The sequence below is a fragment of the Oncorhynchus mykiss genome, chromosome 30, assembly GCF_057628025.1.
Source record: "Oncorhynchus mykiss isolate SJ-2025 chromosome 30, ASM5762802v1, whole genome shotgun sequence".
Lineage (NCBI taxonomy): Eukaryota > Metazoa > Chordata > Actinopteri > Salmoniformes > Salmonidae > Oncorhynchus > Oncorhynchus mykiss.
In genome coordinates, this window is record NC_143051.1 from 39,751,933 (window position 1) to 39,811,239 (window position 59,307).

The 59,307-nt window shown below is 41.2% G+C and overlaps 1 protein-coding gene, 2 long non-coding RNA genes and 1 pseudogene across 4 annotated transcripts; 1 reads left to right on the forward strand and 3 right to left on the reverse strand.

The window, feature by feature from the left end:
- Positions 1-10,147: 10,147 nt before the first annotated feature.
- Positions 10,148-44,336, reverse strand: LOC110488505 (cyclin-dependent kinases regulatory subunit 1). Of its 2 annotated transcripts, none has more exons than XM_090228265.1 (4): positions 44,110-44,310; positions 41,671-41,738; positions 41,389-41,516; positions 10,148-11,046 (listed from the first exon to the last, which is right to left on the reverse strand). In XM_090228265.1, the coding sequence occupies exons 2-4, from the start codon at positions 41,727-41,729 to the stop codon at positions 10,952-10,954; spliced, it is 282 nt and encodes a 93-aa protein (XP_090084391.1). In that variant the 5' UTR covers positions 41,730-41,738; positions 44,110-44,310; the 3' UTR covers positions 10,148-10,951. The 2 variants fall into 2 exon arrangements, with proteins under 2 accessions (XP_090084391.1, XP_036827347.1); XM_036971452.2 differs by lacking the exon at positions 10,148-11,046 and adding an exon at positions 27,402-28,180 and having other exon boundaries at positions 44,110-44,336.
- Positions 11,765-13,125, reverse strand: LOC149970304 (acyl-coenzyme A thioesterase 2, mitochondrial-like; annotated as a pseudogene).
- LOC110488485 (uncharacterized) lies at positions 14,947-16,460 on the reverse strand. The gene is made up of 2 exons (XR_002468421.3): positions 16,291-16,460; positions 14,947-16,039 (listed from the first exon to the last, which is right to left on the reverse strand). It is a non-coding gene; the product is annotated as an uncharacterized LOC110488485 (long non-coding RNA).
- On the forward strand, positions 17,397-19,209 carry LOC118946505 (uncharacterized). The gene is made up of 4 exons (XR_005041369.2): positions 17,397-18,149; positions 18,252-18,342; positions 18,466-18,668; positions 18,842-19,209. It is a non-coding gene; the product is annotated as an uncharacterized LOC118946505 (long non-coding RNA).
- Positions 44,337-59,307: the final 14,971 nt, after the last annotated feature.

Here is a 59,307-nt window from a genome sequence, read left to right on the forward strand (position 1 = left end):
TTAGGAATGTTTTGATGACACTCCAATTCATAACAATAAAAAACTGGTAGTTAAATATAATAACAAGATGCAATCATTTGCATTAGTGAGAAGAGCAAAAATCTACGCCTATTTATTTTATCTTTGGATTCTAAAATAATTTGAAATGTTATATTATTTATTTAATTTCCATGATCATTGCAGAATACATTCCTAAACCTTTCTGACTGTGATGGTTTCATACTCGCGGGCCTATAAAACAAGTTAGAATAGGCTACCATTCGTCCTCTCTCTCATTTAATTGGACCCACTTCACAGTAGTAAATAGATAAGCTATTTCAAGTATTTTGCACAATGAGATTCGATCCGAAGCGCAGTTTAACGGTAGAACAGAAGGTTCACCTTTGACGTTTGTAGGCTGTCTGAATATTGTAATGTAAAATTTCTTGAGTAGACAATATTTAATTTCAAAACATAATTCAAAATAAATACAGTGCCTTGCGAAAGTATTCGGCCCCCTTGAACTTTGCGAACTTTTGCCACATTTCAGGCTTCAAACATAAAGATATAAAACTGTATTTTTTTGTGAAGAATCAACAACAAGTGGGACCCAATCATGAAGTGGAACGACATTTATTGGATATTTCAAACTTTTTTAACAAATCAAAAACTGAAAAATTGGCGTGCAAAATTATTCAGCCCCTTTACTTTCAGTGCAGCAAACTCTCTCCAGAAGTTCAGTGAGGATCTCTGAATTATCCAATGTTGACCTAAATGACTAATGATGATAAATACAATCCACCTGTGTGTAATCAAGTCTCCGTATAAATGCACCTGCACTGTGATAGTCTCAGAGGTCCGTTAAAAGCGCAGAGAGCATCATGAAGAACAAGGAACACACCAGGCAGGTCCGAGATACTGGTGTGAAGAAGTTTAAAGCCGGATTTGGATACAAAAAGATTTCCCAAGCTTTAAACATCCCTAGGAGCACTGTGCAAGCGATAATATTGAAATGGAAGGAGTATCAGACCACTGCAAATCTACCAAGACCTGGCCGTCCCTCTAAACTTTCAACTCATACAAGGAGAAGACTGATCAGAGATGCAGCCAAGAGGCCCATGATCACTCTGGATGAACTGCAGAGATCTACAGCTGAGGTGGGAGACTCTGTCCATAGGACAACAATCAGTCGTATATTGCACAAATCTGGCCTTTATGGAAGAGTGGCAAGAAGAAAGCCATTTCTTAAAGATATCCATAAAAAGTGTCGTTTAAAGTTTCCCACAAGCCACCTGGGAGACACACCAAACATGTGGAAGAAGGTGCTCTGGTCAGATGAAACCAAAATTGAACTTTTTGGCAACAATGCAAAACGTTATGTTTGGCGTAAAAGCAACACAGCTGAACACACCATCCCCACTGTCAAACATGGTGGTGGCAGCATCATGGTTTGGGCCTGCTTTTCTTCAACAGGGACAGGGAAGATGGTTAAAATTGATGGGAAGATGGATGGAGACAAATACAGGACCATTCTGGAAGAAAACCTGATGAAGTCTGCAAAAGACCTGAGACTTGGACGGAGATTTGTCTTCCAACAAGACAATGATCCAAAACATAAAGCAAAATCTACAATGGAATGGTTAAAAAATAAACATATCCAGGTGTTAGAATGGCCAAGTCAAAGTCCAGACCTGAATCCAATCGAGAATCTGTGGAAAGAACTGAAAACTGCTGTTCACAAATGCTCTCCATCCAACCTCACTGAGCTCGAGCTGTTTTTGCAAGGAGGAATGGGAAAAAATGTCAGTCTCTCGATGTGCAAAACTGATAGAGACATACCCCAAGCGACTTACAGCTGTAATCGCAGCAAAAGGTGGCGCTACAAAGTATTAACTTAAGGGGGCTGAATAATTTTGCACGCCCAATTTTTCAGTTTTTGATTTGTTAAAAAAGTTTGAAATATCCAATAAATGTCGTTCCACTTCATGATTGTGTCCCACTTGTTGTTGATTCTTCACAAAAAAATACAGTTTTATATCTTTATGTTTGAAGCCTGAAATGTGGCAAAAGGTCGCAAAGTTCAAGGGGGCCGAATACTTTCGCAAGGCACTGTATACCATAACCATCTAATAATAAATTCCTTACCTTTTCTGGCCATGAAGAGTTCATATTCAGGAAGTAGCCATACAACAAATTACCATGCGCATCTCTCATTTCATTGGGCTTATTAGATAGTCTATTATAATACATTTTTGCTCTATCAATCCCTAAGGGAGCGCGGTTTATAATACAGCCTACAGTAGAATTTAGCAGGTGAATAGACAGTTGATCTTAAAATCAATCACATTTGTACAAGGTGTAGACTTTACCATGAAATGTGTACTTACGAGTCCATTCCCAACAATGCAGAGTTAAAAAGTAATAAATATATTTGCTAAATTAAAAGGGAAATAGAACACAATAAAATAACAATAATGAGGCTATATAGAAGGAGTACCAGTCCCGAGTCAATGTGCAGGGAGGGGTATGAGGTAGTTGAGGTAATTGAGGTAATATGTACATGTAGGTATGGGTAAATGTGACTAGGCAAACAGGATATATAATAAACAGAGTAGCTGCAGAATCTGTGAACAGTGTGAAAGTTTGGCTGCATGTGTGTATGTGTTTTGTCAATATGCATGTGTGTGTATAACCATTCCTTGAGCCCCAGATTCAAAGTGTCTGATTATTTTTGTTTGCCTCATATAGTGGACACATTTAAAGATTGTCCCAGCTATTGGATATATCCCAGAATTCCACTGTTCTCAGCAGGACCGTGAGGTTCAACGTCCTCAAGGTCACATTGGCCCCTGGTGAAAGAGTCTGTGCAACAAAAAAAAACCACAATAAAAATATATAATAAAGGGGGTCAATTTAAACAGTCCGGGTAGCCATTTGATGAACTGTTCAGCAGTCTGGCTTAGGGGTAGAAGCTGTACAGGAGCCTTTTCGTCCCAGACTTAGCACTCCGGTACCGCTTGCCGTGCGATAGCAGAGAGAATAGTCTATAACTTGGGTGGCTGGGGTCTCCCAGCTAGCATTGAGGAATCGGCCCAGAAGCGGCCCTCTTCCGGGGGGCTGGAACTGATTGAATCAGCCCGGAATTTGGTGTTGGACTCGGCCTGGAATCAAAATGATTGACTGCCCAGAATCGGCCCAAGTACATCTGCACAATGAGATTCGATCCGAAGCGCAGTTTAACGGTAGAACAGAAGGTGACTTTGCCGGCATCTTACCAGAATCCCCCCAGAAGCGGCCCGATACAAATTTAAATAAATGTATACAAAATTACCCAATTTATACATACAAATTATACCCAACCACAAAAAAAAACATTTTGTATCTGAGGAAACACCATACACCTGGTGACCGTGTCAGCATGCATACGTCTGGCTCGCCACAGGAGTCGCTACAGTGCGATGGGACAAGGACATCCCGGCCAGCCAAACCCTCCCTCCCCTAACTCGGACGACGCTGGGCCAATTGGGCGTTGCCTCATGGGTCTCTCAAACCAGCATCTGTAGCAATGCAGTTTGCACTGCACTACGCCGCTCGGGAGGCTCCATCCACAAAGGTTTTAATGCTTATCAATTGCCTTGCACGAAGTATGAAAATACTAAAATACTATGCAGGACTCTTAAAGAATTTCATTTAAATGTTAATTGTATATTTTGATCACAGAAACAATGTGAAAATATGGAAAAATAGATAATGAAATGTTAATTATATAAAGCAGCTCATGTAATCATCTGCCAGAGAGTAGCCCCACTCAGCCCGAGCCCCAAATAATGGTCCAAAACCATTTGCAATTGTTTTTTGTGTTTCAGAAACGGTCAGATACAGCAATTGTCACAGAAAACATTCTGCCACCTCCAAAGACCTTTGATCAAGTTCATCATTTCTATTTCCTTTAAATACTGTCTTGGCCTAATTCCAATACTTTCAAAGAAAGCAAAGAAGGGCATTATTGTCCCCATAAAGGTGAATGTTGGGCGTTTTTCAGAGTTATAATGCTTTTCAGAGTTATAATGCTCGCTCACGTGCACACAGTTTTAGAACAGGTCTGATTTATAATAGGAAATGTATGTATGGCTTGCGCCAAGTTTAATTAATCTTTATATTTTTGTGCATACGCAGTCTTTTCAGAAATGGGGCAAACAGATATTTCGTGCAAAATGTACACAACAGTTATGAGGCCCCTGGTCTCATGAATAAATTACGAGTCCTCATTGTCCGAGACCGAGTCAAGACCGAGACCCTCACCCTGGTCTCGAGACCAGACTCGAAAGATACATCACTGCCTTGTGGTGGAGGTCTACAGAGCATGTTGACTGCATTGATACATGTTTTAGCTGTTAGCCTTGGTATAGAGAGCAATAGTAATGGCATCTTTTTATGGGCCCTAACTCCACCATGGTTGGTTGGGCAAAAACTATGGGGAAATTGAGTTTTTGTAGGGTTTTTCGATAATCGCAGAAAATAAAGTTTAGGACATCTTATACGTATTGTTCTATGACATGATCTTCATCAGCTAATATCACTTTTTGTGAATTTGTAAGCATTTATTTAATAATAAAAAACATAAAGGTCATGTTAACTGACTGATATTACCGTAATTTCTGGACTATTAAGCGCACCTGAATATAAACCGCACCCACTGAATTATTAAAAAATATGTATTTTGCACATAAATAAGCCGCACATGTCTATAAGCCACAGGTGCCTACCGGTACATTGAAACAAATTAACTTTACACAGCCTTTAAACGAAACACGGCTTGTAACAAAAATAAATAGGCTTTAACGAAAAATCCATAAATTAGCCTCGTCATTGTAAAAACCGGGAGGTTCAAAGCCTGGGAATAATGTAGCGGTTTATAGTCCGGAAATTACGGTATCTCATAGAACAAAATGTATAAGATCTTCCAAGCCTGTGTTAACCTCAGACCTTATTTTTGACGTTTATCCCAAAACCCTATTATTTCTCCATTTTTCCCATTCCCATAGGAATGAGGTAACTCATTTCCAGTTTTTAGGACTACAAGTTGGTGAGCTCTACTTACGCCGACGTCGGTCCCTCTCCTTGTTCAGGCGGCGTTCGGCGTCACCGGCCTTCTAGCCCTCGCCGATCCACTTTTAATTTTCCATTTGTTTTGTCTTTGTTTTACACACTTGGTTTCAATTCACCAATTACATGTTCATTATTTAACCCTCTGTTTTCCCCATGGTTTTTGTGCGTGATTTTTTTATGTATGTTCGGTCCGTTATTGTGGGCTCGGTATTACGACATGTTATTGGAATATTTGAGTAAAGTTACTTGTGTAATATGTCATTGTTCATTTGCTGTCACGTTCTGACCCTAGTTCTTCTGGTATTTATTTGTTTCAGTTGGTCAGGACGTGAGTTGGGTGGGTATTCTATGTTTTCTGTTTCTAGGTTGGGTTTCTTGTTTGGCCTGATATGGTTCTCAATCAGAGGCAGGTGTTAGTCATTGTCTCTGATTGGGAACCATATTTAGGTAGCCTGTTTTCTGTTGGGGCACCAGATGTGTCGGTTGTCACTTTTGTTGTTTTGTAATTTGAAGTGTTCAGTTTTTTGATGATTATTAATTTAAGATGAACACTAACCACGCTGCGCTTTGGTCCTCTATCTCCAGACGACAACCGTTACATTTGCCAAGGAGGAGGATGAAATCCGCAGGTTTTATTTCCGCTATATTCATTTATAATATAACAGACTTGTTTGCATAGTTATTTCTTAAAATTCTGATTCCATAATATATATAGGGTTCACCCAAGTAAATGCTGACAGGAATTAATAATTGATATTTATTCATTATCAATTTGATCATTTATCGAGGGGAGTTGGTTGTTCTTCTGAATATCGAGCCTTGCAATGAAATTTGTATTTACTCAAATAGATTATTCTCATTAATGATTTAGTCTTGTTGACTACATTTCTGGGAGAAAAATAAATAGAAATGAATGTCCCTCGACATTCAAATCGAGGCAACCCATTTGCTTGGTAATCTTCAGCCTCTTTGCAACAGCCTTTCTCTACAGTGTAACCTCTCCTGTTTCCCCCCTCTGCTTTCTCCATCTCCACAACTAGTCTTTTAGACAACACCCCATTTTAGACTACACCACGCTGTGTGAATGAAACCCAGACACAAATATCCACACCTCTACAGCACTCCCCATCTTTCTGTCTGACCTTCTTTCTCTCGCTCACACACACACACACACAAACACACTCTCTTACTCTGCCTTTTTGCATTTCCTCCACTTATACATACACCCCCCTCTCTTTGTGCCGCAACTCTTATTGCTTATGTAAATCTTTCCAATATTCCTCTTCTTAGATGGAACATACAGGATCTCTACAATTTATATTGGTGTACTCTTCCGTATACCTCCACATGTTATATTTATTTTTGCTCCATGTTATGTCATTTACATATACTCTGTGGAATCTGATAATACCTCTGATCATAAGCAGCTGTATGGCTCGATATATTGAAAGTCCCAAATAGTATCATGGAAAACAGACTGTTTCATGAATAATCTACATCTAACCCAACATATATACAAGTTACAATTAACTGCCAAATGAAAATTGTGATAATGTTATTTTACTGCACCTGTTGTCAGGAACGTCATCAAGGAAATGACCGGACCAAGGTGCAGCGTGGTAAGCGTACATTCTCTTTATTTTAAATGTCGCCAACAAAACGAACGTGAAGTTCTGTAAGGCTATACCTGCCACTAACAAAGACAACAACCCACAAATTAAAAAAGGCTGCCTAAGTATGATTCCCAATCCGAGACAACAGACAGCAGTCCCTGATTGAGAATCATACCCGGCCAAAAACAAAGAACCAGAAAGCATAGACTTTCCCACCCGAGTCACATCCTGACCAAACAAACATAAAGAATAAAAGTATCTCTACGGTCAGGGCGTGACACCTGTAGAGTTACCGATTTGGATTTTAGTGCTAATATTATTTTACTGTACCTGTTGGGCTGCATTTACACAGGCAGCCCAATTCTAATCTTTTGCCCAATTATTGGCAAAATATCTATTCTGATTGGTCAAAAGACCAATTAATGGCAAAAGATCAGAATCAGTCTGTCTGTGTACATGCAGCCTAGAGATACAGATCTGTAATTATAACACAGAGGCCTATACCAGTACCATTCACAGATACAGTATCCCTGTGTGGCTGCAGATGGTTTTTCTACAATGCAGCCTTCCAAAACTGTTGCCTCCATTTATAGAAATCTCCCTCAATGTGATATCTAAAATGTTTTATTTTTCCATGATTCATATTTTCCAAAAGTGGTGTATCTTAACCTATGGTGTAACTGCTGTCCTGTCCACAGTAAACTGTTAACTTTGTCAGTGCCGAAGAGCTCCAGATGTTGTGACTTAGGTATCTTAACAGATGCTATCCTTAATACTTAATTAAATGCACATTAAGCACAAACTATCTGTGCTATAGATAGCTTGGTTGTTTAGCAACAAAACAGACTGGGTTGGCTTAGACTCTTGACAACTATATTTAATCTCCAAATGTTTATTGAAAACATCAATATATTTGCACAATGAGCACTTGTCTCTCAAATACATCATTACAGTTGTTGGTTAGCTGGATAGTGGATTTTGTCCATATTAGTATATATATATATATATATATATATATATATATATATATATATATATATATATATATATATATATATATATATATATATATATATATATATATATATATATATACAGTGCCTTGTGAAAGTATTCGGCCCCCTTGAACTTTGCGACCTTTTGCCACATTTCAGGCTTCAAACATAAAGATATAAAACTGTATTTTTTTGTGAAGAATCAACAACAAGTGGGACACAATCATGAAGTGGAACGACATTTATTGGATATTTCAAACTTTTTTAACAAATCAAAAACTGAAAAATTGGGCGTGCAAAATTATTTAAAACTTTGTAGCGCCACCTTTTGCTGTGATTACAGCTGTAAGTCGCTTGGGTATGTCTCTATCAGTTTTGCACATCGAGAGACTAACATTTTTTCCCATTCCTCCTTGCAAAACAGCTCGAGCTCAGTGAGGTTGGATGGAGAGCATTTGTGAACAGCATTCAGTTCTTTCCACAGATTCTCGATTGGATTCAGGTCTGGACTTTGACTTGGCCATTCTAACACCTGGATATGTTTATTTTTGAACCATTCCATTGTAGATTTTGCTTTATGTTTTGGATCATTGTCTTGTTGGAAGACAAATCTCCGTCCCAGTCTCAGGTCTTTTGCAGACTCCATCAGGATTTCTTCCAGAATGGTCCTGTATTTGGCTCCATCCATCTTCCCATCAATTTTAACCATCTTCCCTGTCCCTGCTGAAGAAAAGCAGGCCCAAACCATGATGCTGCCACCACCATGTTTGACAGTGGGGATGGTGTGTTCAGGGTGATGAGCTGTGTTGCTTTTACGCCAAACATAACGTTTTGCATTGTTGCCAAAAAGTTCAATTTTGGTTTCATCTGACCAGAGCACCTTCTTCCACAAACTTTAAACTTTTGTGGCAAACTTTAAATGACACTTTTTATGGATATCTTTAAGAAATGGCTTTCTTCTTGCCACTCTTCCATAAAGGCCAGATTTGTGCAATATACGACTGATTGTTGTCCTATGGACAGCGTCTCCCACCTCAGCTGTAGATCTCTGCAGTTCATCCAGAGTGATCATGGGCCTCTTGGCTGCATCTCTGATCAGTCTTCTCCTTGTATGAGCTGAAAGTTTAGAGGGACGGCCAGGTCTTCCTTCCATTTCAATATTATGGCTTGCACAGTGCTCCTTGGGATGTTTAAAGCTTGGGAAATCTTTTTGTATCCAAATCCGGCTTTAAACTTCTTCACAACAGTATCTCGGACCTGCCTGGTGTGTTCCTTGTTCTTCATGATGCTCTCTGCGCTTTTAACGGACCTCTGAGACTATCACAGTGCAGGTGCATTTATACGGAGACTTGATTACACACAGGTGGATTGTATTTATCATCATTAGTCATTTAGGTCAACATTGGATCATTCAGAGATCCTCACTGAACTTCTGGAGAGAGTTTGCTGCACTGAAAGTAAAGGGGCTGAATAATTTTGCACGCCCAATTTTTCAGTTTTTGATTTGTTAAAAAAGTTTGAAATATCCAATAAATATCGTTCCACTTCATGATTGTGTCCCACTTGTTGTTGATTCTTCACAAAAAAATACAGTTTTATATCTTTATGTTTGAAGCCTGAAATGTGGCAAAAGGTCGCAAAGTTCAAGGGGGCCGAATACTTTCGCAAGGCACTGTGTGTATATATATGACATTAGTTAAAACACCTAAAAACAAGACATGGTTGTAATGTAGTCTGTGTAGCTGGTGTAGAGGAATCCGGCTCAGGACAGCAGATATGAGTAAATAAACATATTTTACTCAAAATAGACAAATGCAATACCAAATAAGCGAGCCCACATAAGCGGACCATATTACATAAAAACAATCACTCACAAACAAACATGGGGGAACAGAGGGTTAAATAATGAACAAGTAATTGGGGAATTGAAACCAGGTACGTAAGACAAAACAAATGGAAAATAAAAAGTGGATCGGCGATGGCTAGAAGGCCAGTGACGTCGACCGCCGCCCGAACAAGGAGAGGGACCGACTTCGGTGGAAGTCGTGACAATGGTATCAATAAGAAGACACAACGAGCCACCTACGATTCCTCACATGGCAGCTTCTTGTCTTGTTGCTAGCTATCTGACTGTTCAGAATCATACCATGCATGCCTTCCAGCCAGCATCATAATCGTGACATCAGCCAACCCGTCTATTGTGGCCGGTGTATTGAGAAATGGCCAGTGAGCTACAGTCCTCAATAAAACACTGTGCCCGGAATTAACCCCATCTTTGTTCTAGCTTGGGGATACCCTGCTTTTTCAATCATGAAGATCAAACAGTATCACTGTTACTATATGGAGCTCACTGTCAGTGCAGGTTGAACCCTATTGGTGCATATGGTTTCTTAGTATTCAGAGAATGGTACAGTTGAAGAAAGACAGAAACATGACAGAGAATCACAAATGTGCAGTGACTCATTTATTACTGTTGAATGTAGCATAACACATGACTTGCACATCTATAGGATGATATTTACCCATTGATACCACTTGCTATTTAAAAGATCAGAGGCATCAAACACAATATTTTCATCCTCTCATTTAAAGCCTGTTTACTGTACATTAAATTGTCCAATGCTCCCCTCTAGAGGCTAGTTGTGTAAGAACATGCATATGATCAAACTTACTAAAGAGGAGATATTGGATTTATGGATCAAGTAAGTTATTGTCTATATTATGGCACAAAGGATGTGGTGTACTGCCCTTCAACAATATAATTACAATGAAATGAAGGGGTATCCGAGCAAATAATGTTTGATAACTAGAACTTATTACCATTCTATTACCACTTCATTCTGTGTTATGTAAAGCGCTATGTTTTTTTAATACATCCACTTACTAAAGAGAATGGCATGGACCATTCACCACCCTGTCCATCAAACATTGGTCTTAGCAGCACTGTTAAATTCATTACAATCTTGCAGACTCTTGAAATGATCAGGAACTCAGTTCCATAGATGGACTCAACAGTTACCATTCGTGACCCCTCATGAACATATACCTTTACATTGCAAATATGTTACCAGGTCGCTGTGTATTCAGAGCCAGTCCATGCAGACATTTGTTTCACATTAAGAAAAAAAACCCACAAGTGCTCAAAACCAAACAGTGCAGTAAGCTTTGGAATATGGCAGAGGATGGATAAGGCCAATATGTAAAAAAAAAAAAATCCCAACTTTGAATAACTATTATTTTCAAATACAGTTCCGGTCAAATATATTGGCACCCACAGAGTTTTTTTCTTGAAACATTCCATGCTTCTTGATGTGTGTTTGGGGTCGTTGTCCTGCTGGAAGAACCACAACCTGCGAAGGAGACACAGTTTTGTACACTGGGCTTAACAGTACCAAAAGCAGCAAAGCAACCCTATTGAACTCTTCAATTGGTCATCGGTAAACATAGCACATGATTTGTGTTACCAAAGTGTCCTAATTTTGTTTCATCAGTCCAGCGGCTTGTTTGGGTGGGTTTTTGCGAAGTTCAATAGGGTTTCTTGTGTCTATTTCAGCGATGGGGTCTTGCTATGTTTACCGAAGACAACAAAAAGCATTCAAAGAAAAGAACACTCTACGTCCTTGTGCTTGTCTCCACCCCCCCTCCAGGTGTCACCCATCTTCCCCATTATCCCCTGTGTATTTATACCTTGTGTTTTCGGTCTGTCTGTGCCAGTTCGTCTTGTTTGCCAAGTCAACCAGCGTTTTTCGCCAAGCTCCTGTTTTTCCCGTCCTCCTGGTTCTGACCCTTGCCTGTCCTGACTCTGAGCCCGCCTGCCTGACCATTCTGCCTGCCCTCGACATCGAGCCTGCCTGCTGCCCTGTACCGTTTTGGACTCTGACCTGGTTATGAACTCTTGCCCGTCCCCGACCTGTCTTTTGCCTTCCCGTCAGACTATAATAAATATCAGAGCTCAAACCATCTGCCTCCCGTGTCTGCATCTGGGTCTCGCCTTGTGTCGTTCGATGGATTTCATTGTAGTAGGCTTTGTTTTTGTTTTTTACACGGCGTCAGGCATGGATCATCAAGGCATTTTGTAATGGAACTTATGAGTTAAGCTTGTGTAAAGTAAGCTCAAAATAGGTTAAGCTCTGCTACACAGCAAAACATTCATCACCACATATTTATCTAGTTTTCATTTCAACATTTTATAACTTGACTTTACTCAAGTTGGTATCGTTCGCCAGGTTTGTTCTATAGAAGTCCTGAATCCTCTTCCAAAGCTCGACCTCTGCTGCTGCGGGGGCCTTGGGCTTACATCCCCACACAACAGGCTTTCCGGTAACACAATGGATACTGGACAGGCAGAAGGGCATGTAGGGTGTCTCCAAGTAGTGTCTTGCCCCAGGGTAAAATACTGACTTGTTATCCTTCCCATGACGCTTGAGTTGTTTGTTCCATTGCCTGATCTGCAAAATAACAACTCTCCCAGTTTTGGTCATCCTCTGCAGCAACAAAGAGAAACCTTCCATTGGCTCTCTCAATTGGGATGAGTGTTGCGTGATTCTCCTCTGCCATGGGGTCATTCATACCATATTTCACATTTTAAGGCCCCGGACTTGGTAGCAAAGACTCTTTTGGTAACAAACATAAGGGGGAGTATGACTGTGCCTTTGTAGTGAAGAAGAATCACGGCATTGTCATTGCAACCATTGACAGACCCATACCAGCAGCATACCATAGCAGCATATGGAAAGTGCAAGTGCGCCACTTTTGGACAGTGATAGAATGATTTGAAGTAATTACATGACTGAGAAACTAAGCAATTACAAACTAGTTTCCACCTTATTACCATGTTGTTACCACTTTATTTTGTAACAAAGTAATACCAAAATGGTAATATGGAAATCAAATCAGAGGATTATTTACTGCTTACCTATGGCTGATTTTTCAAGAACTTGAATCGCCTCCTCCGAATACTCCAGATGGATCTCGGTCACGTTTTTAGGAAGATTATAGCCATATAATAAAGACCACAAACACTGTTGGCGAGAAGATAATCTTTAGTTTCAGACCACTTCCGTATGTGCTAAAGTCATCTTTGAACTGTGCTGGTCACTCAACTGTGCAATTGTCCACAACCGCAAGTCAGCAGGTGCATCTGAGAGATAAAGTAACAGATGACAAAGGCATTGTATTCAGGTCCCCAGCTACCTACGAGGCCGACTGCTGTGGAAAGATTTTTCTAGCAGAGCTTCATCTCTAGGTGGCAGCTACATTGGAGCAGAACCTATGGGGCTTTTGTGATCTCTGAAACCAAACACCTTGCACACTAAATGTTTGTTAAGATGGCTGTATGGCCTTGCCTTATCCACTTCAGTATACCTTCCAAGGATAGTCCAGGGATAGTGGCTGAAGTAATAAATGAAAGACTGGAGGGGGATATACATTCAAGGAGAGGAAGATCCTATACTGTCAAATAGAGGAGGATTTTTGGAGTTCTATTTGTACCGCCTGGTTGGAGTTACAAGTTGGACTTTACCATCAACATGTGATATGTGCTGATTGATTTTCAATGTTTTAGGAGAGTATATTTCCTTCTTCACAGGAATAGCTCCACACACAGCTGCTTTAGACTTACACATACGGAAGAGGTCTGAAACTAAAGCTTCTCTTCTTGCCAACATAGTGTTTTGTTTGTGGTCTTTACAGTGTCATTATATGGCTGTAATGATCTTCAAAAAAAGGGGAGGGGGTTCAACCACAAAGATGAGGGAGGTTTTTCAATGCCTCGCAAAGATGGGTGGAATGTTGAAGTTACTAATCACATTTTGGATGGTGTATAAATACACCCAGTCACTACAAAAAATACAGGAGTATAAATACACCCTAAGGCCAATGGTGACTTTAAAACAGTTACGGAGTTGAATGTCTGTGATATGAGAACTGAGGATGACCTGAAATATTCTGCTTTTACAAACTGTTATGCTGTTTTCAAATGAAACACAATACCTTGCTCTTGTTAAAGCTTTTAGAATGTATTTGTTTTTTTATAAAAATATGTTACACTAGTAACAGCATATCTAGCAGTAGTATGTCATACTCAAGTAATATAACAAAGTAGCTTTGTAATAGTAAAAACAATTATACAGACAAAATCAACAGATTCAGGTGTGGGGTTATCATAATGACTGCTGCAATCAATAACATTGTAGTTGCTCCACAATACTAACCTAATTGACAGAGTGAAAAGAAGGAAATCCAATATAACACATGAGTATTTACTCTCCATATTTTCAAACATAGTGGTGGCTGCATCATGTTATGGGTTTGCTTGTAATTGTTAATGACTAGGGAGTTGGCGCTAAGCACAGGACAAATCCAGACGAAAACCTTGTTCAGTCTGCTTTCCTAGCAGACACTGGGATATGAATTTCCCTTTCAGCAGGCCAATAACCTAAAACACAAGGCCAAATCTACACTAGAGTACTTACCAAGACAGTGAATGTTCCTGAGTCGCGGAGTTACAGGTGTCTTTATTCTACTTGAAAGATCTATGGCAAGACTTGAAAATGGCTGTGATCCAATGAAAAAACCAATGATCAACAACCAACAACCAACTTGACAGAGCTTGAAGAATTACAAAAATAATGTGCCAAAATTGTACAACCCAGGTATGCAAAACTCTTAAGAGAATTACCCAGAAAGACTCACAGATGTAATCACTGCCAAAATTGCATCTACAAAGTATTGACTCGGTGTGAATACGTATGTAAATGAGATATTTCTGTATTTAATTTTCAATACATTTGCAAAATGTTCTAAAAACGTGTTCGGGAAAACCAGAACTAATGCATAATCTTTTGCTCTTCAATCTGAGCCAGATTACTCGGACCCTATGAGAATGGAGGGGAACCAAGGATGTCCAATCATATTTCAGGTGCATCCGAACAGGGCCAGACTAATGCATTTGGGATACCGGGGAACCTATCTCCAGGGAAACCCAACCCCAAAAAATCATTTCGGCGGAAAAGTTCCTGCAGTTCAACACATTTTGCCTTGGGGTAGAGAGAAAAATGTTCTGTTTTATAGCGCATCTCAGTTTTAAAGCCAATTTCTGGAATTCTACAGATTGATATTAACCCTTTAGACCCCAATATAATTCTAGAATGCTGCTGTAGGTTACTGAGAATTTTCAAGACAAAGCCAATTCTCACATATCAAACAGACATTGCGCAAAAACAAAGAACAAATGACAATAACATGTTAGCTTAGTTTTAAAGACCACTACCTCTTCTTTAATATGACACCACATTCATGTCAATAGGAGAAACACTCATGTGTCTCCCAAAAAACATTTAACACTCAAACTAGAGAATTTAAATTGTATATTGAAACAGTTATCCAAAATGTGACCAGAGGACAATATTCAGAAAGTATTTCAAAACTCACACAAAGTAGGCTTTTTGATTGACAACAATTCTTACTTCTAACTATTCAGAGATATTCAAAATGTAAATAATCTCTCTCAATGAGATTTAGTACAAACCAGGCATGAAACAAAATGTAGAAATAGTAGCCTACTTTGACAACAATTCAGTGAATGCAGACAAATAGAGAGAAGATACAAAACACATTTTTAGTATCCCTATAAGATTTGTAGGACAAATTCATATTTCACACTGTCACTTTAGTGGTTGCATTTAGCCTACAACATGTTGTGGAACTTCTGGAAACACTGCCCCCTCCTGCAAAGTGTCACAGAACACGTAGAGCACCCAAAGGAGGTTTCTACACATCTCCCACTCATTGCCCTGTATCCACTCCAGATGCACACCATCTTGCGCCCTTCAAACTTCACCAGGGAGTGGACCTATGTTCAAATGATGGAGTAACGACACTGAAGCCAAGTGAATGTACAAGCTGCATTTTGAATGTCTTCAGGGACCAGCGCCTGCGATTTCTGGGAAAGGGCCTCGCACTGGTCTACTGACGCCGCCCTCAGAGTACCATAAATAGGTAGCAATATGCCATGCAACCGCTTTGAGCAGTTACTATGTAGGTACATGCACTTTTCGAAACCAAATGCAACAAGACAAATTGCACAAAGTAAGCCGTGTGGTACAATTGTGAATGGTGAGAATTGGAGAAGCACTCCATGAAAACATAGGCTCCCCTCTCTGGTGTGCTCTCCTTCTCTCCATGTTCCTCTTCCTCTCTATGTTCCTCTCACTCCACTCGCTTCTCCCTCCTCTTCCTCGCTCCCTCCACACCTCTATCCCTCCTATCATCTAAGTCCTTTTCCCCCCTTCTTTCTGCTTCGGAGCCATGACTCTCCACATCACTTCCCTCGCTTCCACTGACCTAGAGGAACATAAGGAGAGAGTGAGAGGACAAATTAGGATACAATTGTGGTCATAATCTCTCTCTCAACCCTTCCTCTCTTTATTTTTCTCAGCCATACACCCTAATAATCATCATCTCTTAGGTACTGGAGGAAGGGAAGGACCATTCTCCTCAAATGTAAATAGTGAAACATCAAAAAAAAGGTTATCCTCTATAGATAAAACTATACTAAATATATTCACGTCACCAAATAATAGATTAAAACACACCATTTTGCAATGAAGGTCTACAGTAGCCTCAGCAGCACTCTGTAGGGTAGCACCATGGTGTAGCTGGTTGACAGCTAGCTTCTGTCCTCCTCTGGGTACACAGACCTCAATACAAAACCTAGGAGGCTCATGGCACTCACCCCCTTACATAGACTTACAGTGGTTCCTCCTTTAAAAGTTGCATCATATTGCACCACACCCTGTGTGCCCCTGCAGCCTTCTGTGGCACGTCATTTAATTCTCAGCCACTTCTTCTGTTACTGCACGTTATTGCTAGTTTGACCACCAGAGGGCATCTTTGAGAAGCATTTGATAGTATTCCGTATTGGCATTACCAGAGAATTTAAAACCTGTTGTAATAATAGTATATTGGATTGATTTTATGACATTTAGCTGATTTAATATTTGATTAATATTATGGTGTTTCCATTCAGAGAACATTTGTCAGTTTGTAAATTCAGACAGTTTTGCTCCAGTTTCATAATATGACCATATTTCCCAGCTGCTTACCATCGTTTTGAAGTAATCGTGAAAAAACAGGCCTTATTTATTTTTCACCCTGCCAGCTCCTATTAGTTCTATTGAGCACCGTGGCACCAACTCGACTTCCGAACGTTCTATTCCCAGCTTATTGTTCAACGTTCTTCGCTATTGTTGGCAATGAGACCTGCTCACGTTGTTTTATAGTTAACATGTAAACATATAAACAAAATGTAAACAACAAAAATAATATTGTAACTGCGATCCTCCCATTGTTTCCTATGGGGGAAATATTGGCATGTCTGTTATTTCGCCAAATATCTCGCAATGTGTATATTTGGATTTTTTTCAAGTCGGGTGTAACCGGTGTAAAATGGCTAGCTAGTTAGCAGGGTGCGCACTAATAGCGTCTGAGACCTTGAAGTAGTTGTCCCCCTTGCACTGCAAAGGCTGCGGCTTTTGTGGAGCATTGGGTAACAATGCTTCGGGGGTGGCTGTTGTCTCCTCTTTGTAATTATGTAAGTCTGGGCAGTGAGCTCGTTTCTCATTGATTGCTAGACCAGAAGTAGTCAGAAGTTTTTATTTTTTCCCATAAATTTTCATTACGCAGACAGTTGACACCAGGTGCAGATGTTTACTTTCTACACAAGTAGTTTTTTTCCCAGTTTCGTCCGACGAACAGATTGTAGTGGTAAAATAAAAAGGAGTACGTTTTTTTAATGGTATTCTAAGCATCACTCCAGTCAAAACAGGCTCTGCAAGCATTCGATTTCATTAATTTGCTATGGGCTCGCGCCAGTGTTCCAGTTTAGCCAACATTCTTAAGCCGTTTTTCAGCCTTGGGTGAATTTTGACTCAAGCTATTGTCCAGCCTGTAGCTAGCCAGTGCGAATTTACGAAAGCACCCAAAAGTCCATTGAGAAAGCACAACAACTATACAATTTAGCTAAGCTAAGAAGGACGAGAATAATCAAGTCAATAAATGTTGGGTAGTTAGATACATCAAACTCGCCAGTATATAGAATGTTAGGTAGCTAGCATACTGCTGTAATGATATGCTGTGTGGTTCGTAAGGACAGTGTAGCTAACAAATTGTCAGCCAACATAATGTGTAAGGTAACTTATTTGAAAAGTCATTACTTTACTACATTGAGTAACTAACCCTTGGTCGTTTGGGCATATCTGGTCTGTGATAGGGATGGGATGGGTTCGGTCATATCTCAGTTATTGTTTTCATATCTATAAAAAATAAGCTGTTTTATTTACTTTCAGAGAGCAAGCTGACCAAGAGGTCGAAAATGTAGATATTGTCAGATGTTTACTGTCCGAGGAACAGGCCGTGAAAGCTTTATTTCTGGCAAAAGTGTCCATAACCAGAGGTAATTAAACTGTTCTGTGTTATTTTTCTCCATCTCTGCCTGTATTGTACATGGAGCCTGTCTTACATGCATTAATTAAAAAATCCTTAAGATAATTTTCAGATTTACATCACAAACACAGCCATTTTCACTGGACTATCTGTTGCTGCCAAGTCATGATTTCCCTGGGGGTTAACCTTGAAATAACTAAGTGGTGAGATACATTGCCCTCTATATTTAAATATTTCAGGTACACTCCGTTAGGTGCCTGCGTCAAATACAGTATCTTCTATTGACATTATCTTCTATTGTTTGTCCTCATGTGTCTGTTTTTCAGCTTAAAGTACTCTGTAGCCACTTAGTGTGGACACCAGGTGAGGCCACACACACACACACACACACACACACACACAAGAACAGTCTCTCTTCTTCACTTCATCCCTCTCCCCCTTCTCCCAAAATCCTCGAGGTTACATCAGCTCTTTCGGTGAACCCCTTGCGCACCTGAACTGGCTGACAGAGGGCACAGCATGATCATAGGTGAGATGTCACTTGGTCGGGTCAACAGGAGTATTATTAAAGAGATGCTTTACATTGAAATACAGACAGAGATCTAGTATTCCCGGAGTTAATGATCGAAGGTCAGTTTTGCATTTCACCTCCAGATTTAAGAATAAAAAAGCCCAGGCTTAATCATGCTCTCTCGTCTGCAGGTATGTTTTGATGTGAGAGAGGAAGCCAGTCCCGTCATCGCCACCTCTCCCGCTCTTAAGATAACCTTCGGCCAACTGGGGGCCCAAGGCTGGTTAGGAGACACAGCAATTGTGATGAACTGAGAGAATATTAGGGTAGCACTGTAATTCATGAATCATATGCTGTCTGCTCTGTTCTTGCCTCTTTCCCTTTGTCTTCTATACCTCTCTCCCCACCTCGTCTTTCTTCCTCGTTTTATAATGCACACCATATGTGCATTGAAGTACAGATTGAACTTGTATTTATAATATTACAATTATCATAATTATATTGCATTTATAACACCTGAATAATGAACTTTTTTCAATAAAGCATTTCACATTCTCCACTGGTTGAAATTAAGTATCTCATTGAAATACTATCCTGTGTCCTCAGATTAATGCAGATTAAGGGAGTTAGATATGCATAGTTTTTCTTTCTGTATATAGGAATTACAAATCAATCAAGTTTCTAGTCTATTGCATAGTTACAATGTGTAATCATTGAGGTCCCATGAGCAGAAAACACTGTTGAAGCGTATAATTGTAATACATACAGTTGGAAGTCGGAAGTTTACATACACCTTAGCCAAATACATTTAAACTCAGTTTTTCACAATTCCTGACATTCAATCCTAGTAACAATTCCCTGTCTAAGGTCAGTTAGGATCACCACTTTATTTTAAGGATGTGAAATGTCAGAATAATAGTAGAGAGGATGATTTATTTCAGCTTTTATTTCTTTCATCACCTCCCAGTGGGTCACAAGTTTACATACACAATTAGTATTTGGTAGCATTGCCTTTAAATTGTTTCACTTGGGTCAAATGTTTCGGGTAGCCTTCCATAAGCTTCCCACAATAAGTTGGGTACATTTTGGCCCATTCCTCCTGACAGAGCTGTTGTAACTGAGTCAGGTTTGTAGGCCTTCTTGCTCAAAAATGCTTTTTCAGTTCCGCCCACATATTTTCTATGGATTGAGGTCAGGGCTTTGTGATGGCCACTCCAATACCTTGACTATGTTGTCCTTAAGCCATTTTGCCACAACATTGGAAGTATGCTTGGGGTCATTGTCCATTTGGATGACCCATTTGCAACCAAGCTTTAACTTCCTGACTGATGTCTTGAGATGTTGCTTCAATATATCCACATAATTTTCCTACCTCATGATGCCATCTATTTTGTGAAGTGCACCAGTCTCTCCTGCAGCAAAGCACCCACACAACATGATGCTGCCACCCCCGTGCTTTACTGTTGGGATGGTGTTCTTCAGCTTGAAAGCCTCCATCTTTTTCCTCCAAACATAACAATGGTCATTATGGCCAAAGTTAAATTTTTGTTTAATCAGACCAGAGGACATTTCTCCAAAAAGTACGATCTTTTCCCCATGTGCAGTTGCAAACCGTAGTCGGGCTTTTTTATTGTGGTTTTGGAGCAGTGGCTTCATTCTTGCTGTCGATATAGGACTTGTTTTACTGTGGATATAGATACTTTTGTACCTGTTTCCTCCAGCATCTTCACAAGGTCCTTTGCTGTTGTTCTGGGATTTATTTGCACTTTTCGCACCACAGTACATTAATCTCTAGGAGACAGAACACGTCTCCTTCCTGAGCGATATGACGGCTGCGTAGTCCCATCGTGTTTATACTTGCGTACTATTGTTTGTACAGATGAACGTGGTACCTTCAGACGTTTAGAAATTGCTCCCAAGGATGAACCAGACTTGTGGAGAACTACAAAAACAATTCTGAGGTCTAGCTAGGTCCCATGATGTCAAGCAAAGAGGCACTGAGTTTAAAGGTAGGCCTTGAAATACATCCACAGGTACACCTCCAATTGACTCAAATGATGTCAATTAGCCTGTCAAACTTCTAAAGCAATGACATTTTCTGGAATTCTCCAAGCTATTTGAAGGCACAGTCAACTTAGTGTATGTAAACTTCTGACCCACTGGAACTGTGATATAGTGAATTATAAGTGAAACAATCTGTAAACAATTGTTGGAAAAATGACTTGTCTCATGGACAAAGAAGATGTCCTAACTGACTTGCCAAAACTATAGTTTGTTAACAAGAAATTTGTGGAGTGGTTGAAAAACTAGTTTTAATGACTCCAACCTAAGTGTATGTAAAATCTCTGAAGCTGGAGACTCATATCTCCCTCACTAGCTTTAAGCACCATCTGTCAGAGCAGCTCATAGATCACTGCACCTGTACATAGCCCACCTATAATTAGCCCATCCAACTACCTCATCCCCATACTGTTATCTATTTTATTTATTTTGCTCCTTTGCACCCCAGTATCTCTACTTGTACACTCATCTTCTGCACATATATCACTCCAGTGTTTAATTGCTATATTGTAATTATTTCGCCACTATGGCCTATTTATTGCCTTACCTCCGTTATCCTACTTCATTTGCACACACTGTATATACTTTTTCTATTGTATTATTGACTGTATGTTTGTTTATTCCATGTGTAACTCTGTGTTGTTTGTGTTGCACTGCTTTGTTTTATCTTGGCCAGGTCGCAGTTGTAAATGAGAACTTGTTCTCAACTAGCCTACCTGGTTAAATAAAGGTGAAATAAAAAAATATAAATAAAATCTAATTGGCATTCACATAACTCTTATAGATTTTCCACGTGGACGGGGATATTGGACATTTAATCAAAGTTCACTGGAGGACAACTTATTTTTAACTAAGACAAACAAATCCCCTTATTGTTTGGGCAACCTTTAAATGTACCTTCAGGGGTCATTCAAATCAATATTCATCAATAACAAAAAAGGCAGTTTCTGGCTAAAGAGACAGGACTAACAAGGGAAATCCATGAACTAATAGTAGAGGTAGATAGCAATAAAAATGATACTACAGAGATACAAAATAAGTTAGAGGAAAAAACAAAAATAACTTGAGGAACTTATTTAAGAACAATCTAAAGTAATCTATTACAAAAATAAAGCAAACTGAATGGAATATGGAGAAAAATGCACAAAATCCTTCCTAAATCTCCAATACAGGAAGATTAACAAAAATAATTTGCAGAAACTCGTTACTGAAGACGGAGTCATCTATGATTCTCCGAATGACATTTTAAAAGAGGAAGCTAAATATTTTAGGCAGGTGTTCTCTTTTCCATCTCATTCTTTCCCACTGAATGAAGATTACAGTGGGTCAAATTAGTATTTAGTCAGCCACCAATTGTGCAAGTTCTCCCACTTAAAAAGATGAGAGAGGCCTGTAATTTTCATCATAGGTACACTTCAACTATGACCGACAAAATGCGAGAGAACAAATTCAGAAAATCACATTGTAGGAGTTTTAATGAATTTATTTGCAAATTATGGTGGAAAATAAGTATTTGATCACCTACAAACAAGCAAGATTTCTGGCTCTCACAGACCTGTAACTTCTTCTTTAAGAGGCTCCTCTTGTCCTCCACTCGTTACCTGTATTAATGGCACCTGTTTGAACTTGTTATCAGTATAAAATACACCTGTCCACAACCTCAAACAGTCACACTCCGAACTCCACTATGGCCAAGACCAACGAGCTGTCAAAGGACACCAGAAACAAAATTGTAGACCTGCACCAGGCTGGGAAGACTGAATCTGCAATAGGTAAGCAGCTTGGTTTGAAGAAATCAACTGTGGGAGCAATTATTAGGAAATGGAAGACATACAAGACCACTGATAATCTCCCTCGATCTGGGGCTCCACGCAAGATCTCACCCCGTCAAAATGATCACAAGAACGGTGAGCAAAAATCCCAGAACCACACGGGGGGACCTAGTGAATGACCTGCAGAGAGCTGGGACCAAAGTAACAAAGCCTACCATCAGTAACACACAACGCCGCCAGTGACTCAAATCCTGCAGTGCCAGACGTGTCCCCCTGCTTAAGCCAGTACATGTCCAGGCCCGTCTGAAGTTTGCTAGAGAGCATTTGAATGATCCAGAAGAAGATTGGGAGAATGTCATATGGTCAGATCAAACCAAAATATAACTTTTTGGTAAAAACTCAACTCATCGTGTTTGGAGGACAAAGAATGTAGAGTTGCATCCAAAGAACACCATACCTACTGTGAAGCATGGGGGTGGAAACATCATGCTTTGGGGCTGTTTTTCTGCAAAGGGACCAGGACGACTGATCCATGTAAAGGAAAGAATGAATGGGGCCATGTATCGTGAGATTTTGAGTGAAAACCTCCTTCCATCAGCAAGGGCATTGAAGATGAAACGTGGCTGGGTCTTTCAGCATGACAATGATCCCAAACACACCACCCGGGCAACGAAGGAGTGGCTTCGTAAAAAGCATTTCAAGGTCCTGGAGTGGCCTAGCCAGTCTGCAGCTCTGAACCCCATAGAACATCTTTGGAGGGAGTTGAAAGTCCATGTTGCCCAGCAACAGCCCCAAAACATCACTGCTCTAGAGGAGATCTGCATGGAGGAATGGGCCAAAATACCAGCAACAGTGTGTGAAGACTTACAGAAAACGTTTGACCTCTGTCATTGCCAACAAAGGGTATATAACAAAGTATTGAGGAACTTTTGTTATTGACCAAATACTTATTTTCCACCATAATTTGCAAATAAATTCATAAAAAATCCTACAATGTTATTTTCTGGATTTTTTTTCCCTAATTTTGTCTGTCATAGTCGAAGTGTACCTATGATGCAAATTACAGGCCTCTCTCTTTAAGTGGGAGAACTTGCACAATTGGTGGCTGACTAAATACTTTTTTGCCCCACTGTATATTAAGGAATTCTTTCCAAATAATATAAACAATGGAACATTAACAAATGTACAGAAAGATCAGTGCGAAGGCCAAACTACAGAGGAAGAACATTTTGAGGCTATTAAATCCTTTGTCTGGAAAAACCCCAGGGCTTGATGGCAAGTATTTTTTGATATACTAAAAGCTACATTGTTAGATTGTTTTAACTACTGCTATAGAAATGGTAGCATGTCAGGTACTCGGCAGGAAGGTCTGATTTCTCTACTATTAAAACAAGACCCAGTCTAAAAAACTGGAGGCCCCTTACACATCAATGTTGTGATGCAAAAATACTAGCAAAATGCATTACTCTCAGAATTAAAAGGGTTTTACTAGGTATTGTTCATCCTGATCAGACAGGTTTTTTTACATGGACGATACATTGGAGATAATATATGACAACAACTAGAAATAATAGAACATCATGAAACATATAAGCCAGGAGTGGTATTTATAGCAGATTTTGAAAAGGCATTTGATAAAGTAAGCCTGGATTTTATTTATAAATGCCTGGATTTTTTCAATTTCGGTAATTCTCTTATAAAATGGGTAAAAAATAATTTATGGCAACCCCAGGTGTAAAATAGTAAATAATGGCTACTGCTCAGAGTTTTGAATTGTCAAGAGGAGTTAAGCAAGGGTGTCTGCTGTCACCATGCTTCACTGTACAGATAGTGCCACGTTTCCTCCAGACGTGACACTTGGCACGCCAAAGACTTCAAACTTGGTTTCATCAGACCAGAGAATCTTGATTCTTATGGTCTGAGAGTCATTAGGTGCCTTTTGGGAAACTCCAAGCGGGGTGTCATGTGCCTTTTACTGAGGAGTGGCTCCTGTCTGGCCACTCTACCATAAAGGCCTGATTGGTTGAGTGCTTCAGAGATGGTTGTCCTTCTGGAAGGTTCTCCCATCTCCACAGAGGAACTCTGGAGCTCGGTCAGAGTGACCATCGTGTTCTTGGTCACCTCCCTGACCAAGGCCCTTCTTCCCTGATTGCTCAGTTTGGCCGGGCAGCCACCTCAAGGAAGAGACTTGGTGGTTCCAAACCTATTCCATTTAAGAATGATGGAGGCCACTGTGTTCTTAAGGACCATCAATACTGCAGTCATTTTTTTGGTACCCTTCCCCAGATCTGTGCCTTGACACAATCCTGTCTCGGAGCTCTACGGACAATTCCTTCGACCTCATGGCTTGGTTTTTGCTCTGACATGCACTATCAATGATAGGACCTCATATAGACAGTTGTGAGCCTTTCCAAATCATGTCCAATCAATTGAATTTACTACAGATGGACTCCGGTCAAGTTGTAGAAACATCAAAAGGATGATCATTGGAAACAGAATGCACCGGAGCTCAATTTCGTGTCTCATAGAGAAGGGTCTGAATAGTTATGTAAATACAGTATTTAAAATGTACATTTTTTAAAATAAATTAGCAAACATTTGTAAGAAACTGTTTTGGCTTTGACATTATGGGGTGTGTGTAGATTGATTAAATAAAAATCTTGGCAATTTTAGAACAAGGCTGTAACGTAACAAAATGTAGAATAAGTCAAGGGGTCTGAACACTTTCCGAAAGGGCCCTGTACATACATTGTTAGGGAAGATTCAGAATTTGTTGGTAACATTTGTAAGATGTTTTTATATTCATCAAATGGGTGTAAGTTACTTCTCATCAGAATGGTATTTTTGTATAATGCTGTGGCGAGGTTGCAGTTATCTGTTCTATGTCAAAACTAAGTTGCATGGGCCGCAGAGAGGGGAGAGGTCAAAGTATCATCATGTGTAAACATATCTTTTGCTCCACTGTGTGTGTGCCAGTTCACTCCCTAGTTTTCCCATCGGAGATGGCAGTGTCTGGAATCATTCTCCTCTCCGTGAGCTTGTCTAGGATTGGTTGTATTTAGAGTTGGTTGTATCTAAATGACAATTTGATATATACCTGTTGATATGGAGGATTGGTTTATGGTTCTGGGGTTTGGGAAAGGAGACAAAGCTGAACGATGAATTATGTCTATGCTGTCTGACTATGTGTGATCTTTGCTATAAAGGATCCCATTTTGCCATAGTGTGGGGACTCAACTTTTCATTAGAGATACTGAACTGTTGAAAGTCAAAATGCTATAGAGCTTATATAATTAAAGATGGACTTTTATGTGTGGTTTGCTCCCATGATTTGGTAAATAGAGGAAATTTCCACGACAAAATACACTGTACACAGTAACAGCCAAACATTTGGACACACCTACTCTAAGGGTTTTTATTTTTTACATTGTAGACTAATCGTGAAGAAATCAATACTATGAAATAACACGTATGGATGTAATCAAAAAGTGTTATGAGATTCTTCAAAGTAGCCATCCTTTGCCTTGACAGCTTTGCACACTTGGCATTCTCTCAACCAACTTCATGAGGTAGTCACCTGGAATGCATTTCAATTAACTGGGTGTTCCTTGTTAAAAAGTTCATTTGTGGAATGCATTTCCTTAATGTGTTTGAGCCAATCAGTTGTTGTGACAAGGTAGGGGTGGTACACAGAAGATAGCCCTATTTGATAAAAGATCATGTCCATATTATGGCAAGACAGCTAAAATAAGCAAACAGAAAATGACAATCCATCACTACTTTAAGACATGAAGGTAAATCAAGTCGGAAAATTAAGAACTTATGAAAGTTTCTTCAAGTGCAGTCGCAAGAACCATCAAGCACTATGATGAAACTGACTCTAAAGAGGACCGCCACAGGAAAGGAAGACCCAGAGTTACCTCTGTGCAGAGGATAAATTCCAGAAATTGCAGCCCAAATAAATGCTTCACAGAGTTGAAGAAATGAAATCGACATCTCAAAATCTATTGTTTAGAGGAGACTGCGTGAATCAGGTCTTCATGGCTGCAAAGAAACTACTAAAAGGACACCAATAGGAAGAAGAGACTTGCTTGGGCTAAGAAACAAGCAATGGACATTAGACCAGTGGAAATCTGTCCTTTGGTCTGATGTGTCCAACTGGAGATTTTTGGTTCTTTGTGAGACGCAGAGTAGGTGAACAGATGTGTCTCCTCGTGTGGTTCCCACCGTGAAGCATGGAGGTAGTGTGATGGTGCTTTGCTGGTGACACTGTTAGTGATTTCTTTAGAATTCAAGGCACACCTACCAGCATGGCTACCACACCATTCTGCAGTGAGACGCCATTCCCTCTGGTTTGCGCTTAGTGGTACTATGATTTGTTTTTCAACAGGACAATGACCCCAACACACCTCCAAGCTGTGTAAGGGCTAGTTGAACAAAAAGGTGTGATGGAGTGCTGCATCAGATGACCTGGCCTCTACAATCACTCAACCTCAACCCAATTGACATGGTTTGGGATGAGTTAGACTGCAGAGTGAGGGAAAAGCAGCCAACAAGTGCTCAGCATATGTGGTAACTCCAAGACTGTTGGAAAAGCATTCCAGGTGAAGCTGGTTGAGAGAATGCCAAGAGTGTGCAAAGCTGTCCAGGCAATGGCTACTTTGAAGAATATAAAATAATTTGATTTGTTTAACACTTTTTTGAGCACTATATGATTCCATAATTATGTCTTCACTATTATTCTACAATGTATAAAATAGTTCAAATAAATAAAAACCCTTGAATGAGTAGGTGTCCAAACTGTTGACATGTAATCTATCCCACTACAAAGCCACTTTTAACACCACTATAAGCAAAACGGCAAAATTTAAAAAGGTTAAAAAGTGCAGAACTAAAATTACAATCTGTGAGAAGAATATCAAATTAAAACATTTATTTCTAGTGTACAAGAATTCATAAAAACTGAGCAGCTGATTTGTACAATCATAGACATGGCAACGAAGATATTGGGTCCCATTTTGACAGCTCTAAAAATGCAGACAGTCTACAGTATAACTGTAAAACATAAAAACATTTTTAAAAAAAATTAAAAAATTAAACTTTTACTTCACAATATCCAGAGGGCTATCATTTGTACAGTGTAAGAGTGCATACACTTGATGCAATTTGCAGTATTCAAAATAAGTTGAATCAAGTGCCATAACAGGTATATGATCAGTAATTTCGGTAACATCCCTGCACATTTGTGCTGCCAAAATGCCACCTCCTATATTTGAACATTTACCATCTTACTATCTGCCTTAAAATTAGATATGTTAGTCAACTCACAGTAGGTATAGTGGGTTAAAGTTTAGAATAATGAAAATGTGTTGCTATTTTCCTTTTCTTCCCAGACGCACACATTGGCAACATTATCAAGCTAGTACATATAGAGAAAAATATGAAAAGGGTTCCAAGCAGGTCCAGAGGAAATGTGAAAGGCTTTACAGTGAGTGAGTCAGTCAGTGGGTTGGAGCTCGACTCTGGCTCCACTGTATACGATGCAGTATTTACAAAATAGTCTTTATCCATCCAACTGAGTTGTGTTCAACCATCTCCAGCCACCCTCTTATCTTCTTCCCTATGGGTTTTCTCTCGCCCTCTGTCCGAGAGATCAGGCTGCAGGCAGTGGACGACGGAACAGCAAGATGTGGGGCTCTGGAGGGAGAGAGAAAAAGTGAGTGATTGAAGTTTAGGAAGTGAAAAAAATGGCAGGTTGTATCCAATATATCTGTCCTTCCTACCAAAGTATGCACTAGTTTACTTCCCTTCACTGATTTGAAAGAAAAATCCTTCTAGCCCATACCTACAGTGCCTTGCAAAAGTAAGGCAAGGGGCACCACCAAGCAAACAGCACCATGAAGACCAAGGAGTTTTCCAAACAGGTCAGGGACAAAGTTGTGGAGTAGTACAGTTAAGGGCTGGGATATAAACCTGCCAAGAGAGGGCCACCCACCAGGCAAGGAGTGCATTAATCCGAGAGGTAACAGAGACCAAAGATAACCCTGAAGGAGCTGCAAAGCTTCACAGTGGAGATTGGAGTATCTGTCCATAGGACCATTTTAAGCCATACACTCCACAGAGCTGGGATTTAATGAAGAGTGGCCAGAAAAAAAGCTATTGCTTAAAGAAGAAAAAAATAAGCAAACGTGTTTGGTGTTCGCTAAAAGGCATGTGGGACTCCCCAAACATATGGAAGAGGGTACTAAAATTCAGATGAGACTAAAATTGAGCTTTTTGGCCATCAAGGAAAACGCTATGTCGGGCACAAACCCAACACCACTCATCACCCCGAGAATACCATCCTCACAGTGACGCATGGTGGTGGCAGCATCATGCTGTGGGGATGTTTTTCCATAGGCAGGGACTGGGAAACTGGTCAGAATGGTGCTAAATACAGGGAAATTATTGAGGGAAACCAGTTCGTCTTCCAGAGATTTGAGACTGGCACAGAGGTTCACCTTCCCCCCAAAAAATACAAAATAAATAACACGAGTGGTTTAAGGGGAAACATTTAAATGGCAATGGCCTAGTCAAAGCCCAGACCTCAATCCAATTGAGAATCTGCGGTATGACTTAAAATTGCTGTACACCAGCGGAACCCATCCAACTTGAAGGAGCTTGAGTAGTTTTGCCATGAAGAATTGGCAAAAATCCCAGTGGCTAGATGTGCCAAGAATATATACCCCAAGAGACTTGCAGCTGTAATTGCTGCAAAAGGTGGCTCTACAAAATATTGACTTTGGGGGGTGAATAGTTATGCACGCTCAAGTTCTGTTTTTTTTGGTCTTATTTCTTGTATTAAAATAAAACATTTTTTGCATTTTCAAAGTGGTAGTCATGTGTAAATCAAATGTTACAAACCCCCCCCCCAAAAAATAACATTTTAATTCCAGGATGTAGGGCAACAAAAATAGGAAAAATTCCAAGGGGGGGAATACTTTCACCAGCCACTGTGCACCACTCCAATGCTTTCAGCTTTGTGGGAAGTAGTGAACAAAAGGAGATATTATTGGGACTCAACTTAAGTCATATTGTGGACACCTGATAATTCTTTAATGTGTTCTAGTCGTATCACAAGGCCATCCTTGATCCTTCCAAATATCTTGACTCAATTATTGGAAATCTGGAGAACTTTGGTATTGGATTTTGTATTTGAATGAGAGCACTGGCTGTTATTGCTTACATTTGTTTGGCCTCAGTGGAAATTAAGTTTCGCCCAGGAGAGGTATTAACTTATTTATCCTTGTTTTGCCTGTGCCGCTTTTCCTAAAGTTGTACAAAAATGTTAAGTAGCCTGTGTTTACAAACACCACCAACGCAAAATGTTATTGGATATGTGGCAACGATGCTCTACTCAAAATTACAACCAACTAAACGCAGCATTTCCAAAAAAAATGGAAGAGGCAAGTGGAAGAAAGTGAGGAACTTGTCTGTCGGGCCCGCATTAAAACACCAAAATTGGCTAAAGAAAATAGAAGCCCAATGGGATGAGAGGATGAAGATAGAAATCTGTTTACCGCCCTACTTTATTTATCATTATTACCAGAATGCTAACCAAATTTGCACAAGTAATAGCGAATTTCCATGGAGGATGCTAGCAAAATTTGCTTAGGAGCCCATTATCATTGGGTTTACTTGACAGCTACCTACACAAATAGCTAGCTAGAACAAAGTGTTAATAAGAAATTCATTTAAAAAGATGAAAAGCAATACAAGTAAGTTCTCCAATGAAAATAAAACAAATTGCAATGAAAGGCAATCCAGCGCATAGTCAAACATATATAGGAGCTACAGAATGTAAATGTCCAAACTCACCAAAAATGACAATCAAATGTGAACGAGACATTGTGCAAATGTATTTATTTATTATTTTATTTGTTTTTACATTTATTTTTACATTTATTTAAGTCAGTTAAGAACAAATTCTTATTTTCAATGACAGCCAAGGAACAGTGGGTTAACTGCCTGTTCAGGGGCAGAACGACAGATTTGTACCTCTGGGATTTGAACTTGCAACCTTACTAGTCCAACGCTCTAACCACTAGGCTACCCTGCCGCCCCAAATTAAAGTTGACACGCATGTGTACAAGCTGTTTCTTTTTGGAATCTGGAGTCGTTAGGGCAATGGATCTGCCTGCTCTGAAAGGTGGCGCAGCAGACGGGTCTTGAAGGAAGAGGAAAAAAATTAATTGCTTCAATATATCCACATCATTTTCCTGCCTCATGATGCCATCTATTTTGTGAAGTGCACCAGTCCCTCTTGCAGCAAAGCAGCCCCACAACATGATGCTGCCACCCCCGTACTTCATGGTTGGGATGGTGTTCTTCAGCTTGCAAGCATCCCCCTTTTTCCTCCAAACATAACAATGGTCATTATGGCCAAACAGTTCTATTTTTGTTTCGTCAGACCAGAGGACATTTCTCCAAAAAGTACAATCTTTGTCCCCATGTGCAGTTGCAAACTGTAGTCTGGCTATTTTATGGCGGTTTTGGAGCAGTGGCTTCTTCCTTGCTGAGCGACCTTTCAGGTTATGTCGATATATGACTCGTTTTACTGAAGATATAGATACTTTTGTACCCGTTTCCTCCAGCATCTTCACATGATCCGTTGCTGTTGTTCTGGGATTGATTTGCACATTTCGCACCAAAGTACGTTAATCTCTAGGAGACAGAATACGTGTCCTTCCTGAGCGGTATGAAGGCTGCGTGGTGTATATACACTTGTGTACTATTGTTTGTACAGATGAATGTGGTACCTTCAAGCATTTGGAAATTGCTCCCAATGATGAACCAGACTTGTGGAGGGCTACAATTTTTTGTGGAGGTCTCGGCTGATTTTAGATTTTTCCATGATGTCAAGCAAAGAGGCACCGAGTTTGAAGGTCGGCCTTGAAATACATCCACGGGTACACCTCCAATTGACTCAAATGATGTCAATTAGCCTATCAGAAGCGTCAAAAGCCATGACATCATTTTCTGGAATTTTCCAAGCTGTTTAACAGCACAGTCAACTTAGTGTATGTAAACTTCTGACCCACTGGAATTGTGATACAGGGAATTATAAGTGAAATAGTCTGTCTGTAAACAATTGTTGGAAAAATTACTTGTCATGCAAAAAGTAGATGTCCTAAACGACTTGCCAAAACTATAGTTTGTTAAGAAATTTGTGGAGTGGTTGAAAAATGAGTTAAAATGACTCCAACCTAAGTGTATGTAAACTTCAACTGTTTTTTAGTCAAGATTTGTGTTAACGTAATATGTAAATTGTTGTGTGCGTTTATAGTTTTGTTTAATAATGTGTATGTAAATTGTTTTGTCTGAAACTTTGTTCCCCTTACTGCTATTGGACCAGGTCTCTTGGAAAAGAGATGTTCAATGAGAAAAACCTGTATAAACAAGGTTTTAAAAACGTAAAAAATAAATAAATAGTAGTGGCAGTTGTACAGGTAACTCATCCAAAAGGGATTTGACTTCTCAAACACGGCAGGAAGTGAACACTATAGGATGCCCCATCTCCTTATTAATTCAGCCCCTTAAGCAAGCAAAAAAATATATATAAAAATGCCTAATTAATGTCTTGCTGAGTTTTGTAAACATATCTTAAATGCTTCTTGTAATTTCTGCCCGGCATCAGACTAATTTTGTGCTTCAGTTGCACTTCACGCGGATGAGAAATCACAAATGGCCATTTTATCAGCAGACCGCACGCTGACTGATGTGTAGCTACTTTTCTCCAGTATATTTCTCAGTTAAAATGCAAGATTCATGTAGCCAACTTTGCTTAAAGTTATTTCTATGTAAAACAGAAATGACGATGGCCATGCATTGTTTTTGCAAAAAAGACCTTGCCTTGTTTGCTGATTTGTGACTGCCAGCCAAATAGCGTTGCACTTCTGTCGTCATCTGATTAAAATTAGGCAATTTTCTGCAGAATGTGTTGCATTAATGTTCTGTGAAGAAACATGGTAGTTGCATGCCCCTGATCACTCAATTTAATATTTTTTTTTTAAAAAATGACTTTTGATATAAAAACACAACCCATCAATACACAGCTGGATTCACCTGCTCCTGCTTTCTCCTGCTGTACTATTTACAAACAGACGTGACAGGCTCAACTTTTCGGTTAGCTTTGTAATGTAAAATATTGTGCAGGGTGAAAAGATCGTGTTGATCTGCTTTATCTCCCAATATATTGCACAATTTGACTGCAGGTATTTATTTAAAAAAGTAGCTACAAATATAAAATTGTATTTAAAAAACTTCAAATAAATAGTCTAAACGGTATTGAAAAACCATCCCGTGGCTATATCCAAATATACTGCCCACTCAGGACTTTATTCTGTGTGTGTTCAGTGAACGGTCTGGTCTCTCTAATGATGCACATAAGGCAAGCTCAAATAAGTTAGTGTGACACACCCAATGCAGCCAACCATATGTTCAATAGATGTCTATTGTCCATTGCTGTTCTGGTTAGTGTTTATTGGCTTATTTCACTGTAGAGCCTCTAGTCCTGCTCACTATACCTTATCCAACCTATTAGTTCCACCACCCACACATGCGATGACAACTCCTGGTTTCAATGATATTTCTAGAGACAATATCTCTCTCATCACTCAATACCTAGGTTTACCTTCACTGTATTCACATCCTACCATACCTTTGTCTGTACATTATACCTTGAAGCTATTTCATCGCCCCCAGGAGCCCCTTTTACTCTCTGTTCCAGACGTTCTAGACGACCAATTCTCATTGCTTTTAGCCGTAACCTTATCCTACTCCTCCTCCTCCTCTGGTGATGTAGAGGTGAATCCAGGCCCTGCAGTACCTAGCTCCACTCCTATTCCCCAGGCGCCCTCTTTTGATGACTTCTGTAACCGTAATAGCCTTGGTTTCATGCATGTTAACATTAGAAGCCTCCTCCCTACGTTTGTTTTATTCACTGCTTTAGCACTCTGCCAACCCGGATGATCTAGCTGTGTCTGAATCATGGCTTAGGAAGACCACCAAAAATTCTGACATTTTCATCCCTACCTACAACATTTTCAGACAAGATAGAACTGCCAAAGGGGGCAGTGTTGCAATCTACTGCAAAGATAGGACAGAACTCTGCAGGCTATCCAGGTCTGTAACCAAACAATTTGAACTTCTACTTTTAAAAATCCCCCTCTCTAAAAACAAGTCTCTTACCGTTGCCGCATCCTATAGACCACCCTCTGCCCCCAGCTGTGCTCTGGACACCATATGTGAACTGATTGCCCCCCCATCTGTCTTCAGAGCTCGTGCTGCTAGGCGACCTAAACTGGAACATGCTTAACACCCCAGCCATCCTACAATCTAAGCTTGATGCCCTCAATCTCACAAATCATCAATGAACCTACCAGGTACCACCCCAAAGCCGTAAACACGGGCACCCTCAGATATCATCCTAACCAACTTGCCCTCTAAATACACCTCTGCTGTCTTCAACCAAGATCTCAGCGATCACTGCCTCATTGCCTGCATCCGTAATGGGTCAGCGGTCAAACGACCTCCACTCATCACTGTCAAACACTCCCTGAAACACTTCAGCGAGCAGGCCTTTCTAATCGACCTGGCCGGGGTATTATGGAAGGATATTGATCTCATCCCGTCAGTAGAGGATGCCTGATTATTTTTTTTTAAATGCCTTCCTAACCATCTTAAATAAGCATGCCCCATTCAAGAAATCTAGAAACAGGAACCGATATAGCCCTTGGTTCTCCCCAGACCTGACTGCCCTTAACCAACACAAAAACATCCTATGGCGTTCTGCATTAGCATCGAACAGACCCCGTGATATGCAGCTTTTCAGGGAAGCTAGAAACCAATATACACAGGTGTTAGAAAAGCCAAGGCTAGCTTTTTCAAGCAGAAATTTGCTTCCTCAACACTAACTCAAAAACTTTCTGGGACACTAAAGTCCTTGGAGAATAGGAACAACTCCTCCCAGCTGCCCACTGCACTCAGAATAGGAAACACTGTCACCACTGATAAATCCACTATAATTGAGAATTTCAATGAGCATGTATCTACGGCTGGCCATGCTTTCCACCTGGCTACCCCTACCCCAGTCAACAGCACTGCAACCCCCAAAGCAACTCGCCCAAGCCTTCCCCATTTCTCCCTTCTCCCAAATCTAGTCAGCTGATGTCCTGAAAGAGCTGGAAAATCTGGACCCCTACAAATCAGCCGGGCTAGACAATCTGGACCCTTTCTTTCTAAAAAAATTCTGCCGAAATTGTTGCCACCCCTATTACTAGCCTGTTCAACCTCTCGTGTCATCTGAGATTCCCAAAGATTGGAAAGCAGCTGCGGTCATCCCCCTCTTCAAAAAGGGGGGGGGGGGACACACACTCTTGACCCAAACTGCTACAGACCTATATCTATCCTACCCTGCCTTTCTAAGGTCTTCGAAAGCCAAGTCAACAAACAGATTACCTACCATTTCGAATCTCAACATACCCTCTCTGCTATGCAATCTGGTTTCAGAGCTGGTCATGGGTGCACCTCAGCCACGCTCAAGGTCCTAAACGATATCTTAACCGCCATCGATAAGAAACAATATTGTGCAGCCGTATTCATTGATCTGGCCAAGTCTTTCGACTCTGTCAATCACCACATCCTCATCGGCAGACTCGACAGCCTTGGTTTCTCAAATGATTGGCCTGGTTCACCAACTACTTCTCTGATAGAGTTCAGTGTGTCAAATTGGAGGGCCTGTTGTCCGGACCTCTGGCAGTCTCTATGGGGGTGCCACAGGGTTCAATTCTTGGACCGACTCTTCTCTGTATACATCAATGATGTCGCTCTTGCTGCTGGTGAGTCTCTGATCCACCTCTACGCAGACGACACCATTCTGTATACTTCTGGCCCCTCTTTGGACACTTAACAACCCTCGAGACGAGCTTCAATGCCATACAACTCTCCTTCCGTGGCCTCCAATTGCTCTTAAATACAAGTAAAACTAAATGCATGCTCTTCAACCGATCGCTGCCTGCACCTGCCCAACATCACTACTCTGGACGGCTCTGACTTAGAATGTGGACAACTACAAATACCTAGGTGTCTAGTTAAAACTGTAAACTCTCCTTCCAGACCCACATCAAACATCTCCAATCCAAAGTTAAATCTAGAATTGGCTTCCTATTTCGCAACAAAGCATCCTTCACTCATTCTGCCAAACATACCCTCATAAAAATTACCATCCTACCAATCCTCAACTTCGGCGATGTAATTTACAAAATTGCCTTCCATACTACTCAACAAATTGGATGCAGTCTATCGCAGTGCCATCCGTTTTCTCACCAAAGCCCCATATACTACCCACCATTGCGATCTGTACGCTCTCGTTGGCTGGCCCTCGCTTCATACTCGTGGTCAAATCCACTGGCTCCATGTCACCTACAAGACCCTGCTAGGTAAAGTCCCCCCTTATCTCAGCTCGCTGGTCACCATAGCATCACCCACCTGTAGCACGCACTCCAGCAGATATATCTCTCTGGTCACCCCCAAAACCAATTCCTCCTTTGGCCACCTCTCCTTCCAGTTCTCTGCTGCCAATGACTGGAACGAACTACAACAATCTCTGAAACTGGAAACACTTATCTCCCTCACTAGCTTTAAGCACCAGCTGTCAGAGCAGCTCAGAGATTACTGCACCTGTACATAGACCATCTATAATTTAGCCCAAACAACTACCTCTTTCCCTACTGTATTTATTTTGCTCCTTTGCATACCATTATTCTTTATTCCTACTTTGCACATTCTTCCACTGAAAATCTACCATTTGTGTTTTACTTGCTATATTGTATTTACTTTGCCACCATGGCCTTTTGCCTTTACCTCCCTTATCTCACCTCATTTGCTCACATCGTGTATAGACTTGTTTCTACTGTATTATTGACTGTTTTACTCCATGTTTTACTCTGTGTTGTTGTATGTGTCGAACTGCTTTGCTTTATCTTGGCCAGGTCGCAATTATAAATGAGAACTTGTTCAACTTGCCTTCCTCGTTAAATAAAAAATAAATAAAAAAAGATGCCCCGTCTTAGCCAAATAACATCTGTGTTTTACCATCATGGCCGAAATGCTTGAACAACATCTTGTTTTCAGGTGACAGACAAGAACAGAGTTGTATTTGGAGACAAAACAGTAGGAGTCAGACCTCATGATCTGCTGATGGCAAGAGACCCGTATCAAAGATAGCAAGTAGCCTATAATACAAAAAGTCAATCCGATGGAGGCTGAGCACCATCTTGTGTTACAAACAGGGATCTTTGAGCTCTCTACATGAATGTAGTGTATTCTAGGGTTGGGCGATGTCAACCTTTGTCCTAACGTGATTATGTACCTATAAAAACATTGTGACATACAATGCCATCACCACTATTGTCCAAACCCAAATATTTTTATTTGATATAAATAACAAAACCTGCTAAAACGCAGTTGGGCAATATTGTGAAATCGAATGCAATTGGAAGACGAAAGATAATGTTGAAAGCCTGGGCAGAGGCTAACCGCAGGAAATTGCAAATCTTCTGTGTGTCAGGGGCATAGGCACTGGGGAGCAAGGATCACCCAATCAAATTGAGCAAACAAAAATAAAATGTTTATGCCAGTGTTCCATAAAGGACATTGTCTTTTTACCTAAACATGCAAACACAAATCAGATAGAATTCATACAGGGATGCAAACTGGTGAGGGTCCAAAAAGGTGACACTTCTCTTCTTTTTTTGCACTGAAACATGCAAAGAAAATCAATGCTAGGGGGAAATGCAGGTTAACTAATTAAACAACAAAGAATATAATCTACGTGATCAGTCTGTGTATAAATAAGTGGTTAATGTGAACCTAACTCAGCTAAAAAATTTTAAAGAAAGCAATCCAATGTTATTTGTTGCCTAGAGACTTTACTGAAAATTACACTCAAGTCTTGAGAAAAACATTAATATTGCAGTTAGCCATGACAACCTTTATAATAGAATGCTTGTGACCACACACACACACAATTAATATTGCACTTGGGAAAAAACAACTTAAAGTAGAAATAGAATGAAACAGGCATTCTATTTTGCTCTATTCTAGTGGCCAGAAGGCTACATGTTCAAAAATAACATTCACATGAGTAAAAAAAATATCCTCACACACACACACGTTACTGTCAAGTTCAACACAACAAAAACAATATCTTTGGGCTACACTGCACATTATTACATTGTACACTTTCTGCCTGTAGACATCTGTTCTACAATATGCCAGCAGAGCATAATACCCTTTGTTGACATAATTGATCTCTTTCAGGCAGATAGCACACCTGGCATACCCCTTTTAATCCAATATATTGAAAACCTGAGAAAGAGGGAAAGTGTGTGGTGTTCCTTTCACCTCTATAGTGGCATCCAGCTTAAGCCAGGCTCAGCTCCAGCTACACTTGATCCCTGAATCCACTTGTTTAACAAGTAGCACCTCATTCTGAAAATTAACCACATACCGAACAGATGGCGGTTAGCTAGTTTCACACAGATTGCCAGGGTCCAGTAAGAAACTAACGTTATCATGTTATAACTTGAGGAACGGCAAGGAGTCGTAAACCAGTTCATAATATAGTGAATTGGATAGGTTACTAATGTTAGCTCATCTGATGTTGTAACGTTAGCTGTCTGACTTTATTAGCAAGCTAATTTACACACCATAACTTCAAATAATTGAGTTTGTGTTGGATAACTCACTCCTCTTCGTTATCGCTTCCTTTCCAGAAAGCATGCTGATACTGTAACTAGTAAGTTGGTTGACTCTTCGTTCTTCAGTCGTGTGCTGCTCTGCATGCCGTTATGTTAACGATTGGAATTGGACACAGCCAATATTACTCAAAACGCGCATCACTCGTTCGCTTACAGCCAGTAGTGGAGCACAGTCAAGACTATTATTAAGAAGCATAAGGTGTATGACACCACCAAGACCCTGCCTAGATCAGGCAATCCCTCCAAACTGGATGACAGAAGAAGTACGAGACTGAGCAGAGTGGCTACCAAGAGTCCAATGGCAACTTGGAAAGAGTTATGTTTTTATGGCCAAAGCTGGTCAAAATGTGACCATATACCAAGCACTCCACAAATCTGGCATGTACGGCAGGGTGGCAAGGAAGCCACACCCCCACTAAATCAAGAAAGCCCACCTTGAATCCCGTTTGAAGTACGCAACAAAATTGTGGCAAAAGGTTGTGGAACTTTTTGTCCTAAATGAAAAGCACAACATGTCACAAACCCAATACATTACCTCTATAGTGTAGCATGGGGGTGGCAGTATGTTATGGGGATGTTTCTTGCCTGTCAGCATGAAACCGATCCAAGGCACCCAGTCAAAAAGGTACAGTGGAATGGCTAAGGAATAAAAAAAAGTAACTGTCCTCGAGTTTCCCCAGTCAGCACCCAGACCTAAATCCAATCCAAAAATGTTTGACAGAACTTGAACAATTTTGTAAAGAAATGGTCAAATATTGCCAAAACTAGGTGTGCAAAGTTTGTTGGGATAGGTCTCAACAGACTCACATCTGCAATTGCTGCCAACAGGTGCTTTGACCATGTATTAACTCGAGGGGGGTGGAGTCTTATCCAAGTATGATTTCAGTTTAGTATTTTTAATATACTTATTGGGAGAAAGAAATCCCCATCAAAATACATCAGTTTAAGGTAGAGATGTTTTTGTTGTTGCAATTGATGGAGTCTCAATCCACTGCATCCACCAGTGTTGCACTTCCGCATCTGTGGTGAAAGGGGGTGGCAGAGCTAGAGTGGTGTTTGTCAGACCATGAGACATCCCGAAACTGTCTGGTAGCATCCGAACAGTTTGGACTACAAAATAATGGGACCCCACTTTGGAAAGAGGATATTCTTACGAACGCGATGGTGTTCTCCATAACACATTTCAGCAGCCTGTAGTGCCACTTCCGGAGAGGATGGGGCGTAATACAAACAGTGCATAATGACTGCTGCAATACTTCAACAACTACAGTGGCAAAAAATTAAAAAAACTGAACCCTTTGGAATTACCTGGATATCTGCTTAAATTGGTCATCAAACTTGATCTGATAGTCTAAGTCACAACAATAGACAAACAGTGTGCTTAAACTAATAACACAAATTATTGTATTTTTCTTGTCTATATTGAATACATCATTTAAACATTCACAGTGTAAGTTGGAAAAACTATGTGAACCCCTAGCCTAATGACTTCTCCAAAAGTGAATTGGAGTCAGCTAACCTAGATTCCAATCAATGAGACGAGATTGGAGATGTTGGTTCGAGCTAACTTGCCCTATAAAAAAAAATGTATTAAATAAATAAAATAATTTGAGTTTGCTATTCACAAAACGTATTGCCCGATGTGAACCACGCCTCAAACAAAAGAGAATTACAATTAAGAATTGTTAACTTGCATAAAGCTGGAAAGGGTTACAAAAGTATCTCTAAAAGCCTTGATGTTCATCAATCCATGGGGATTAAAATATGACAAAACGCATCATGACAAGAGACAACACTACATAAGAGACTGAAGACAACATGGTAGCAGCACCACAACATGGTAGCAGCACAAAACATGGTACAAACATTATTGGGCAGAGACAACAAAGTTCAAGAAGGTAGAGACAACAATGCATCATACAAAACAACAACAACTGTCAGTAAGAGTGTCCATGATTGAGTCTTTGAAGAGATTCAGATAATAGTCCAGTTTGAGTGTTTGTTGCAGCTCATTCTTCTTAAAAATGGAAGAAGTTTGGAATCACCAAGACTCTTCCTAGAGCTAGCCGCTAGACCGAACTGAGCAATCAGGGGAGAAGGGCCGGGTCAGGGAGGTGACAGAGAAGCCCCAGAGTTCATTTGTGGAGAATCTCTGCAGCACTCCACCAATCAGGCCTTTATGGTAGAGTGGCCAGACAAGCCACTCCTCAGTAAAAGGCACACAGCAGCCAGCTTGGAGATGGCCAACAGGCACCTAAAGGACTCTCAGACCATGAGAAACAAGATTCTCTGGTCTGATGAAACCAACATTTACATTTTTTGGCCTGAATGCCAAGCATCACGTCTGGAAAAAAAAAACTTGGCACTGCTCATCACCTGACCAATACCATCCCTACGGTGAAGCATGGTGGTGGCTGCATCATGCTGTGGGGATGTTTTTTAGCAGCAAATATTGAGAGACTGTCAGGATCGAGGGAAAGATGAACAGAGCCAAGTAAAGAGAGATCCTTGAAGAAAACCTGCTCTAGAGTGCTCAGGATCTCAGACTCGGGCGAAGGTTCAACATCCAACGACCCTAAGCACACAGCCAAGACAACGCAGGTGTGGCTTCAGGACAAGTATCTGAATGTCCTTGAGTGGCCCAGCCAGAGCACAAACTTGAACCCGATCTAACAACTTTCTAGAGATCCCTCAAAATAGCTGTGCAGCAACGCTCTCCATCCAACTTGACCGGATCTGCATAGAATGGGAGAAAATCTCCAAATACAGGCATGTCAAGCTTGAAGTGTCATAAGCGGCTGTAATAGCTGCTAAAGGTGCTTCAACAAAAGTAGAGTAAAAGGGTCTGAAAATGTATGTACGAGATTTTAAATTTTTTTAAATTTGCAAAAAGGTCTAAAACCTTTTTATTTTTCATTATGGGGTATTGTGTATATTGAGAGGGGGAAAAAATAGTGAATCATTTTTGGAAAGGCTGGAACGTAACAATGTAAAAGGGAAGGGGTCTGAATACACTCTGTTCTGGGTGCCCAACTTCTTTATTTTTGCCTAGGACACGCCTTAATGACTAGCCCTAAAAAAATCTGTCAGGGACTGTCAGTGTACCTGGTTGATGGATCATGTAGTGTATCCAGCCTTGACTCTGCTGGACGCCCAGGTTCCTCCACTCAGTCTCTGACATCAGATGAGTCTTGGGCACACGCTTGGCAATGTCCTTGGGCAGCATCACATGCCTACAGACAGAGAAATGGAATGGTACTTTACAGAGTCACGTTGTGTCAACATCACAGGGCTGGGAAGGAAGATAGCTGCCAAGCAAGACGTGTCAGTACTAGCTATATAGCTAGATCAAAACCGTTTAAGAAGAAAAAAGTACCGTCAACTTACCTATACTCAAATTTCTCATCATCGTATTTGTCAGAGTAATATATCTGCTTCTGAGACATGGTGCCAACCTGAAAAAGACAAAAGCAATCAGTTTAGTTAATAAAGTCCAAGGAAGATGAGTGAAGGAATGGATTAGTGGCGAACAAAAATGGTGCTCGTGTGATCTAGTAAATCCATGCCTAGTTCCAACTTTTGTTGTTGGAGTGAAGGTTTTGGACCGATGGAGTTACCTGGGAGATCCGTTTGACATCTTGATGAAACGCACAGATGCGTTGCATCAGTGAGGATAACAAGTGGGCTTATTTTTTCTGTGTTTAAGGAGCATGCTTTGAACAAGATTTCAGATTGGAAGGTGTCGTGTGGATCTGTGAAGTAAGGGCGCCTATCAAGGGGGTTCTCTGGAGTGGCGCTAAAAGTGAGTGCAAAGGATGTAACTGAAAAGTAGCTGCAGTGGTGGTATGGTGGCTGGAGAGAGAAGGCCCACTCATTCATTATTTTGGTCTTTAAAGAAGTCTCTCACACATATTTTTGGGTTGTGAGATATCCTGTATGAGACATCGTGCCCAAATCCATGTAGTGTGATAAATGTAAAATATTTGGACATGTCAATTGTATATTTTGGGAGAATTATTGTATGGCAGTTGAAGCAAAATGCTGCAATTGTGGTGTCGAACATGCACCCTAATTCCTAAAGTGCCTTGTTACGTGAAAGCGAGAGGTGGCAAGAGTAAGCGCTGGTCAGCGTTTCTCCTATCCGGAAGCAGTCAGAAGAGGAACGTTGAAGAAAACATGTTAGTTAGAGACCAGGATCCTGCCATGTTAAAAAGGTGAACTTTGTATCGTTTACTGCATTGGTTATAAACTGCACAGTGCAAACAAAATTGTACATCCGAGAAAATAGACATTGTTGCGACTGCGGCTGAAAGTTTAGGGACTCTGGGATTTTACATTAGAGGCATTACAAGGAACTATGACCGAAGGAGTGGGATGGGTGTATTTATGTATTTCTTTGTTTTGTTGCCATGTTTTTTTGTTCACTACCCATGCAATAGGTGGCAGCAATACACCTAGTCGGTTAGTCTGCCAACAAACCCCATTGAAGTAAAGGCAATAGAAATGAGACATAATTACAGGTTTGTCAGATCAATGCCCCTGCATAGCGCATCATAAACTAAGGTAGCGTTATTTGTTTAAGGCAACAAGCTTTGGCTACGAGCTAGCAAACAAATCTAGGCTGGACACATTACATTTTTAACAATGCTTTAAGAATAAAAAAGTAGTTCAATGCATCTGCGGTGGAGCCCTGCTTCAAAATATTACCATATCCCAGCTGCATGCTGTAGTTTTGAAGTGATCATGAAAAAACAGGCCTTATTTTTGGGCATTTTTCACCCTGCCAGCTCCTATTAGTTCTATTGAACACTGTGGCACCAACTCGCCTTCCGAACCCCATGTTGTTGTAATGTCAAAATGGCAACTACGCTATAGTTGGCAATTCAGACCTGCTCACGTTGTTTATAGTTACAATTTTAACAAAAAATAACTCTTTACTCTGAGGTCGTCACATTGTTTACTATGGGGAAATATAGGCATGTCTGTCTATTTTACCAAATATCTCCAGAACAAACTTTTATTTTTTATTGGACACCACTTTAATCATGAGATTCAATTTAATAATATCATATTTCTAATTATGTACGGCTGGGAAGTGTATCTCGTTGTCATCAAACGCTAGCCCCGAAATACCTTTTGCCCTTGGAACCCTGAGCTCCCCCCAATGCTGTCCCATGGAGAAGCATGCTGGCATATTTCACCAAATATCTCGCAATGTGTATATTTATACATTTCTTCAATTCGGACACAATTTCAAATCATGAGAATCCCATCTTTCTAATTGTGTGAGCCTGGGCAGTGTATCTCATCAAACGCTAGACCAGAAATAGTCAGAAATTGCCATTATTTTCCTACTTCCTCGTTATGCAGACATAGGCACACTTGGCACCATTGATGTGCGGATGTTTACTTTCTACACGAGTTGTTCTTTTTACAGATTCGTCCTAAGAACAAATTATAGTGGTAAAATAAAAAGCGATACATTTGTGCCATTTAGGCTAAATGGAATTCTAAACTTCACTCCAGTCAAAACAGGCTCTGCGAACGTTCGATTACATTAATTTGCTATGGGCTCGTGCTATAGTGTTCCAGCTTAGCCAACTTTCTTAATTGAGCCGTTTTTCAGCCTTGGGTGAATTGACATGTTTTATTGTCCCGCCTAAGTCAACCATTGACTGTTCTAGCTAACATAGTTCTAACAAAATGCCACCCAACAACAGTTGAAACTCGCTAAATTAGCTGGCTAACTACTCTAGTTAACAATAAAATGCATTAGCGAGTTTAGCTAGCTACTAGCTTTGACAACACAAGTAAAGCACAAATCACCTTTATCCACGTGGCTTGTTCCAACTGATTGTACTGGTGATTTCCTAACGTGAATCTAGATATATCACAAAATAACTGTTGTTTCTAGAATATTGTCCTGCTTCTGATGTGGTCAATGGACCTTTTTCAAGTTTGCTGCAAGTTTCCCTCTCTAAATGTTAGCTACTGATCCGGCCTTTCACCATTCAAAAAGCCACCGCTGCTTCTCATTGGTCAATCCTCTCACAGAAATGATCATGTGATTTCCCTCGGTCCTGTCATTGTTTAGAATCTAAATATATATATATATATATATATATATATATATATATATATATATATATATATATATATATATATATATATATATATATATATATATATATATATATACTATCACTATCACTATCACTATATATATATATACCACAAATGCAAATTCCATCTAGACACTGTTGCCCTAGAGCACACAAAAAACTATACATACCTTGGCCTAAACATCAGCGCCACAGGTAACTTCCACAAAGCTGTGAACGATCTGAGAGACAAGGCAAGAAGGGCATTCTATGCCATCAAAAGGAACATAAATTTCAACATACCAATTAGGATCTGGCTAAAAATACTTGAATCAGTCATAGAGCCCATTGCCCTTTATGGTTGCGAGGTCTGGGGTCTGCTCACCAACCAAGACTTCACAAAATGGGACAAACACCAAATTGAGACTGCATGCAGAATTCTGCAAAAATATCCTCTGTGTACAACGTAGAACACCAAATAATGTACGCAGAACAGAATTAGGCCGATACCCACTAGTTATCAAAATCCAGAAAAGAGCCGTTAAATTCTACAACCACCTAAAAGGAAGCGATTCCCAAACCTTCCATAACAAAGCCATCACCGACAGAGAGATGAACCTGGAGAAGAGTCCCCTAAGCAAGCTGGTCCTGGGGCTCTGTTCACAAACACAAACACACCCCACAGAGCCCCAGAACAGCAGCACAATTAGACCCAACCAAATCATGAGAAAACAAAAAGATAATTACTTGACACATTGGAAAGAATTAACAAAAAAACAGAGCAAACTAGAATGCTATTTGGCCCTAAACAGAGAGTACACAGCGGCAGAATACCTGACCACTGTGACTGACCCAAACTTAAGGAAAGCTTTGACTATGTACAGACTCAGTGAGCATAGCCTTGCTATTGAGAAAGGCCGTCATAGGCAGACATGGCTCTCAAGAGAAGACAGGCTACGTGCTCACTGCCCACAAAATGAGGTGGAAACTGAGCTGCACTTCCTAACCTCCTGCCCAATGTATGACCATATTAGAGAGACATTTTCCCTCAGATTACACAGATCCACAAAGAATTTGAAAACAAATCCAATTTTGATAAACTCCCATATCTACTGGGTGAAATTCCACAGTGTGCCATCACAGCAGCAAGATTTGTGACCTGTTGCCACGAGAAAAGGGCAACCAGTGAAGAACAAACACCATTGTAAATACAACCCATATTTATGCTTATTTATTTTATCTTGTGTACTTTAACCATTTGTACATTGTTAAAACACTGTATGTGTAATGTTTACTGTTAATTTTATTGTTTATTTCACTTTTGTATATTATTTACCTCACTTGCTTTGGCAATGTTAACACATGTTTCCCATGCCAATAAAGCCCCTTGAATTGAATTGAATTGAATGGAGGAATGTATAACGCCCCACCCAGCAGAATGTCGACCAATCGCGTTCACTTCATCATGCTGCGTCATAAGGTTGTAGTGATGGTCATTCCGGCTCTTTTCAGTGAGCCAGCTTGTTCGGCTCAGCTCACCAAAAAGATCCGTCACATTTCGTTCCCAAACGGCTCTTTAAAAAAACATTTTCAAGTCTTGACTATGATTGGTGTTAAAACAATTCTAATGAAATTATTAAATGAAATCATACCCTACCTTAACCACAATGTATTTAAAAATGCATTGGTTTGTTATGAAGTATAATGCTATTAAACATTTGCATTTAAAGTATAACTTTTTAATGTATTGTAATGAAACAGGCAGGGAAGCAGGTCCCGAACCGTCAACCTTCTAGCCCGAAGTCCAGCGTGCTATCGACTGTGCCGCAAAAGCATGCTCCCGCGGCAGTTGATATCCGCGTTTATGAACCCAGGGTCGTTTTTCTACTCCCTCCTTTCAAAGAGCCCGTCCTCGCGCTAGCTTGCGACTCTACGTCTTATATGAACGCGCTCACTGGCCAAGCATACGCACTGTCGTGGAAGCAAGGTCCGATCCCACTTCTGACACTGTGCAGCAAAAGCATGCTCGAGCGACAGAGTCGATATCCGCCGCATAACCCCAGGTGTCGTTACAACAACAATTTGCAAAACTGCAGCATCCCACAAATTGAAATAAATGTAAAAAAGAAGGATGCTATTACACATGTGCAACTTTTTAAATGTATATAAACAAAGTGCATGTAAATATAACAATTCAAAACGAATACAATCTGAACAACATAATAATGGAATATTGCACCATATCAAAGAAAAATAAATAACAATGTGCAAAACTGCAGCATCCCACTTAAAACATTAAACTGGTCCCTCTTTTCTCTCTCTTTATTGCCATGTTATAACCAGCAGCACTCAGCAATGCTGACCAGATTTAGCTTTTATGAGAGATTTGCATTCAGAAATGCAAGCTGCCTCACTTTCGAGAGGCTGATGCAGTTTCTTCTCTCAGTAATTATTTGTCCCGTTTTCGAGAAGACCCTCTCAGAGAGAACAGATCTGGCCACTATGCAGAGTCTCCCTATCATGACTTTAGTAAGCCTTGGGTAGACAGAGGCCTTGTTCTTCCACCAGCTCAGAAGATCTGCAGATCTTTGGAGGACGGGCTCCTCCAAATAGGATCGGACCTCCATTATGGCATCTGCTGAGGGATTCCTTCGTGCTACATCCCCAGTTGCTCTCTCGTCAAACAGCATCCAAAAAGCAGACGTTTGTGGCACTACTGCTGGTGCTTCTGCTCCATCTGCTCCCTCTTCTTCCTGTTGCCCTGGTGCCTGAGCCAGCTGAGTGATGGGGCTGTCCCTCCCTGCTGCTGAGTTTATTCTTTGAAGAGCCTCATCAATCGCTCTGGCATCACTGAAGGCGTTTGCCTTCAGTGATGCCAGAGCGATTGATGAGGCTCTTCAAAGAATAAACTCAGCAGCAGGGAGGGACAGCCCCATCACTCAGCTGGCTCAGGCACCAGGGCAACAGGAAGAAGAGGGAGCAGATGGAGCAGAAGCACCAGCAGTAGTGCCACAAACGTCTGCTTTTTGGATGCTGTTTGACGAGAGAGCAACTGGGGATGTAGCAACTGGGGATGTTCTTAAACCTGGGGTCAAGTGCAACGGTTTCTGATAGCACGTGATTATATTCCATTCTGTGTAACTTTCATAGGGTGTCCATCAACTATGTCACATGTCCTGTGGTTGCATTTGCTTCTCTCTGGCGGCTGGCTGTGATTCGCTGCAGACGCTTATACAGGAGTATCATTTTTGAGGCTGTCACATAGCTGAAAAGAGGGAACAGTAACTTATTAGTTCAGGTTCATGTTTTGTCTACTGATACTACATTCTCATCTACTGCTCATATACATATATAATACTGGTTTAAATAATGATGTAGTAATAACTGCTTACTGTACCTCTCTCCACTGATCTCCACAGTGACCTGCTCAAATGGTTCCAGGACTGCACACCTCCTCCACCACCTTCCATTCCTCTTGGGTCAGAGCATCAACAGGTGCATTGACAATGGCCAGGGTAAAGATGATGGCATCCTTTGACTCAAGAAATCGCTACAACATATAAAATGTTGAATTCCACCATGTAGTGCAGTCTTGTTTTGGCCTCAGCTCAGGCATCCCAATCTGGCGTTGTGTAGACTTTAGTTTTTCAGCATCTACTGTGCTCCTATGGAAGTATTCCACATCTGCTTTCACGTTGTCCACAGTGGGCTTCATCACCTTCAGAGCATCTCTTACAATCAGGTTGATTGTGTGGGCAAGACATGGATGATGGGTCCCTTTTAAAACTTTCATGGCTTTGGTTATGTTAGCTGCATTGTCGCTAACACAACATACCACTTTTCCATCTACTTACAATTCTCTTGCCACTCTCAACAGTTCCTCTGCCAAGTTCTCTGAGGTGTGTCTGTCGCTGAACTCAAAGCAGTCCAGAAGACAGCTAGACATTGAAAAATCTTCAATGAAGTGACATGTAACCGACATGTGGTTACCCCTGATGTCCAGCAGTCAGTGGTAAGGCAAACTGCAGTAGCTTTTTGGACTCTTTCCCGCACTGAAGCCTGTGTGCTCTCATACAGTTGTGGAATAAGTGATTTTGATTTTCCTGCTTGGAATTGTGTACATTGGATTTAGACTTTTGCTATAATTTCTAAAACCTCTGTCCTCCACGATTGAAAATGGCTGGAAATCGGTGGCAATCATTTAAGATAATGCAATATCAATTTGGCCTTGTTTTGCTACAGACATAGACTGTGGCATAAACTGGTGCATAGAAGCCTGCGTTGCTGTGGGTCGCGGAGTAGGGCTACTTGACTGAGTGGATACATCTCCATGTACGGAGGTGCTGGCTCCACCACTATCACTAGCAGGCCCGCTAGTCTCTCGAAGCTCCACTACAGCTTCCCAGTTGGGTTCACAGTTTGCATATGCCGGTGTAGGTTGTGTGTAGAACCGGCTTTATATGAGATTTTGTTTTGGCAAATTCTACACTGTGCTCTAACATTGTCTACATTATTAAAATGCATCCAAATGCTACTGTGCTTCAGACTTATTTTCCAGCAGTTGTTTTCACACCTGTCCTTCCTCTCTCTCCTCGGCTGCTAAGTGTGTGACTGTGAGTGAGTTGGCTCGGCCCTCCCTCATGCATCTTTGGTTCAGTGGTTGACACTGCGTGTCTGATTGACAGCAACAACAGATGAGGCTGTTAGTCTGAGCAGACAGAACGAATGTGTGCGCTTGAGCATTTAGGCCTGTATTATTTTATTTATTTTTTCATTCTTTGAATTAGTTAATTCTATTCATTGAAATATTTTGATTATTAAATCTTCTGATATGTGAGCCGGCTCCCAACGTTCACCTACAAGAAAGTCAGGGTATGAGTCGAGAAGTGTGCTTATTTTCCTCGAAAGTACGTAATGTCACGATTCCAAAACTATACAGTATTACATATAAGTTAATTGCCTCCCATCTCTGAAAATATTTGTAATGTTGTACTAGAGCTCAATTGACTCCCATTAACTCCTCGGTAGCATTCCAAACACTTAAAAGACACACCCTATCACCTCAGCCCTCAGATTAAATGGACACTTCTGATGACGTGTCATGACGTCTGACGAGTAGACACTTGCAGAGCAAGGGGCGAGGGAGGAAGGAAGGATTTTAAATGGACCACTATTTCCCGGAAATTCCGGTAGCTTGTGGATGCTTTATATGCGCTACAGTCAATGATTGCATGTCTACTTATATTAACTATATAATTATGAATATACGCCCATTGTATGATAGCTAGAACATTAATTAGCTAACTAACGATACCCTAGCCTAGCTACTTCTGAAGAAGAAAAATGCTTTATTTCTACAATTTCCAAAAGCTTACCAAACAAATACATAATTACATTTATGAGACGTGTTTGTGCATTAGTAGCACAATTTCTAACTTATTTACATTCGATTCTACTTACACTTGTATGTTGAGTCAATATTGACGTTGAGGTTTTAAGTTTTGCAGACTTTTCTTAGCAGATGTACAATCATTGCGACTTGAATTATGGGGCGTTTCAGGCTCCGAAGTGAACATGACTGTACACTCGCAATATCCATTAAAAACGAGGGCTGAGGAGATTCCCCAAGGGCTGAGGGTTTAGGGCCGAGGGCTGTCTACTTTGAGTTTGAAACGCACCCGTTAAAACCTCTTTGGGATAGGGGGCATCATTTTCACTTTTGGATGGTAAGTTGGTGGTTGAAGATATCCCTCTAGTGGTGTGGGGGCTGTGCTTTGGCAAAGTGGGTGGGGTTATATCCTTCCTGTTTGGCCCTGTCCGGGGGTGTCCTCGGATGGGGCCACAGTGTCTCCTGACCCCTCCTGTCTCAGCCTCCAGTATTTATGCTGCAGTAGTTTATGTGTCGGGGGGCTAGGGTCAGTTTGTTATATCTGGAGTACTTCTCCTGTCCTATTCGGTGTCCTGTGTGAATCTAAGTGTGCATCTCTAATTCTCTCCTTCTCTCTTTCTTTCTCTCTCTCGGAGGACCTGAGCCCTAGGACCATGCCCCAGGACTACCTCACATGATGACTCCTTGCTGTCCCCAGTCCACCTGGCCGTGCTGCTGCTCCAGTTTCAACTGTTCTGCCTTATTATTATTCGACCATGCTGGTCATTTATGAACATTTGAACATCTTGGCCATGTTCCGTTATAATCTCCACCCGGCACAGCCAGAAGAGGACTGGCCACCCCACATAGCCTGGTTCCTCTCTAGGTTTCTTCCTAGGTTTTGGCCTTTCTAAGGAGTTTTTCCTAGCCACCGTGCTTCTACACCTGCATTGCTTGCTGTTTGGGGTTTTAGGCTGGGTTTCTGTACAGCACTTTAAAATATCAGCTGATGTACGAAGGGCTATATAAATAAATTTGATTTGATTTTTGATTTGATTTGGATAAATAGCGTGCCCAATTTCAACTTCCTGCTACTCATGCCAAGAATATAAGATATGCATATTATTAGTAGATTTGGATAGAAATACTCTGAAGTGTCTAAAACTGTTTGAATCATGTATGTGAGTATAACATAACTTATGTAGCAGGCAAAACCCAGAGGACTAACCATTCAGAATTATTTATTTTTGAGGTCACTCTCTGTTCAATAGGTCTCATGGGGAAACAATATTTCTTAGGCACTTGTTTGCAGTTCCTACCACTTCCACTGGATGTCACCATTCTTTGGAATTTGGTTGAGGTTATTCCTTTGTGCAATGAAGAAGTACGGCCATCCTGGAAAAGGGTAACGCTGTTGAGAGTTGCCAAGACTTGAAAAGAGGTGTTAGTTTCCTCTCGTCCTCCATTGAAAACAGATAGACCCATCTTCAATTTGATCGATTATTAACGTTTAAAAGTTGTATTACAAAAGTATTTTGAAATGTTTTGGCAAAGTTTACAGGTAACGTTTGCGATATTTTGTAGTGACGTTGTGCAATTTGGAAGCTGTTTTTTTCTGGATCAAACGCGCCAAATAAATGAACATTTTGGATATATATGGACGGAATTAATCGAACAAAAGGACCATTTGTGAATGGGACATTTTGGAGTGCCAATAAAAGAAGCCCGTCAAAGGTAAGGCATGTTTTATATTTTATTTCTGCGTTTTGTGTAGCGCCTGCAGGGTTGAAATATTATTTATCTCTTTGTTTACTGCTGTGCTATCATCAGGTATTAGCTTCTAATGCTTTTGCCGAAAAGCCTTTTTGAAATCTTGGCTGTTGGCTGGATTCACAACGAGTGTAGCTTTAATTTGCTATCTTGCATGTGTGATTTAATGAAAGTTTGAATTTTATAGTATTTTATTTTAATCTGGCGCTCTGCATTTTCCCTGGCAATTGGCCAAGTGGGACATTTGCGTCCCCCTATCCCAGAGAGGTTAAAGGAGAGCGCTCCTTGCCCTAACATCACCCAGAATGCACCGCGCGGCCCGTTGCCATAGCATGGGCAATAATACAATTCCAATGGAGTTTCCCTCTCTTCTAAAGTTTATCTGATTAATCGCGCCCATGTAGGCGTGTTTTGCATGAGCTAAAAGTTTAGTGCATTCGATTTGGATTCGGTCTCAATGCCACTAGATCTGACTGCCTACAGAATTTGACTGACCGTCACAAATAACCATTGTGGATGCTAATTCTCTCCCACAACACAGGTGCCAAGATTACCGAGCTTCGCACCAAACTTCAGAAAGATTGTGAAATGAACAAGTTTACAGTCATTACTATTACTGTTTTTATTTGTTCATAAGAACTTTCCTGTGACTGGAATAAGAATTGGATAATTTGTTTCGGCATGTCCATGCGAAGTCGGGACAAAAAAAGAAAGGAAAAAGCTAGCCGTTGTATTGTTAATCAACAAGAGAGAAACGCGCTTATAGACAACTGCTATAAATACGCTTGCCCTATGGATAATATCATGCTTTTGAATGCTGTTAAAGATGACAAATTCCCCTCTTTACCGGTTACTCTGTGTAAACCTCCACCCTCCAAAAAACCCAACATGAACTCTGACATTGTGGCTACCCTCTCCTTACTCATCAAATCTGACGCCATTGAGAAAATGGAAGGCTCAAACACCATGGTTATCGAAAGCTTGAAAAAGACTGGAGTTTGCATGTGGTGAAATCAAGGATGTGAAAATGAGTGTCAAAAGTTTAAAAAAGTGTGGAAAAGGTTGAAAAGAATCTCACTGATCTGGAACAATACACAAGAAGATGGAACCTAAGACTCTACTGCGTGCCAGAGGTGGAGAATGAAGATGTGCGAGGAGGGGCTATCCGCACCGCATCTGCCAAGTTGCAGATGTTATGCCTGCAGAGAAAAACAAAGTTGGTGATACCATTGACGTTGTGCATCGCCTTGGCAAGAAGCAACAGCAAAATGATTCAAGACCAAGGGGTATCATCATCCTCTTCAATGCCAGATTCTACAGGGATGCTGTCTGGAAAGCTGTTAGGAAGAACGCCTTCCATCAGAGCCATGGTATGCATTTCGCCGAGCATCTCAGCCCGGAGGACATAGACAGAAGGAACAAGTTGTGGCCAACGACCAAGAATGCACGAAATGAGGGAAAGGCTGCTTACTTCGTCGGAGGACGATGCTTCATCAATGGTTCAGAAATCCATATTCGTCCCTAAAATCTCACCAGAAGGAACAGATTGTTGGTTTCGGCCATGGTATTCTTATTTTCCTTGTATTGTTTAACTTGACCTAATAAGCATCAGGTGACTATTTTTCGGAATACTCAGGTACTTTAATTTATTAGTTTGTTCTTGTATGACCAGAAGGCATTCAAATTGGTTTTGTGATAAGTTTTCATATGCACTTAAAATAGTAGGTACCCTTTTATTTAAATTATTATTTTGTATTTTATATCTCAGAATAGTTCCTGATTACACTAAAGAGGGTTTTGAGTCTCTCTTACTACAAGAACCCTTGGTTGGGTCTTGAACATAATTTTCAGTTGAACATTTCAAAAGCCGGATAACATCTAGCTCAAAGTTTATGGAATAAGCTATTTTCACTTTAAATTGACTTAAATGGTGCAGAACTCGGTTCATTATCGCTTATGTTCACTGCTCCTACGTTTCTGACTCATCCTACTACAGTTTATACTTTTATATTATTGTTGTTGTTTTGTCTTTGTCTATAGTTTCTCAATGCTAGGGGATTACGAAACAATGTGAAGAGCAAGGCCTTATTTTTAATTTGCTAAACAATTTCGAACAGATTTTTGCTTGAGTCTCACACAATTTCGGCTGATGCCAACTTCAGGAAGTCACAGTGGGGCAACGATATTTGGCTTTCCCATGGATCTGAACGCTCCGCTGGTGTCACTACAATGAAAAATACCTTTGGTGGTAATATTCTACACTCGGAATGTGACCACTTTGGTCACTTTATTGTCTTGTGATCAGTTACAATGGCATTACGCTCATTACTGTAAACTTCTACGGGTACAACACCAAACATGATAATGAGTTGCTTGAATCTATAGAGAAACATATACTTCATTGGGTATCTACATTTCCAAATTCGTTATTATTGATAGTAGGGGACTTTAACATTACTATAGATAATTAAATTGATAGATGGACCCCAGGTAGGCCAACCAATCAGAATTTGGGTTTAATACTTTTTATGGAATAGTTTGATCTTACTGATATATGGAGAGAGAGGTTTCCGGCCGACAGATCATTCACTTGGAGTAACAAAACAGGTTCCAGACAATCCAGAATAGAATTTTGGCTTATATCCAAATGTATTGATAGTGAGTGTGTTACTACAAATATTTGTACTACTCTCCTCACAGACCATAGGACATTTACATTGATATCAAAATATTTACCCCTGATCCTAACTTTGGCAGACCATCCAACTGGAAGCTAAATAGCTTATTATTAAATAATGATATAGTTAAGTTTGAGGTTAAAGATCTGCTTTCACACTTTTGGGAAAGGGCTTGTGAAGAAAAGTCGTATTGCAAGAACTGGGAGCTCTTTAAATTTGAGGTGTCCAAATACCTTAGAAAATATGGTAGTAATCTTGCTGAGGTCAGAAGAGCTGAGGAGGAAAAGGTGATTATTAAGGTAACTTCCCTTTTTTCAGAGGTCCCCAGCCAGCCTCTCAGGGGAAGAGAAGATAAACAAAATAAACTGGATAATATATATAGATTAAAAGCAGAAGGAGCCTTTAGATCTAGGAAAAAATGGATTGAAGAGGGAGAACATACTTCTTCCTATTTCTTTAGACTTGAGAAATTTCACTCTAAAAATAACACTATCCATAAGTTAACCATTGGTGTTGTTACAGATGACCAAAAATGAATCGCTAAATACTGTAGCAATTTCTACAGAAAATTGTATAGCTCTACATACTGTCAGGAATCCACAAATATGTTTTTTGACTCACTGAATAATGTTCACTCTATCAGTGATATAGAATCTAAACAGTCTGATGAACCCATCAACGTTGAAGAGATTATAGAGTCTATCAAACATCTAAAGAACAATAAATCACCAGGTGTTGATGGAATTACATCAGAATTTTACAAATTATTTTCTGAACAAGTAGCTCCCTTCCAACTTGAAGTCTTTTTAGAGAGTATTAAAAACAATGTTCTCCCTCCTACAATGAGTCAGGGGTTAATAACACTGATACCTACAGTGGGGCAAAAAAGTATTTAGTCAGACACCAATTGTGCAAGTTCTCCCACTTAAAAAGATGAGAGAGGCCTGTAATTTATCATAGGTACACTTAAACTATGACAGACAAAATGAGAAGAAAAAAAATCCAGAAAATCACATTGTAGGATTTTTAATGAATCTATTTGCAAATTATGGTGGAAAATAAGTATTTATTTTATAAGGTTGTCCTATCTCTCCATACCTGTTTTTATTAATCACCCAACTTCTTACAAATTCTTTATATAGTCCTATACAAGGTATTTCCATAGCTGGTAAAGAAATTATTATAAGCTAGCTGGCTGACGATACTACACTTTTTCTGAAAGATGCTAACCAAATTCCCATAACGATCAATGTGATACAATCCTTTTCCAAAGCGTCTGGTCTATATCTTAACATTAATAAATGTGAACTCATGGCTGTGACACCTTCATATTATGGTATTCCAGTAAAATAAGAACTTACATATTTAGGCATAACCATTACAAAGGATCAGAAGTCTAGAGGTTTACTAAATTTGAACCATCTTACTAAAAACCCCAGAAGAAGCTAAATCAATGGCTACAGAGGGTGTAAAGTGTCAATGTGCAGCAGGGAGGACGGAGTCAGGCGCAGGACACAGAACTGAATAACAAAAGTACTTTACTCGTATAGATAAACACAACTAATTCCACGCAGGGAAAAATACTCCAGCATACAATAAAGGTGACCACTTAACAAAGAACAAACACGCACAAAACCATGTGGGAAGAGGGTTAAATAGGGAATAAATTATAACGTAATGGAACCAGGTGTGTACAATCAAGACAAAACAAATGGAAAAAGAAACTTAGATCGGTGGTCATGACAGTACCCCCCCCACCCGACACCGGCCTCTGGGACGACCGGGAGAACAAGGCACAGGACGATCCGGGTGGAGACGGTGAAATTCCTGCAGTAAGGAAGAGTCCAGAATGTCCTTCACCGGCACCCAGCATCTCTCCTCCGGACCGTACCCCTCCCACTCCACGAGGTACTGAAGACCCCTCGCCCGACGCCTTGAGTCCATGATGGCTCGCACAGTATACGCTGGGGCCCCTCGATGTCCAGGGGTAGGTTTCGCGCACCTCATACTGCTGGAGCGGACCAGCCACCACCGGCCTGAGGAGAGACACATGGAACGAGGGGTTAATATGGTAATCAGGGGGGAAGCTGTAACCTATAACAAACGTTGTTCGGTCTCCTCAGGACTTTAAATGGCCCCACAAACCACGGACCCAGCTTCCGGCAGGGCAGGCTAAGGGGTAGGTTTCGGGTCGCCTGATGGCCGGTTGCAGGTGCACATGGGCAGCGTCCCATGTCTCCTCCGAGCGCCAAAACCATTCATCCACCGCAGGTGCCTTGATCTTGCTCTGATGCCATGGTGCCAGGACTGGCTGATAACCTAGTACACATTGAAAAGGAGATAGGTTAGTGGAGGAGTGGCAGAGGGAGGTTAGTGGAGGAGTGGCAGAGGGAGTTTTGGGCCATCTCTGCCCAGGGGCTGAAAACCGCCCACTCCCCCGGCCGGTCCTGGCAATAGGACCACAGAAACCTACCCACATCCTGGTTAACTCTCTCCACCTGCCCGTTACTCTCGGGGTGAAAACCTGAGGTGAGGCTGACCGAGACCCCCAGGCATTCCATAAACGCCCTCCAGACTCTAGACGTGAACTGGTGACCCCGATCATAAACTACATCCTCAGGCACCCGGAAGACAGGGCCTCCGCAGTCTGTAGAGCCGTAGGGAGACGGGGCAAAGGAAGGAGACGGCAGGACTTAGAACACTGATCCACAACGACCAGGATCTTGGTGTTTCCCTGTGACGGAGAAAGATCCGTCACGAAATCCACCAATAGGTGTGACTGCGGCCGTTGTGGAACGGGTAGGGGTTGTAATTTCCCTCTGGGCAGGTGTCTAGGTGCCTTGCACTGGGCACACACCGAGCAGGAGGAAACAAACCCTCACGTCCTTAGCTAAAGTGGGCCACCAGTACTTCCCACTAAGACAGTGCACTGTCCGACCGACCGATGCCAGGATGACTTGTGGGCCAAACAGATCAAACGATCGCGGACATCAGACGGAACGTACAGACGCCCAACTGGACACTGGGTGGGAGTGGGCTCTGTATGTAACGGCCACTCGATGTCCCCGTCCATCTCCCATACCACCGGTGCCACCAGGCAAGAAGCCGGAAGTATGAGAGTGGGATCCGTGGACCGCTCCTCTGTGTCATACATGCGGGACAGTGCGTCTGCCTTAGCGTTCTGGGAACCTGGTTAGTAGGATAGGGTGAAAACAAAACAGGTGATAACATGGCCCACCTTGCCTGGCAAGGATTCAGTCTCCTCGCCGCCCGGATGTACTCCAGATTGCGGTGGTCAGTCCAAATAAGGAAAGGGTGTTTAGCCCCCTCAAGCCAATGCCTCCACGCCTTCAGAGCCTTGACAACAGCCAACAGCTCCCGGTCCCCCACATCATAGTTTCGCTCCGCCGGGCTGAGCTTCTTCGAAACGAAAGCACAGGGGTGGAGCTTTGGTGGTGTACCCGAGCGCTGAGACAGCACAGCTCCTATCCCAGCCTCGGATGCATCCACCTCTACTATAAAATGCCAAGGAGGGATCAGGATGAGCCAGCACGGGAGCCGAGGTAAACAAAGCCTTCAGGTGACCAAAAGCCTTCAGGTGCCCAGAAGTGGTACTAAATGCAGTCTTCCACTCATCCCCCTCCCGGATACGCACCAGATTGTAAGCGCTCCTGAAATCCAATTTTGTGAAGAAGCGCGCCCCGTGCATTGACTCGATCTCACTGGCTATGAGAGGCAGCGGGTAACTGTACCTCACAGTGATCTGATTGATACCTCGATAGTCAAAACATGGGCGTAACCCACGTACTTCTTCTTCACAAAAAAAAAACTTGAGGAGAGGATACACGTGACTGCGTCTACCAGGAGATTTATCGCACAATCCCCCCGTCGATGGGGTGGTAGTTAAGTCGACTTCTTACAGAAGGCGAAAGCAAAATCAGCATATTCAGAGGGGATGTGCACGGTGGAGACCTGGTCTGGACTCTCCACCAAAGTAGCACCGATGGAAACACCTACACACCTCCCTAAGCACTTACGTGACCATCTCTTGAGAGCCCTCTGTTGCTACGAAATAGTGGGGTCATGAGAGGCCAACCAGGGAACCTCTTGCGTTTTCATACATAGTGGAGCAGTGGCCTCCCTAATCAGCCCCGACCCTAAAGGACGACTATCTAAAGGAATGTACAGGGAAGGGCACATCAAAAGCAACAATCGGGATCCCTAATCTAAGTGCAAATGAACGGTCAATAATGTTCCCAGCTGCGCCTGAATCTACTAGCGCTGGGAATGCAGGGAAAACTCAGGAAATTCTATACACACACACACGTGCGCAACAGGGAGCTCTGGGTGAGTCGGGTGCCTACTCACCTGGGATTATCCACCAGTGCCCTGCCTGCTGCCTCGACTCCCTGGGGAACCTCCCCAGCACCGACCAGCAGTGTGCCCTCTGCGGCCACATGTGGTGCAGGAAATCCCCCCCGCCCTCTGGTCACCCTCAGAGCAGCACCTCCGAGCTCCATAGGTGTAGGATCGGAGGTGCTGGGGGATGGAATGGACGGGCCCAAATCCGGACGAATGCGGGTGGCCAACAGGTTATCCAGCCGGATGGATAAATCCACCAGCTGGTCGAGGGTAAGTGTGGTGTCCCTGCATGCCATCTCCAGACGAACATCCTCCCGTAGACTGCACCGGTAATGGTCGATCAGGGCCCTTTCATTCCATCCCGCGCTGGCTGCCAGGGTCCTGAAGTCCAGTGCAAAGTCCTGTGCACTCCTCATCCCCTGTCTAAGATGGAACAAACGTTCCCCCGGTGAAATCATCATAGTGGACCAACTCTGCGCCTTCTCTACCCCATATGGCGTTGGCCCACTCAAGTGCTTTCCCCAACAAACAGGAGAAGAGGGCAGACACGCTCTCATGGACGGTCGCCAGGTAGAGCACCAACTGGAGCAGGAACCCCTGGCACGTGGCAGCCGTCCCATCATATGCCCTCGGGAGCGAGAGCCGAATCCCACTGGGTCCAGGTGACGGAGGGGTGGACAGCGGTGTGGGTTGTGGTGAAATTGATGGGGGTGTGGGAAAACCCCCTCTCTCACATCACTCCATG

Excerpts from the sequence above, each read along its gene's own strand:
- LOC110488505 (XM_090228265.1), bottom strand. The coding sequence starts at position 41,729 with ATGTCTCAGAAGCAGATATATTACTCTGACAAATACGATGATGAGAAA. Across the intron at positions 41,517-41,670 it reads GATGAGAAATTTGAGTATAG|GCATGTGATGCTGCCCAAGG; the intron begins GTAAGTTGACGG and ends CTCTGTCTGTAG. Across the intron at positions 11,047-41,388 it reads CTACATGATCCATCAACCAG|GTTGTGGTTCTTCCAGCAGG; the intron begins GTACACTGACAG and ends TCTCCTTCGCAG.